Source organism: Pyrgilauda ruficollis, unplaced genomic scaffold, assembly GCF_017590135.1.
Source record: "Pyrgilauda ruficollis isolate IOZ18807 unplaced genomic scaffold, ASM1759013v1 scaffold126, whole genome shotgun sequence".
Taxonomy (NCBI): Eukaryota; Metazoa; Chordata; class Aves; order Passeriformes; family Passeridae; genus Pyrgilauda; species Pyrgilauda ruficollis.
The window spans coordinates 1195319-1264273 of record NW_024510988.1 but is presented as its reverse complement, the minus strand read 5'-3'; the positions used below and the strand labels follow the sequence as shown (position 1 = coordinate 1264273).

The 68955-nt window shown below is 51.9% G+C and overlaps 3 protein-coding genes across 9 annotated transcripts in view; 2 read left to right on the top strand and 1 right to left on the bottom strand.

The window, feature by feature from the left end:
• The window catches only part of TTC12 (tetratricopeptide repeat domain 12), a 14096-nt gene extending 7501 nt beyond the window's left edge, over window positions 1-6595 (top strand). Inside the window, 7 exon segments of the mRNA XM_041458095.1 lie at window positions 1-3; window positions 1456-1554; window positions 2625-2693; window positions 3413-3514; window positions 4132-4231; window positions 5623-5848; window positions 6467-6595. The exon segment at window positions 1-3 is cut by the window's left edge and continues 61 nt beyond it. Of these exon segments, the coding sequence (XP_041314029.1) occupies window positions 1-3; window positions 1456-1554; window positions 2625-2693; window positions 3413-3514; window positions 4132-4231; window positions 5623-5848; window positions 6467-6542 (675 nt within the window). The 3' untranslated portion in view covers window positions 6543-6595.
• Window positions 6596-20242: 13647 nt separating this feature from the next.
• Window positions 20243-27123, top strand: ANKK1 (ankyrin repeat and kinase domain containing 1; the record flags this gene model as incomplete). Its single annotated transcript, XM_041458178.1, has 8 exons — window positions 20243-20436; window positions 22254-22548; window positions 22886-23037; window positions 23898-23947; window positions 24032-24187; window positions 24402-24520; window positions 25394-25439; window positions 25784-27123. Coding segments are annotated over 8 exons (2352 nt in total), but the record flags the coding sequence as incomplete, so codon positions are not given.
• A 12661-nt stretch (window positions 27124-39784) lies between these two features.
• DRD2 (dopamine receptor D2) lies at window positions 39785-47509 on the bottom strand. 7 transcript variants are annotated; one of them, XM_041458129.1, is made up of 7 exons: window positions 47215-47509; window positions 44576-44685; window positions 43679-43815; window positions 42695-42885; window positions 41499-41585; window positions 40528-40867; window positions 39785-40028 (listed from the first exon to the last, which is right to left on the bottom strand). In XM_041458129.1, exons 1-7 carry the CDS (start codon window positions 47485-47487, stop codon window positions 39835-39837), a joined length of 1332 nt encoding a protein of 443 aa, XP_041314063.1. In that variant the 5' UTR covers window positions 47488-47509; the 3' UTR covers window positions 39785-39834. The 7 variants fall into 7 exon arrangements, with proteins under 7 accessions (XP_041314063.1, XP_041314069.1, XP_041314067.1 ...); XM_041458135.1 differs by having other exon boundaries at window positions 40528-40693; window positions 41517-41585; XM_041458133.1 differs by having other exon boundaries at window positions 40528-40717; window positions 47215-47487.
• Between the last annotated feature and the right edge of the window lie 21446 nt (window positions 47510-68955).

Below are 68955 nucleotides of genomic sequence, written 5' to 3'. Positions count from 1 at the left end.
CTGGTAGGGAAGATCTGATTTTGTATTTCCACTTCGTTTTTCTGTAGCATGTCCTGTGTCTGCTCTATGGGTGTAAGAGATTGAGTTTTGTCAGGAAAATGTTCTTTTTCTTCAATATTTTGTCCTACACATTCCTAGTTTAATATCCAGTATAAACTCTGGCCTTGGTTGCAGATTCCCACTGGTAATTCACCTTCAGCTTTGAGTTTTGCTCTTCTTGCTGTGACTTTAATCCCCTGTCAGCACCCAATCCCTGTTCTGTCTTGGATGGTGATTTTTGCTTTCTAATCTGAGGGATCAGGGTGAGGAGATGACATTGGGTGCTGAGATAAAAAAATCCCTTTTCTGGGCATCCTTTATCCAGCAGCAAATTTCAAATGGGTTGGTGCAGAAACCTGTCCTGAGGAAGGGGGAAGATGGGTTCTGCTGGGCACTAAAATACTCCCATTTCTCCAAATGAGCAGCAAGACAATAATTCCAGAACTCTCACATTGTTTGTGGCTCTTCCTGCTGGAATTCCAGCTGCAGCAGCTGCTCTGTGCCCCCAGGCAGTGACTGCAGGAAATGTTCACACTTGGGGATTAAGGGACACAAAATCCCCTTTCCCCAGAGCTCATAAAGCAGGAGATAAAGTGAAAATAAAGGAAACCTGCAAACCTTGGTGTTGTATTTGTGGGGTGCCCTGTGGCAGGAAGGAATGATGGATCTGACTCCATGTTCTCAGAAGGCTGATTTATTATTTTATGATCTATATTATATTAAAGAATACTAAACTAAGCTATACTAAAGAATACAGAAAGGATACAGACAGAAGGCTAAAAAGATAATAATGAAAACTTGTGACTCTTTCCAGAGTCTGACATTGCTTGACCCTGCTTGGCCAATAAGTCAAAACAATTCACATGAAACCAATGAAACAACCACCTGTGGGTAAACAATCTCCAACCACATTCCAAAGCAGCAAAACACAGGAGAAGCAAATCAGATAATTATTGTTTTCCTTTTCTCTGAGGCTTCTCAGCTTCCCAGAAGCAGAAATCCTGGGTGAAGGGATTTTTCCAGAAAACATGACAGAAAGTTTGAAATTCTAGTTTAAAATTCCTCAACACAGAAAATTTAAAATTCCAGTTTCAAATTCTTCAGCACAGAAAGTTTAAAATTCTTCAGCACAGAAAGTTGAAAATTCTAGGATTCTAACACCTCCCAGGTGAGGCTGTGCTGTGAGCACAGTCCCCAAAACCTGAAGGCTCGTGGGCTGGGAAGGGATTTTTGTGACATCCCAAACATGCCAAGTTTGGGGGGTGCAGCTTTGGGGCCCAAACACGTGGGTTTGTGTCACAGAGTGTCCTCAGCTCTGCTTCTCCCAGAACTTTTCCTCCCCTGGAGCTGCCCCAGGAGGCTGAGGCAGGGCTGTCCTGGCCCTGGAGCTGATTTTCCTGCCCTGCTGTGTCTCAGGATGGGTGTCCTGATGCCAGCCCTGCCTACCAGCAGTGTGTGTTTGCAGTGCTGGGACTGATGATGAACCTGCTGCTTGAATCCAATGGCACCATCCAGGTAAGCAACAGCTGGGAATTAAAAAAAAATTAAAAATTGTAGTGTTGCAGGTTGTTTTTAAAGGTAGTTGATAATTTTTTTTGGCTGAAAAACGAAAAAAGCTACAGAATTTTCTCCTCTGCCACCACCTGCAGTATATAAACAGCTATGAGGAAAAACCAGTGTAAAGTGCATAAATCATCTTTTCATGGTGGTATAAATGTTTTGTTTGGACCCACTCTCCAATTGTTCTGAGGTCCTGGTTACCTTCCCAAATTATCCAAAGCTCAGGGTCCCACAGGGAAGGCAGAATTCCCCAGGGTGCTGCAGAGCTGTCCCCTGATCTCCAGGGCATTCCTTTGGCCTTGGGTCCATTTCTGCTCCAGCCCTCCCAGCCCCAGCTGCAGCTCAGCTGAAACCCTGAGCTTCCCCTGACTTTTCCCTGAGTTTTCCCAGAGTTTTCCCTGTCTTTTCCCTGAGTATTCCCTGTGTTGTTTTCCCTGTGTTGTTTTCCCTGAGTTTTCCCTGAGTTTTCCCTGAGTTTTTCCTGATTTTCCTTGAGTATTCCCTGTGTTGTTTTCCCTGTGTTTTTCCTGATTTTCCCTGAGTATTCCCTGTGTTGTTTCCCCTGAGTATTCTCTATGTTGTTTCTCCTCAGTTTCCCCATTTTCCCCGTTTCCCTGAGTTTTCCCCATTTTCCCCCTGAGCTTCCCCTGTGTTTTCCCCATTTTCCCCCTGGGTTTCCCCATTTTTCCCCTGTGTTTTCCCCATTTTCCCCCTGGGTTTCCCCCTGTGTTTTCCCCATTTTTCCCCTGAGTTTCCCCTGTGTTTTCCCAATTTCCCCCCTGTGTTTTCCCCATTTTTCCCCTGAGTTTCCCCTGTGTTTTCCCAATTTTCCCCCTGTGTTTTCCCCATTTTCCCCCTGAGTTTCCCCTGTGTTTTCCCCATTTTTCCCCTGAGTTTCCCCCTGTGTTTTCCCCATTTTCCCCCCTCTGTTTTCCCCATTTTCCCCCTGTGTTTTCCCCATTTTCCCCCTGGGTTTCCCCTGTGTTTTCCCCATTTTCCCCCTGAGTTTCCCCTGTGTTTTCCAGGAATTTGCTGTGCCCATCAGTGGCAGGTGCCTGGCTCTGCTCAGCCATCAGGACGGAAGGATTGTCACAGTAAGTCACCAACAAAAGCTGGATTTGGCTCTTCTGAGCTCTTCAGAGCCAACTTCTGCCCTGTGCAGGAGGCTTTGAAGCCTGAAACATTCCCAAAAGCAATAAAGCAAGAACAGACCACTTTAATATTCATTTTTATATGGTTTGATGCAAGAGGTTTTCAAGGTTCCCTAGCAATCTGCTTAACAGAAGCTCTTACAAACCATTTCAGCGTGGAACCCTTTAAAAATCAGTGGGGAAGCAAAGCAGCCAGGGCAGTTTGGGTGTTCAGCTGTTTTCCTCTGCAGTTCTCGTGTGGGAATTCCAGTTGGACTCCTGGGAATGGGGTGGGACTCCAGGGAGAGCAGGCAGGGGCAGATGGGGGCTCTGAGCTCCCAGGACCTGTTCTGAGCTGTTTTATCCCTCCCAGTGCTGGGCTGCTCTCTACCAGGAGTTTGTAATTTTATTTTTTAATGAATGAACACCCAGGATCCCCATTTGGGCTCCCTCTCCCCTGTGCTGAAGCTCTGCTGTGCTCAGTTTCCACGAAATGACCAAAAAGCCACATCCTAAAGATGTTCTCTGTTAGCTTCTGTCATTCTGGGATTTCCTTAATTCCTGGCAATTTCTCCTTTCAGCACTTTAATTACCTCAGGCTTACCGTGCAAGAAACAAACCAATTCAGCTGCCTGGACCAATAAAAGTTGGGTTTTGCTTCTCTCTCCTTTCCCCCTGTTTAGAGAGCCACGGGAGTGCTGAGCCGTGTCCTGCCAGCGTCCCCCTCAGCCGTGGAGGAGGTGGTGAAAGGAGGAGTGGTGAAGAAAATGCTCAAATTCTTGAAAGTAAATCCAACTTCCTTCATTTCTGCCTGCCCTGAGCAAATCTTAACTCCCCTTGGGTTTATCCTCCTCTCCCTGGAGGATGTGTCTGCATCTTCTCCTTTGTAACACTGCTCCCAGGTTTCATTTTAAATTATTTTTAAATCCTTCATTCTAATTCTTAATGGTTTTCTTTAATTTTTTTTCTTTTTTCTTTAATTGTTCTTCAATTTTTTAGTTCTTAATTTAATTCTTTAATTTTTTCCATTTAATTTCTTCCTTTAATTCTTTCTTACATTTTAAAAAAAATTCTTAATTCTAATTCTTCTTTAATTTCATTTCTTCAATTTTTGCTGTATATCTGCACCCAGCAGGTGTTTATGCAGATCAGGTTAGTCTAGAAAAAAATCTGTGGCATTGGGCTCTTGCCAAAGGGAGTTGATTTGAAAAGGATTGGCCTGCAGAGACGCAGGGAATGTTGTGTGTTCATCACTGGCAGGAATTAAACGAGATTTATGTAATTCTCAGCCTGTGAGATGAATGCCCTGTGAAGGTTTTCATTTACCTGAGCGTGCCCTGGTGCCCAGGCTGCTCTGGGCAGCGTGGCTGAGCTGTGTTTGCTCCCTGTGTTCAACCCTCAGGCTGGGGGACAGCTCACATCCAGCTATGCCATAAAGACCCTCGCCACCTGCACCAAGAGCAGCAGCAGAGCTCAGGAAGAGCTGCTCAAGGGGGACAAAAGTAAGTGAAACTGGTCATTTCCTATGAATATCACCCCTGGTTTCCTATGAATATCACCCCTGGTTTCCTGTGAATATAACGCCTGACTTCCCTATTAAAATAACAATTATCCTGTTAAAATAAACCCTGATTTCCTATGAATATAACCCCTGATTTCCTATTAAAATAACCCCTGATTTCCTATTAATAACCCCTGATTTCCTATGAATATAACCCCTGATTTCCTATTAATAACCCCTTATTTCCTATGAATATAACCCCTGATTTCCTATTAATAACCCCTGATTTCCTATTAATATAACCCCTGACTTCCCTCTTACAACAACTCCTGATTTCCCTATTAAAATAACAATTATCCTATTAATATAACCCCTGATTTCCAGGATTTGGCTGTTGGTGGTGTCCTCCCTGGGGATGGTGGCCTGGCATTAAATCCAGCAGGAGCTGGGGGCAGAGGGATGTGCCAGAGCAGTTTTAGGGTGTCCCTGCTCTGTGGCCCAGCCCTGCTTTCACTGCTTTGTGCCCAGCCCCATCAGTGCTGATGGAAGCACAGCAGAGAACCCTGAGATTTCCAGAGGCTGTCAGAGCCTGCACCCCAAGGATTTCCCATCAGAGCATCCCCTCCCCTCTGTGCAGCCCAGACTCTCTCCCTGCCAGCTGCAGGCAGAGCTCCCACTGCCTGGATCCAGCAGCAGCACTTCACCCTGAGCTCCCCACCAAAGCTCTGGGCTTTAACCTGGGGGAAGTCACTAATTCTTGTTTTGTCAGCTCTGTTTGCCAGAGGGAACCTCCCTCTGGATTTATCTAGCCCCTGTTCAGTGATCTCTGAGTGTTCAGGACTCTGTGGCCTGAGATGTTGCTGCTGCTTTCAGGTGTCAGAGCCCAAACTCTGCTGTCCTTAGGAGAGCTTTGGTAGCTCTGGATGCACAGAAAGCTTTTTTGATGTTCCTTTTTCCAGCTGTTCTTTCCACAACAGCATCTCTGCTTTAAGGCAGTTAACGTGGCACCTTCAGCTCTCTGTGAGAGAGACTCTGGGCAGGAGGAGCTGAGGCAGCTCCAGGCTGCTGAAATTGCCACGAAATCCCCTTGCTCCTCCAGCTTTTCCAGGGAAACAGCTCCAGAATCACTCCCTGCAGCCGGCAGGGAACAGCTGGAGAGCCCTGGCTGTGTCTAACAGAGATTCCCCCTCGTGCCAGGGTTCCAGGTGAGCTCTCTGTGAGAGAGACTCTGGGCAAGAGGAGCTGAGGCAGCTCCAGGCTGCTGAAATTACCATGAAATCCCTTTGCTCCCCAGATTTTCCAGGGAAACAGCTCCAGAATCACTCCCTGCAGCCGGCAGGGAACAGCTGGAGAGCCCTGGCTGTGTCTAACAGAGATTCCCCCTCGTGCCAGGGTTCCAGGTGCTGCTGAGGCTGCTGCAGGCAGGGGATGAGCTGACGGTGGGCAATGCAGCTTTCTGCCTCAGCCAGTGCCTGCTGCTGCCCGGGGCTGCCTCGTCCCTGCTGGGCTCCAGCGTGGTGCAGCTGCTGCTCAGGCAGGCTGGGGGTGATGCTCTCAGGAGCTCGGTGCAGCAGAACTCAGCCATAGCCCTGGGCAGGCTCTGTGTGGCTGAGCCAAGGTAGGCACCAAAATTCCCTTTTTTGAATTCCCCTTTTCTGTTATTAGGTGATAATCCCTGAGAAACCAAGCAGGGTAAGCCAAATCTTGAGTTGTTAGGTTAATTTAACTCCATTAATTGTATTTCCTTCCTCCAGCCAGGATTCCCCGTTGTGGTCTGTCCCCAAATCCTGCTTTAGGGCTCCTGGGGTGCCAGTTCTGTCCCCACATCTCTCAAGGACTTCACTGACCTGTGCTGGAAGGACAGAAGGGATGTTAAAGTCTGTAGATCCCAAATGAGCAGTGGAGAAAATATCAGCCCTGAGATTTGTCTGAAACAGCAGAGATAGAAGGGAAACTCTTTCTTTTCTTAGTTTTGTTAATCTGAAATTAACCTATTTGTAGAATGTTGTTTATGTGCCTTTCTGAGGGCAATAATTATCTAGAAACTCTATTAAGAGTATCTGCATTAACTCTGTATTATATTATTATTATTATTATTATTATTATTATTATTATTATCTAGAAACTCTGTTTTATATTGAATACAGCATTAAACACCCCTGAAAGCTTGGGCAGAGCAGTTAGAGCTTAAAACTTTAATTTTTAGTCACCACCTGTCCCCCTGTTGTCTCTCCAGGCACATCCATCAGCTGAGGAAGCTCAATGGCCTGGCCATCCTGAACTCCTCCATGAAATACGTGCACAGCAGCTGAACTCCTCAGAGCCCCTCCACAAGTGCCCTTCCTCTCACTGCTCTTGAGTTTTCTCCGCTTTAATAAAATTCATTCAACTTTTCAGTGGCTTTTTGGAGTGGTTTTGGTCCCCCACAGAAGCCAGTGAAACAGAATCAGGAGGAAGGAGTTGATTTATTATCTCAGCTACCAACCAAAATACCCCCTTGCATTAGGCTGCCTTTGCTTTAATAACGGACATAAATTTAATTGATGGCCATAAACACAGCGTAGCTTTTTTGTTGTTGTTGGTTTTGACCACAGGAAACAGAAGAATTTATTACATTCCTGTGAAGAATAAGCACAGTTCAGCCCAGTTTGAGTTTAAAATGGCTCTCCAGCTCCCCTCCTTGGCACCTGGGGGTGTCAGCTCTGTGGGGAGCCTTTGTCCCCTCAGAGCAGGGGATGACAAATTATCCAGCAGCTTTTTCCAGAGAGAGAGCAGCTGAATCCCCCTGCAGAGGAGGGGGAAAACGTGCAGTGGATCGCCTCAGTTTAATTATCCGGGGGGCTTGGGGTTGCAGCCTGCCCACACAGGTAACAAACCCACCTGGAGGCTTCAGGTGCTCTGCAGGTGGCAGGAATTTTTCCTTCCAGGGAGGGGAAAAAGCTGCAGGGCCCTGCCCTTGGTCCTGCCAGGGAGGTGAGAGCAGGGCTGGGCTGGCACTGGGCTCAGTGAGCTCCTGCTGGATCCCTCCTCAGCCTGGAGAATGGGGAGAATAGTGCTGAATAATGGGGAATATTGTTGAATAATGGAGAATATTGTTGAATAATGGAGAATATTGTTGTTCCCAGCTGTCATTAGGGCCCTTATCTGCCTCTGCTCAGGTGTTCAGTGCCCTCACACAGGCAGGGCTGTGTCAGCATCCTCTCTCAGCCTGGCTGCAGGTTTGTGTGCCTGGCACTGAGAGATCCCTGCTTGCTGCCTGCAGGGAATGTTTACATTTATTTGGGGGCTTTATGGCTAAAAAAAAAAAGGGTGTTGCTGTGGTTGTGCCCAAGAAGTCTCTGGGCTGTCAGAAAGGTTTGAGTTCTGTGCTGGTTTCACTGTGGTTTCTGTTCCTCCCTGGGATCCAGGCTGATCCCTGGGGGTGTTTTTATTGCCACAAACTGGCAAAAAAGTCAGAATTATAGAACAGTTCAGTTAAAAAGGACCTACACCATCACCCAGTGCAGCTGCCTGAGCACTCCAGGGCTGAGCAGAAGTCAAAGTGTGTTCAGGGCATTGAACAAAATCCCCTCTCCAGGGAGCCCTTGCAGTGTTTCACCCCCTCCTTGGCTAAAAAATGCCTCCTAATAATCAGTTTGTACTCATCACCTCCCTTCCCCGTCCTCCTGGGGAGCTGCAGAGAGCCAGGAGGTCTCCCCTGAGCTGCTTTTCCCCAAAGGGGGCAACCCCAGAGCCCTGAGCCTGGCAGGAGGCGCTCCCAGCTCGGTCCCCCTCCTCTGAGTGCATCCAAGCCCCTCCACATCCTCCCCCAGCCCTCCAGGGAGGGTTTCAGCTCTTCCCCAGGGCTGCTCAAGCACCCTCTGGTGCTCACAGTCACATTTTCCACCTTTTGGATGCACAACCCACCTGCCCACCTCTGTTCTTTTGTTAAAAAACGATTGATTCCAATTGGTGCAGGGTTTTTGGTTTTTTTTTCCCTGGACCAGGTTATTGGTTGGTGTCTGGCCTAAGCTCTTATAAAGTGACCCAACCCTCTGGTGCCCTGCAGAGCAGCCCATGCCCAGTGCTGGGAGGCAGCCGTGGCTCCCCAGGGAGCTGCTGCCAGCTGGGATATTCTTTACTGGGATGGCTCAGGAGATGCAGGAAAAATTCCCCCTCTTTGTCCTGCTGGCAGCTGCACTGCTGGATCTGTCTGGTGAGTGCTGGGCTTTGTTCTGCTCTCCAGAATTGCTGCTTTTCTGCCTCTGTGGCTCTGCTCTCGCTGCTTTTCTGCCTCTGGGGCTCTGCTCTTGCTCTAACACCACCAGGCTCAGGTGTGGGGCAGCTCTGGGATGCAGGAGCAGCCTCACCCTGTTGGTGCAGCCCAGGGTTTGGGTGGAATGCTTTCACCCGGGGGGTGTGAGTGGCCCCTCATCAGGACATGCTGTCCTTCTCAGCCCCCCAAAGGAAACACTGTCTCTTTAGGGAAAAACAAATTAAAAATCCCCTTTCCTGAGGGATTCCAAGCAGCACTGAGGATCAGGCTGGTGCTGCTGAAGGCTTGCTCAGAGTCCCTTTTCCAGGCAGCACAGACATGTTGTGTTTTGGGAACAGCTGTCCTGCCAGATATTTCTGACAGCATGCAGTCGGTGCTGGGTGGGTGCTGTGCTGCCCAGCAGAGCTCCCGGGGCTGCTGTCACTCCCAGCAGGGCTCCAGCCTGGCTTTTCCACCTTGCTGCTGCCTGGGAGCATCCCTGCCAGGGCACAGGCGTTCACTGGGCTGCTGGAAGCACTGCTGTGTCCTCAGGCAGCCTGTTCTCTTCAGGAAAGATAAACCTGGGAAATGGCAAAGAATTTTCTGCCTAATCAATAATTTTCTTCTTTTTGTGAAGCTGCTAAACCTCTGCTTCGCCTTTGTCAAAAACCATAATTTAAATGCACGACACTTAAGCCTTTAGATTTGTGTTTTTTCTGGCAGGTGCCTAAGGAAACATGCTTCAAGATTTTGGGGAGGAAAATCCATTTCAGTCTGTGGTTTGCAAAGGGTAATTTGGAAATCAACCTTCTGATGTGAAGACAGAAAAAGTAAAAAGTGTGGAGAAAATGATAACCTTTTAAACCAAGGGTCTGCCTTTTTCAGTGACAAAGTGGCAGCTTTGGGGTTGAGAAGTTGAGTGTTCTCTCTGCTCTGGGCCAAAACAAAGCTGCCTGGACACCCTGCAGGGACCAGGAAACTCCTGATGGCACTGGGATGCTGCTGGAGGGAGCTCCTTTAGGTTTATCTCAATCTTGCTTTGCTGTGCAAGAGCTCCCAGCCTGTCCTGGGCCAGCCTGAGGCTTCCCCTCTGGAAATCAAGGGCTCCTCTCTGGCTGCTTCATGCCTTGGGTGCTTCAGGTGGTGCTGGATGGCAGCAGCAGAGCAGGAGGGTGGTGGGAATGGGACTGGGAATGGGACTGGGACAGGGAATGGGATTGGAAATTGAAATGGGAATGGGAATAGCAATGGGACTGGGGCTGGCACTGGGGCTGGCAGTGCCAGAGCTCCTGTGCAGCTCTGGAGCAGGCGGTGCCTGCTCAGTCCAGGTGTGCTGAGGTGCTGCTGGAGCAGTTTGGTCCTGATTCCAGCTGAGCCCAAGGCCTGTCCTCTGTCCCCAGGTGCCTCCAGGAGTGGCCGTGCTGGCAGTGGGGCGCGGGCCCTGAGCTCTGCTGGAGCAGCCCAGAACAGCCCCGAGCCCATCACCGAGGGGGACTGGGCTGAGGGGACCTTCCAGAGCCCAGGAGCTGCTCCCACCTCTGGAACAAGCCCTGAGCCCGTGTCCCACACTGGGAGAGCTGCAAACAGGACAGTTCCCACAGCCCAGGATGGACACTCACCTCCTGGAAGGTTCTGGAACAGCTCCACACAGGGATCACAGGCTCCTGAAGCCCAGGATGGACACTCACCTCCTGGAAGGTTCTGGAACGGCTCCACACAGGGACCACAGGCCCAGGATAGATACTCACCTCCTGGAAGGTTCTGGAACGGCTCCACACAGGGACCACAGGCCCAGGATGGACACTCACCTCCTGGAAGGTTCTGGAACAGCTCCACACAGGGACCACAGGCCCCCACAGCCCTGCAGAGAGAAGCAGGAGGTGCTCCTGGGGCTGGGCTCAGCCCTCCCAGCTCCATCTCGGGGCTGCCCCAGCCCTTTCCCAGCGCAGGGACACACCAGGACTCTCCCCAGCTCACGGCTCTCTCTTCCCCTCCTGCCATCAAGCACGGCGAGGTGCCAAGCCCTAAAACTTCTCTGACCCCAGCGCTGGGTTTTCATCTGCCAAGGAGAGAAATGGCAGCGTCTGCAATTCCCCCGGGAGCTGGGATCTCCCTGGGAAGGGCAGGGGAGGGCTGGCTGCCCACGGCAGTGCTGCCCACGGAGAAAGGGCCCACGGGAGCACTGCCCATGGGAATGATGCCCACGGGAATGATGCCCACGGAGAAAGGGCCCACGGGAGCACTGCCTACGAGAGCACTGCCCATGGGAATTATGCCCACGGAGAAAGGGCCCACGAGAGCACTGCCCATGGGGATGATGCCCATGGGGATGATGCCCACGGAGAAAGGGCCCATGGGGGTGATGCCCACAGGGAAAGGGCCCACAGGAATGATGCCCACGGAGAAAGGGCCCACGGGAGCACTGCCCATGGGAATGATGCCCACAGGAATGATGCCCACGGAGAAAGGGCCCATGGGGATGATGCCCACAGGGAAAGGGCCCACAGGAATGCTGCCCATGGGGATGATGCCCACAGGGAAAAGGCCCACGGGGGTGCTGCCCACGGAGAAAGGGCCCACAGGATGGATGCCCACAGGGAAAGGGCCCATGGGAATACTGCCTACGGGAGTGCTGCCCACAGGGATGCTGCCCACAGCAGTGCTGCCCACAGGGAAAGAGCCCACGGGAATTCTGCCCACGGGAGTGCTGCCCACAGGGATGCTGCCCACAGGGAAAGGGCCCATGGGAGTGCTGCCCACAGGAATGATGCCCACAGTAGTGCTGCCCACAGGGAAAGGGCCCACAGCCACCAACCCCACAGCAGGGGGGACACCTGCCCACCTGAGGAGGAGCTCGGATGCTGGAACTTCTGCCACCCCAGCCCAGCCAGCTCCAGGGTTCCTGGGCTCAGTCCATGCCAGAACAACCCAGGCCAGCCCCGCTGAGCTCTCCCCTCTGCAGCAGGAAAGCACGGGCAGGAATTCAAGCTCAGCTGTCACAAAGGGCTCAGGACACCCGGCCCAGCTGCCTGCTCCTCACACCCTCCCTGCAGGCACCGTGAATTCTTCATTGTGGATGGAAGCCCCAGCTCCTGAGGAATCCCTTCCATCTCCATTCCAAGCTGGCACCAGGGATGGACAGCAGCCCCTCTCTTTGCACAGGGCTCTCAACTGCACCAAGCACCTTCCCCCAGAGAGCAACAGGAGCTCCCAGGAAATGGCACTTCAAGGAGATGCTGCTCCTTGGGCAGTGACAGGGAGACCTGGACATCCCTCCCCTGAGAGCCCACAGCCTCCTCTGAGCTCATCCTCATTCATCCAGCTGTGGATTGCCACATCCAAACCTTCCCCAACTACTAAAGAGCTCAAAGAAGCAACAGCTGCCCCCTCTCCAGGAATGCCCACCTTTGGGAACGGTGACCTCCAGCCCTGGGATTCTGTCCCAGCAGGGCTCCAGCCTCCTGCTGCCTCTGCTGCTGCTCGTGCTGGGATGCAGCCCACGGGCCTCCACACCCCGAGCACCTCATCCTCACCTCCTGGCTCTGGCTCCCAGCTCCCAGGAGCTTCTGCCCCTCCTGTGCCCCAGGGAGCCTTGGCTGGGATGCTGCAGGTGAGCACAGGGAGAAGGAGCAAACCTGGTTCTCCAGCCCAGACCCCAGCAGCCAGCCCTGTCCCCAAAATTGATCCTCAACTGATCCCAGCAGCCAGCCCTGTCCCCAAAATTGATCCTCCTCAACTGACCCCAGCAGCCAGCTCTGTCCCCAAAATTGATTCTCCAACCCTGTCCCCAGCAGCCAGCCCTGTCCCCAGAGCTGGTTCTCCTCCACTGACCCCAGTAGTCAGCCCTGTCCCCAAAATTGATTCTCCAGCACTGTCCACATCAGCCAGCTCTGTCCCCAAAAGTGATCCTCCTCAACTGACCCCAGCAGCCAGCCCTGTCCCCAAAATTGATTTTCCTCCACTGACCCCATCAGCCAGCCCCATCTCTAAAATTGATTTTCCACCACTATCCCCAGCAGCCAGCCCTGTCCCCAGAGCTGGTTCTCCAGCCTTGTCCCCAGCAGCCAGCCCTGTCCCCAGCCCCTCTGGAGCACTCAGCCACAGGGACCAGGCAGTTCCCAGCCTTGTCCCCCCCAGCCCCACCGAGCTGGCAGCTCCTGCTCCTGTCCTGCTCTCCTCCCATGCCCAGGGAGGACATCCCAGCTCCCCCACAGCCCAGCCTGGCCCAGGGGGGCCCAGGGAGGTGCCAGCAGCCCTGGCACAGGCTCTGGTGCACCAGTTCAGGACGTTCCCTGATGCAGCTGCCGAGACCCCCAGCACAGCCAGAGGGGCCCCCCTGGCCCTGCTGCCCTCGTCCCCACACTTGTCCTTCGTGCTGAAGAGCACTGATGGCATGATCTGCCTGCAGCCCATGCAGGATTCCCCTCTGCCCCCAGAATTCCCCAATTCCAGCCTTGGGGGGCTGCTTTCCATCCAGCAGATCCTGGCAGCACCCAACTCTTCAGCGCTGGGCCTGGCAAACTCCCACCTGAGCCCCTCCAGCCTGGTCCTGGTCAGGCCTGTGTTTGTCCTGCTGCCCAGTGACAGGGCACAGGTGCTGCCCTCTCCTCAGGGTGACCACAGAATGGCCCACCTGGCCACCAGTGTGGGGACAACTGGGAGCAGCCAGGGTACCCCAGTGCAAACCAGTGCCTCCTCTCCCAGTGTGGGACCTGCAACTGCTCTGCCCACTGTGCCCACGCAGCAAGCAGAGGGAGCAGAAGTCAATTCTGAGCCAGTGCCAGCCAGTCCTGTTCGTACAGCCCTCAGGGGCCTGTCCCCAGCTGTCCCCTCAGCCCCAGGCCATGCGCTGGAGCCAAGGATGAGCCCCACAGTGCAGACCATGCCCAGGCTGCCCGAGGAGATGCAGATTCCTGCTCCCCATCCCCAGCAGGCCACGGGCACTGCTTTGCCTTCCCTGGCAGCACAGCCTGGCACCTCCCCTGTGCCACCAGAGCTGGTGTCCACTCAGAGCCTCCAGTCTTCCCCCAGAGTGAATTTCACCACTGAAAGGCCACAATCTTCACCTGGAGCTCCTTTCCTGGCAGCAAAGGGACCCCGGGGCTCCCCAGAGCCTGCCCAGCCTGGGAGCAGCTCAGGGGCTGCAGGGCAGCTGGGCTCAGTGCCCACCCCCAGCCCAGCCCATGCCCCCTGCACGGGGTGTTTGCCTTCCACACCCCCTCCCAGGGCATCGCCCAGCACCAAAGCCCTGCAGCCCTCCCCTCAAAGGCTGCCAGGCACCGAGCTGCTGCCATCTCCAGCAGCTCCCAGCACATCCTCAGCCTTCTTCGTGCTTCCAGTGGGCAGCACAGCCCGGCCTGCAGTCCCTGTGCCTGCCACAGCAGCTCCAGTGCCCACCACTGCTGGGACACCTGGTCCCACTCCACGTTTGGAGCTGGAATTGAGCCCCGCTGTGCCTCAGCCCTTCACCACCACGCAGAGACCAACAGCAGCAGAGCAGGCTGTGCTCCCCACAGGGGCCCGAAGGCAAACAGCCATTTCTGGGGAGGCTCTGGCTGTGGGGAGCCCTGCAGGGATGGCTGCCAGCTCTCCTGCCCCTGGCCCAGCCCCTGCTGAGCTCTCCTCCCAGCCCAGCCCGGGGCCAGCTGCAGCCAGCAGCAGGGCAGGAGCAGCAGGAGCTGCTGGCTCTGCTGGCTCCCTGGGCAGCAGCGTGTCCCCCTCGGCCGTGTCCGGCCCCAGGACAGCTCAGCCACCGCCAGCAGCCCTGGGACACGAGCTGGGTTTAACTGCAGCCCAGCCAGGCTCTGTCCCTGCCCTGGGGGGACATCCCAGCCCCAGCCAGGGCACTGCTGTCCCTGCGGCCAAGGGTGCCGGTGGCACTGCCCCGCTCGCGGGCACAGAGCTGCTCCTCCTGCCAAGCCCAGCTGGGCAGCCCGAGCCCAGGGTGGTGCTGCAGCCCCCAGGGCAGCTCCCTGTGCTGCTGGGGAGCGCTGAGGGGGCAGCAGGAGGAGAGGCAGCCCCCACCAGGCAGCTGCCCACCCAGGCACCCGTGCCAGCTGCACAGCCAGCGTCACCCAGACTCCTGCTGGAGGTGTCCCACCCTCTGGAGATGTCCCACCCACTGGAGAAGGTATCCCACCCTCTGGAGAAGGTGTCCCACCCTCTGGACAAGATGTCCCACCCTCTGGAGAATGTATCCCATGCTCTGGAGAAGGTGTCTCACGCTCTGGAGATGTCCCACCCTCTGGAGAACGCATCCCACCCTCTGGAGGAGATGTCCCACCCTATGGAGAACATATCCCACCTCCTGGAGAAGGTGTCCCACCCTCAGGAGGAGATGTCCCACCCTCTGGAGGAGGTGTCCCACCTTCTGGAGAACATGTCCCACCCTCTGAAGGAGATGTTCCACCCTCAGGAGAACCTATCCCATCCTCTGGAGAACATATCCCACCCTCAGGAGAATGTATCCTACACTCTGGAGGTGTCCCACCCTCTGGAGAAGGTATCCCACCTTCTGGAGGAGATGTTCCACGCTCTGGAGGTGTCTCACCCTCTGGAGAATGTATCCCATCCTCAGGAAAATGTATCCCACCCTCTGGACAAGGTGTCCCCCCCTCTGCAGAAGGTGTCCCCCCCTCTGGAGGAGGGTGCCACGGAACCAGACCCTGGTCACTCCAGCCCTGGCACTGCTGCCCGCCCCCCCAGACCCACAGCAGCTGCTGTGGCCGCTGCCAGGCTCGCTGATGAGGGCACAGCTGAGCCCGCTGGCCATGGCAGGGACCCGGAGCCCCTTCCCCGGGTGTCCCCGGGCCCGCAGAGCCCCCGCAGCCCCGCCGGGAGCCGGGCTCGGACAGCGCCGGGGCAGCCCGGGCTGGGGGCTGAGGGCTCGACCCCGGGGCTGCTGCCGGGCACGGAGCAGGAGGGCAGGACCGGGGAGGTGACAGACGGAGCAGCTGAAGGCTTGGGGACAGCGGTGACCCTGGAGCCCGGAGCGCTGCGGAGCGACTGGCACCAGAGCAGGGCGCTGCGCTCGGATGTCACCGCGCTGGACGGGCAAGTACCGCCGGCTCCCTTTGGCTGCTCCGCCGCAGCCCCGCTGCTATTCTATTCTATTCTATTCTATTCTATTCTATTCTATTCTATTCTATTCTATTCTATTCTATTCTATTCTATTCTATTCCATTCCATTCCATTCCATTCTCTCCTATTCCTATGGTTGAACTGACAGGGGCTCCCAGGATGAGCGAAGAGACCTGAATCTTGACTCCATGTTTCAGCAGGTTGCTTTATTATATTATGATATATATTATATTAAAATGCTATACTAAAACTATACTAAAAAGAGTAGATAGAAAAGGTTCATCAGAAGGCTAGAAGGACAGGAGAGGAATGATAACAAAAGCTCATGACTCTCAGAGAGTCGGAGCCATCTGACTGTGATTGGCCATTAATTAGAAACAATCCACATGCACAAATCACAGATGCACTTGTTACATTCCACAGCAGCATATAGTTATTGTTTACATTTCTTTCCTGAGGCTCTTCAGCTTCTCAGGAGCAAAAATCCTAGCAAAAGGATTTTTCGGAAAATATCATATTCTATCCTATTCTTTTCTATTCTATTCCCTTTGTCCCCTCTGTCCCCAGCCTCGCCATCGTCAGCGACTCCTGCGGCGCCGGGAACCACTCGGTGCGGCTGAGCCTGAGCCCCGCAGGGGACACAGCCCGCGGGGAGCCGGGCTCGGAGCGGCCCCACGACACCTTCGTGGCCCTGGTGGCCCTGCAGAGCGACAGCAGCCAGGCCCTGCTGCAGCTGCACTCGTGCTGCGTGTCCCCCTCGGCCACCCCCGGCGCTGCGGGGGCCCAGTGCTGCCTCTTCCGCAGGTGGGAATGGGGAACAGCTCCCTTGGGGTAGGATTTATGGATGGAAATCACCCGTCCTGCTGCCCCCGGGGGCTGTCACAGCGGTGCAGCGTCCCCTTCCTGCTGGGGAGGCACATCCAGGGCAGGGCAGGGGTGCCAGCTGCTACACCCACAGCCCTTTTCATCCCCCCAGGGGCATGGAGGAGTCATTGCCCGGGGTTTGTAAACCCACAGAGGGGTGAAATGTGGGTTCCAGCAGCTCAGGGGGTGATGGGCACACTACAGCAAAACCAACCTCCCAAAAGAGTTCTGCTGCTCTGGGCTCTGAGCAGGGCAGCTCCAGCAGGGAGTGCTGCTGCTGCTGCTGGATTTTCCTGCCCCTCGGACGGGGCTGGGCTGTGCAGTTTGTGCAGAGCTGGGATCTGCAGCTGTTTGCTGGTTGCTCCTGCCAGGCTGCCCTTGGAGTGCAGACACATCCAGCTGCTGGAGGGTGGCAGCTCCAGAGCCACTAGCTTCTCCATCCAGCTGTTCCAGATGCTGAACCACTCCGTGGCCTACCTGCACTGTGAGCTGAGGGTCTGTCTGCCAGGCCAGCCAGGATGTGAACAGGTACTGGGGGGGATCTGCTCCCTTGGTGCTTCCACCAGAGCCAACCTCTGGTTAAAGTCTGGGAGAGGAATTAAAGGTGTGGAAGGGTGGCAATAGTTGGTAATCCCTAAAAAAGGGAATTAAGATTTACACATGTCCTGGTGCAAGGATTGGAAACTCACCTTTAGGAACGACAGCAGAGGTGGAAAAGACTGAGGAAGCTCTGGGGCAGGGGGTTCTGTTCAGGACACTTCCAGGTGTTTTCCATCTCTTTCCCAGGGCTGCTTGGAAAGTATGGAGCCCCTCGCCCAGCCCAGTGACAGGACCAGCCATGGAAACCTGCACAATCTGGTGTCCCTCGGGCCCATCTGGAGGATGAACAACAGGTTTCTGTTGAAGCCAGTGGAAGGTGGGGCTCTCGTGGTTTCATTTCTCTTGCAGAGGTTTTTGCTCAGCTTTTCCTGCAGAAAAAACAGCACATTTTTAATAACTTTCTTGATTAGGTTATATCCCAACAACTCCTCACCTTTTCTTTGGCCTCCCTGAATCCCAGACGTGGGGGTTAATCAGGGTCACATCCAACAGAGTTCCAAAGGCACCCTGTGAGGGAACTGAAGATTTAGGAGGAGGGAAGGGGAGAAAAATGAGGCAGAATGTTCTGTCTGTAAAGAATTGCAGCATTTTGGAGCAGAATGAGGCTGGCCATAGGTCAGGAGTGTTCACAGGTGAAACACAGAAGCTGGCTGATGTTAATTAATGTTTATAGCTGTTAGAAAAGAGTGACACTGAGCTGGTAAAACATAAGAGACTTCTCAAAACATCCCTAACTCCTTGTGGCTGTGCTTGTTTGTGCAAAGAACATTTCTCACTGCTCCATTCCCTCTCTGTGTGTCCAGGTGCTGCTCCTGCCACGCTGCTGCCCATCCTGCTGGGGGCCCTGGCTGGCTGTGCAGTCCTGGGCAGTGCTTTCATGGGGCTGTGGCTGCACCAGCGGCACAGAGCCAAGCCCAGCCGTTATCCCCCGTTTGGAGAATTCCACGGGCTCTGATCCCAGCAGCTGAACTGCTCCTGCAGCTCCACCAGCCACCAGAGAAGCAGCTGAATTTGCTTTGCTTCTGTAGAGCCCCTGCTGACCAGGGAGCAGGAGATGCCACCTCTGCCCCGAGCCTGCCTCTCATCCCTTCTTTTCCTTCTGCATCAGAGCCCACAGATTGCAGGGTAGAGGAGGAATCGCTGTGTGCCCCAGGGCCAGCAGAGCCAGCCCAGGCTGGGCACAGCAGAGGGGAGAGCCAGGTGAAATGCAGCACTGGGCACTGGAGCCTGCCCCCAGGGGGAGGTGGAGGGGAAAAGGATGGAGTTGGGTGTGTGGACACGACCCAGAGCCCCAGAGATGTGTCCCCTTGGTTTTACAGCTTCTCTCACCTCCAAGGAGCCAAGTGCCTTCCTCCTTCCCTTTAGTCCTGCTGCTGTTCTCACCAAGTCCCCACTGATGGTCAGAGAACTCCAGAATCTGCTGGAATGCACTGGGGAAAGGCATCCATGGGATGGGGGACACAAACAGGGCTCTCCTGGGGGCTTCAAGGGCTGGCTATGGGGAGAGCAGCCAAGGGGGGCTGTGAGAGCCCCCTCCAGGCTCCAGTCCCACATCCCCCTGTCCCAGAGGAGCTGGGGCTGCTCCATCCTGTGCAGGACCTCCTGCAGCAGCTGCAGCACCGGGAGAGTGAGCAAGGAAAGCACCTCTGGGGAGGGAATGACCAGCAGCACCTCACCTCCTGCTCCTCCTGCCCTCAGAGCTGGAACTCCTGAGCTCTGGGGCATTCCTGAGCTCTGGGGCGTTTCTGTTGGCACAGAAATGCCCCTGGAAGGTGTGGGGAAGGAGAGAAGCAGCAGCTGCTGCCCCTCTGCAGCCGTGGGCTGAGTGTTCCCCTGCTCCTGAGCTCTGCAATAAACCTGAGCCTCGCAGTGTTTGTCTGGTCTGTGTCTGCAGGGGAGGGAATGGGGCCCTCTGTCCTTGTCCTCAGCTCCAAAATTGTGTTGGCAGCAGGGAGTGGAGGGCAGCAGGGCATCACTCCAGGTGGGCAGCTCCTGGGGAGTGCCAGGGAATTGGCAGCAATCTCCTTCTAATTGGGGTTTTTCCTCCCTAAATGCTGCAGAGCCTTTTTTCCTTTCCTTTTCCCTCTCCTGAAAAGAAGGGAGTCCACTGCCAGAGCCCCTGGTGTCAGTGTAACACAAGTAACTCACATTTCCACTTGGGCCAGGCTTCCTCCAAGGATTTCCTCAAGATTCTGCCACAGAACTAAAAATCCCAGGCCAAGGCTTGCTGGCAGTGAGACAATTACCCTGCAGCAGTGCTAATTATTATTTGTAGCACTGAGCAAATCAGCACCACCTTGTATTTGACACTGAGCTACCTCCAGAGAGAGCTGAGGCATTAAAGACACAAATGCACAAGACCCAGATGAGAGTTTTTAACCCCTTTTCAGCTGAAGGTGTGTGTGCTGCTCCTGGTGCTCACATGGTGAGGGTTAAACTGCTCTGACCAGTCTGTGTTCCTCCAAACACCCACTGCCAGGGAGATTTTGTTTTATCCCTGAGGGAACTGCTCTGGTTTGCCACATTTCTGGTATTTCTGCTGAGGTTTTTTCTCAGCCTCATGCACTCAGGTGCCACTTCTGGTTGTTTGGGGTTTTTCCTGTTCTTTATCTTTCTAGAGTGTTTTTTTTCTAGAACCTCTCCATCCAACTACTTCTGGGGAGTTTTTTAACTCAGAGTGTTTTCCACCTCTCCATCCAGCTTCTTCTGGGGAGTTTTTTAACTCCGTTTTTCATCTTTCTGGAGTGTTTTCCACCTCTCCATCCAGCTACTTCTGGGTTATTTTCCCCTATTCTCTCTGGAGTGTTTTCCATGTCCCTCATGTACAATTCTGCCTGGTGGGTTTCTCTGTTCCCTCCAAGCCTCACCCTGCCCCAGGTCCCACCTCCCTTCCCACAAATGCTTCAGGTGAGGAATCCCACTCTCAGCACACAGCAACCACTGAAGACTCATCCTCTGCACCCTTTCCCACCTGAAATTCTTTGAGGATTTACCCATCCAGTGCTGGATGTGAGAGAGCAGAGCCACGCTGCCAGGCTGGAGCTGAACCTGAGTGAAAAATAAAATACATGAGCATTTGAGCAGAACACTGAGCGGCCACACTGAGGATCCACCTCTTGGCAGGAGCTGCCAGGGCTGCCCTGGGGTGAATCCCCACCTCCCCGGGCAGGGCAGGGCAGGGCAGGGCAGGGCAGGAGGAGCTCCTGTGCCTCCCCAGCAGGCAGCAGAGCCAGCTGTGCCATGGGCACGGAGCGGGGCGGGCAGCTGGGCAGCCTGACCGTGTTCAGCAAGGAGGATTTTGAGGATGAGTGGCTGAAGGTGGCCAGCGGGGGCTTTGGCCACGTGTACCAGGTGAAGCACAGGAGGTGGAGGACGGTCTATGCGGTGAAGTGCTCCCCGTACCTGCTGCAGGACTCCAGCCTGGACAGGTAAGCGCTGCTCTGCTCTGGCCACGCCAGCTGGATGGATTGGGGGATAAAACTCTGCAGGAAGGAGTTTCTGCTCCGTGGGAAGGGCAGGGTACTCAGAGGGAGTGGGGAATAGGAGTTCTGCCTTTCCCTGTCTCGTGTGGGTGCACAAGGAACACGGGGGATGGAGCAGGGCTGAGGCCAGCACCTTACCCACGGATAAAAGCAGCCTGGTGGGTTATTTACAGCTCCCACTGCACATTGGGCTGAGGTGTATCCATCAGACTGAATGAATCACCAAAAGCACCAGGTTTAAAGATGAGGGGCAGAGGATTTCCAGCTGGTTTTGCTGCCCTGCTCCCGTAGCCTCCAGACATCTCTTTCCTCTCCGCGGTGCACCTGCAGCTCCTCTCTGCTGCCTGCTCTGTCTCTCACCAGAGACTCTTCTGGTGCCCACCTTGTGTCTGGAGATGGAGCAGGGCCAGGTAATCACAACCACTGCTGATAACACATCCAATGCAGGCAGAGCTGATGGGAAAACAGCAGAGTTGATGGACTTATTTAATTTAAAATTTTATTCCCTTCAATTTGGAACGATCCTGCCAGGATAAAAATCTCACTCTTGTGATTTCTTCTTACGGACAACAACTGAATTCTGACTGAGCACTGATTGTCCTCAGTTTGCTCTGCAGATTCTACTTTTGCATTTTGTTCTTCTTTGTTGGGGGGGGGGGGGGGGGGGGGGGGGCGCAGAGTCAAATAATCCATTTGAATTCTGTAATTTATCAATTGTAGTAAAATACCTGAGATTCCTCAACCCACGGGTAGGTCTCACTGTGAGGATCCTGCCAGAGGAATTCTGGCAGAAGATTTTGCTTGGCTGAACCATTTTAGATCAATTAATGGCCTGGCCTAATTGCTGGCAGCTCAGCTCCGTTCCCAGGGTGTGCTTTTTAAAAGCACTCCTGGCACTTTGCTGCTTGGCTGCTCCCCCAAACTCGTTCAGCAGGTCGGGAGGGGTGAGCCTTTGGAGAATTTGGAGAAACAGGTCTGCCAGAGCTGGCAGGCAGCAGCAGGCACGGCAGGCTGCCCCTGGGAGCAGAGTCACCGTGGGACAGACACCCAGGGACAGAGCTGCAGGCACAGGAGGAGCTGCAGGGGTGGCCAAGGCGTGGCACGGAGCTGTGCCCGCTCCTGGCATCCTGCTGCCAGGGAACGCTGGCAATTCCATGGGTCCACAGAGTGCTTTGGGCTGGGAGGAGCCTTAAAGCTCATTTCAATCCTCCCTGCCGTGGCCAGGGGCACCTTCCAGTGTCCCAGGCTGCTCCAACCTGGCCTTGGACACTTGCCGGGATGGGGCAGCCTCTGGGAATTGCATGCCAGCCCCTCCTCGCTGTCACAGGGAAGGATTCCTCCCCATCTAACCCTGCCCTGGGGCAGTTTAAAGCCGTGTCACCAGTGTCACAAGCACAGGTTCTCTGTCCTCACTGCTAAGGACTGAAACAAGTGCCAGTTTTTCATCTCTTTCCCTGTGGTGGCTGAATAAACCACCAAATAAACCTCAGCTCGTTTTGAGAAGGCACAACACCATCCATGTCAGATTTTAGTCTGCAAAAGATCACTGTGTGGCAGCATTATCATCAGCTCAAGGGGGAATTTGGGATGAATCTTTTTGGGGTAGGCAGTGCTCAGAAAGGCTGGGTGTCACTAAGTTACTACAGAGTTACTGAGCCTGTGAATCAACTGATAAAATTTCTTGCTCCCAGTCTATTTTTTTTTTATTTTTTATTTTTTATTTTCTATTTTTTATTTTTTACTTTTTATTTTCCACTTTCCAGGACCAGCATGAACTGTCTAATGGAAGAGGCAAGCAAGATGGAGAAAATCAAATTCCAGCACATTGTCACCATCTACGGGGTGTGCAACAGCCCTCTGGGGATAGTGATGGAATACATGGCCAGGGGGTCCTTGGAGAGGATCCTTCCCACCCACAGAATGTCCTGGCAGCTGAAATTCCGGGTGATCCATGAGATGGGCTTGGCCATGAATTTCCTGCACAGCATGAGCCCTCCCCTGCTGCACTTGGATCTGAAGCCAGGGAACGTCCTCCTGGATGGGAACATGCACGTCAAGGTACAGCCATCCCTCACATCAGAGCCAGGCTATTTCTGCCAGACAGGGGCAGAATCCCAGCAAATCTGGTTCTTCAGGAACACCCCGTGACAGAGTGACCTGTGGGGTGTTTAACAAGCAGCTGCTGAGCAAATTACACGGTGTTCTCAGGGTCACACAGGGACTCTGGGCCAGCACAGGCTCCAGCTGGACTCAGTGGCTGCAGGCTGTCAGGTTTTGTCACGCTCCAGCTGCTCACACCTCCTCCTTCCCTGATCCAAAGATGGGAGATGTCTGGGTGACAGCAGGAGGGCTGAGTGTGAGCATTTTGGGGCAGCTTCCCTGTTCCTGCTTGCAGATCTCCGACTTTGGGCTGTCCAAGTGGATGGAGCAATCCAGCAGGATGCAGTACATCGAGAGCTCAGCTCTGAGGGGCACCCTGAGCTACATCCCCCCCGAAATGTTCCTGCAGAACAGCAAACCCCCGGGGATCAAGTACGATGTGTACAGGTGAGGGCTGGCCCAGGGCACCCAGGAGCTGTGACACCCAGCAAAGGGAGCTGAACACTGCCTCAGTTTGTTAAAATTCTGGTTTTCTGCCTCCTAGGATGTGGGGAACACACTGGGGAGCTCACATTGGTGGTGAGACTGAGAGGGAGGAGGGTTCTCTGTGGGTAATCATCATCCCAATGCACCTCCCTGGGAGCTGCAGGCTGCACTGCCCCAGGTGCCATCACACCCTGTTCCCATGAACAGGAGTGAGAGCAGAGCCCAAACAGCCAGTGCTGCTCTTCCATCACAGTCCCTGCTGAGACTGATTTTAAAACAATTCCAATATTGGCTTATCTGCCTCCGTGTTCAGCTTCATTTTGGTCAGGAACAGGCAGAGGAGAGATTTCAGCTTGGCTTTTGCCCTTTTGGGCGAGGAGCTTTGCAGCACATTCACACGAGCTCCACGTCCATGTCTGGAAATTGCTCAGCTCCTTGGCCTTTGCAGCACAGAGGGTAGAGGCAAGAGGGAAAGGAGGATTTGCACAGCCACAGGGACTTGCAGGAGCTAAAGGCTCGAAACCTCAATGTGAATAAAGTGGAAAAAGGCACTGAGAGCCTGACTTTGCCAGGAAAGGCCCCAAGTCACTGATTCACTGCTCAGACCCTTTGGAGGGTGATGACCCCACTCTGAAGGGAGATGCATGAGGCAGAACCACAAGGCCTGAGCCTTTTGGCCTGGGGAATGAAATCCTTCTGCTCTGGGAGATGAAATTCTTCCCTCCTGAAGAACGTCCTTCCTGATCTTCCCATTTCTGCAGAAGGCAGAAGCAATGAGTGCATTTCATGTCCAAGTGCTCACGGTCTCTCCTCCCTCGCAGCTTCGGCATCGTCATCTGGGAGGTGCTGATGCAGAAAAAGCCTTACACAGGTAAACACAAACCCCGCACCCCTGGAATGTTTACTGCAGCCCTTTTCCCAGGGAGAACACCCAGGATGTGCTGGGTTTTTCCAGGGGCCAACATGATGGCCATCATCGTGAAGGTGGCCGCGGGGAAGAGGCCGGGGCTGGAGCTCGTCAGGGACGACTGGCCCGGGGAGTGCCACCAGATGGTCGACCTGATGAAGAGGTGCTGGGATCAGGACCCCAAGCAAAGGCCCAGCTTTGCAGGTGGGACCGGGGTGTGGATCAGCCAAGGGTCAGCCCCGTGGGGTGATAAGCAGGGTTTGTGTCCAGTTTTCCCAGTTCCCCTCCGTGGTTTAACAGCTGGGTGCCCTTTTGCTGTCACACATCCCCTCATCCCTTTTCCCTCCCTTCCCACGTGGGTCCTGCCTGGCTCTGGAGCTGGGGCAGCCTGCAGAGCTGAACTGCTGTGCCCTGGCAGATATCCCTGTGGAGACCGACGTGCTGCTGGCTCTGATCCAGAGCCTGGTGCAGGACCCGGAGAACGAGCGCCTGGTCAGGAAGATGTCCCACAAACCGGCCATCTCCAGGAGCCAGCAGGTGAGGAGAACCCCCCTGCGCCTCTCAGCCAAGTCCTCTGAGTCTGCTCCATGTTCTTACCAGATCTTGAAGCTCTCTCCCCTCCCAAAGGTGCACCTCAGCACCTTCACAGGGTGTCTGCACAAGCTGTGCCTCTGTAATTCATTGATGGGGAGAAGACGCTTGCAAATTAATTAACAAATGCACTAAATGATAAAAGAGTCTGAGAGGAAAACCCTTTTCTGGACCTGCTCAGGTAAAGTGGGTTTATTATTCAGTCACTAAAAGAAACACAAGCAAACACAGAATCACAGGGTGCTGTTCACAGCACAAAAAACTGAGGATGTTCCACTTGGAACAATTCTTACAGAATTTTTTTTTTAAATAGTTTGAAATCCCCATGTTTCTCTGGCTAAGAAAAAAAAATCAGGCTTCTGGATAGTAACGATGTAATCCCAGCTACTGGAGTAATTGTGCCTAGAAAACAGAGAGAGATAGGAGCTGGGAATTATTGGTATTTAGAGGGTTTTGCCAAGCTGTGCAAGAAACCAGAGGCCTGAAGAAGGAGGGGCTTGGGGGTCCCTAAACAACAAAGGAAATAATTTTGGGATGCTGCCATGCAGTCAGGAAGTAGAATACGGGTGTGTTTGGGAGCATATGAGCACAAGGAGGAAAAGCTCATGGATACCCAGAGATCATCTTCATGTTCCCCCATTCCTGCTGTGTCGTGATTGGCTTAGCTGAGTTTTGGGTGCAAAAACAAGGATTGGATAAAAAACTCTCAAATGATGACAAAAAACTGCAGAGCAGCAGCAAAGGACTTGGTGCAAACATTACAGAATGGAAATAAACACTCTGTTTTATCCTTTTCCTTTCCTGCTTTCTGAAAACAAGGGTGACAAAGAGGAGTTCACCTTCCCCCGAGACACCAGGAGTGGGGGTAAGTAGGGGAATGGCTTTAGAATTGAAAATTATAAAAGGGGAAGCTGTAAAAGTTGTCTGTTTTGTTGTAGAAAGATGTGGCTCATAAGGTTTTCCTTGTGGGGGACATTTCAAATCAAGGAAAATTTTAAGTTAAGGAAAAATTTAAGTTAAGGAAAATGAACTATTCAGGAAACAGGTACTGTGAGAGAGAGGCCAAATGTCCCAGTGCTTGTCTGGCTTTATTTTACATTCCTCATCTCTCAAACGACTTCATGTCATTCTACCAAGAGTCACAGGCCCTCCTCCCTTCCTGGGAGTTTTTCACTCTTTTTTCCTCCCGTTTTTCTTCCCTGCCTTTAGGAAAGGACCCTCAGGAGGTTCCTCTCCCAGCTCCACACGGGGAGGCCGGCAGCCCCGAGGAGCTGGGGCCCGAGGAGCTGGGCAGGGTGCAGGAGAACGGCCTGACCCTTCTGCACCTGCTGGTGCTGCAGGGCAACGTGGGCAGGGTGCGCTTCCTGCTGGGCCGCGGGGCCGGCGTCAACGGCGCGGCGGGCGGCGGCTGCACCCCGCTGCTGCTGGCCGTGCAGCGCCGGCTCCCCGAGATCTGCTCCGTCCTCATCGAGCACGGCGCCGACGTCAACGCGGCCGACGAGGACGGCTGGAGCCCGCTGCACTTCGCGGCCCAGCACGGCGACGACCGCACCGTGCGGCTGCTGCTGGACCACCAGGCCCGCGTGGACGCCCAGGAGCACGACGGGTGGACCCCGCTGCACCTGGCGGCGCAGAACAACTTCGAGAACGTGGCGCGGGTGCTGCTGTCGCGCCAGGCCGACTCCAACACGCAGGAGGTGGACGGCAAGACCGCCCTGCACGTGGCCGCGTGCTTCGGGCACGTCGGCCTGGTCAAGCTGCTGGCCAGCCAGGGGGCCGACCTGGAGAGGAAGCAGAAGAACCTCAGGACCCCGCTGCACGTGGCCGTGGAGAGGGGCAAGTTCAGGGTGGTGCAGTATCTGCTGAAGAACGGCATCTCCGTCAACAGCCTGGACCAGAACCACTACAGCGCCCTGCACCTGGCCGTGGTCAGGGGCAAGTACCTGATCTGCGAGAAACTCATCAAATACGGGGCCAACGTGGAGCTGAGGACGGACAAAGGCTGGACCCCCCTGCACCTGGCCTCCTTCAAGGGGCACATCGAGATCATCCGGCTGCTGAAGGGCAGCCGCGCCCGGCTGGACGCCAAGGGCAGCATGGACTGGACGCCGCTGCACCTGGCCACGCGCTACGGCGACGAGCCGGTGGTCAGCGAGCTGCTGCGCTGCGGGGCCGACCCCAACACGGCCGAGAGGTCCCACTGGGCCCCCCTGCACTTCGCCGTGCTCAGGGGCTCCTTCCTCAGCGTCATCAACCTCCTGGAGTGCCGGGCCGACGTCAACGCCAGGAACAAGGTGGGCTGGACCCCGCTGCACCTGGCGGTGCTCAAGGGCAACATGGCCATCGTCAAGACCCTGCTGAAGGCAGGGGCGCTGCTGGACGTGGAGGACATCGCCGGGTGCACGGCCCTGCAGCTGGCCGTGAGGCACCAGCGGGAGAACATCATCACCCTGCTCCAGGAGGCCTCGGGGGGCAAACCCGGGAACAGGACTGTGAACGAGGCGAAGATCCCCAGACCCAGGCTTATCCCAGGAAGGACAGATCTGTAAATTCACCAGCTCTGGGATCTGCAGCTTGAGCTTTCCCACATCAGCTGTGATTCTTAAAGAACCTTGTCCTGTCCCCTGCTGATTACAGGAAAATATTTGCCCTTTTTAATGGAAGATTTTAAGCGTGAACACTCAGAGAGTAAAAGAAAATGAAGTTATTTGATGACAAGTTCTTTTCCAAGCTTGTAGAACGGTGATACTTTAGGCAGTGCTTTCCCTTCCTAAGCAGGGATTTATGCACCCCCTGTTCATGCAGGCAGTGCTGAAGCTGTGCACAGCACACACACGTCTTCCACAGCTTTTATTGCTTTCATTCCATGTTTTCCTACAGAGAAAATTGGTGTAAAATGGCCCTGGCACAGGTGGGAATTGAATCGTGAGATTCTCACCTGCTGCTGGCACAGCAATGTGTCAGATTTCCTGACATCTCCTTTCTGTGACAAGAATCAAATAAAACAAGGCAGGGAGGAAAAATCACTGCTAGAGAGCATTGAAATGGATGCAGCACAGGGAACAGAAATTCCAGAATAATCACACACGAGATCTGGCTGCTTGCAGGTCAAGGTTTGAGTCGTGTCTCTGGGGAGAAATAATTCCTGCTTTCCTTCAGGAAGATGTTCCAGAGCTCGATCAGTCCTGTGAAAAACATCTTCTTGGTGGGTTTGATTCCCTGGTGTGCAGCTCTGACAGCCCTGCTGTGCCTCCTGAGTCCCCAAACGTGCCTGCTGGGAGGGTGACTTGTCATGGCCTTGAGCTGGGAAGAGGCTGAAATAGAAACAAACAACCCCAGCTCTGCAGGAGAGCTGTTATTGCCTGATAACACGAGATTAAACAGGTTAAAAAGAGGGGTTAAAATGCCCAACCTCTGCTAATGTGGTTTTCATTTTATATTAACTTAAGGTATTGATGTGAATTGTATTCAAACTCAGTTTTTCGTGATGCTTTGGCACCAGAGCCTTTAGATCTCATTTAAAATAAATTGTAATGAAATGATTCATTTTTAACATTTGCCATTGGTGAAGTGGGGAGCTGGGCAGGTTATGAAATGAAATGCTGGTGACATTTTGGGTTGCAGGGAGTGTAAAAAATGGACTTTTTTTATTGCAACCACCAAAAAAAAAACCCCCAAAAATCTTGGCATTTCCCTGATTTACTTGCTCTTGATATTCCCTAATTTTGTCCAAGGAGGAGAGGCCTGGCTGAAGGAATTTTTGGGATGCTCAGACCTTCCTGTGCAGCTCCTTTCCTGAGCTTCAGCTCTATTGATTCAGCAAATGTCTCCTCTGCTCGGTGTCATTTGAAATATTTACCCAGAAGAAAAGAAATCCAATTGCCACACAATTCAGCAGCTCCTTTCTGTCCCCGCTCCGGCAGAAAAACAAAACTCAGCTCATATGTCATGGAATGTTCTCTACAAGAGCTTAATTAAATTTATAATGAAAATAACAGGGGATTAAGAAGACACGAGGGAAATACATTGCTCTTGCAGAGCATTCCAGAGGTGATAGAAGCAATTTGCAGAGAAAATTACCTGTTTGCTGCTCAGTTTCTATAGAAATTAAATGAGTCTTTACAAACTCTGGAAAAGTGCATTCCAGCCTCCGCTTTGTGACTGTGCAACTTGCAGCTTATTTCTAAAATTATTCGTAGATCTCCATCCCCCCACTTTTTTTTTTTTCTTTCTTTCCCCTTTTTCAACTCCGTTTCAGTCTTTTGTCCCTGCTGATGAATCTGCTGCTGATTATCTCACGTTCTTACCCAAAGTTCACGTCCCAGGCAGCTCCTGGCAGGGCACGGCAGCAGCAGCAGGGCAGAAACCTCCTAAATAATTCGTTTAGATTCTAAAAAATCAAAATTGTTGGCCGTTATGCCTCAAAACCCGTGGTTTTGGGGTACCCAGAGCTGCCTGGGTGGGCTGGGTGGTGTGTCTGGTGTTGGCAGGAGTTGTGGAATGACTCTGGAGCTCTGCCCTGAGCATCCCTGTGCTGCAGCAGCTCCAGACATCCTGAGCCACGGCGATATTTCCAAACCAATCTTCAAATCCCTCAGAAAATCCCCGCGTGGTTTGGGGTGGTAAAGACAGAAAACCAGAGGAGGGAAATTTCAGGTCCCTTAAAGCTGATCTTGTTCCAGCCCTGCTCCCTGCTGGGGCCACCCCGAGCTCTGTAAATCCTGGACGTGCTTTGGGCTGCCTGCTCTCCCTCTGCACCATCTCCAGCCAGGACATCCGTGGGGAAATGGATGGGATTTTCAGGACCCCGCGTTCCCTACGAGCAGCACACCAAGGAACTCAGATAAATCAATCAGCAGAGCAGGGGATGGTTTCACGAGGGGCTGGCACTGATTTCCTAAGTGCTCTCTCAGAGCTGGATCTGACTGTAATATAAATTCTCTGATGCAAAATTCGTTTGAAGGGGAGATGCTTGTTGTGATGAAAACGTGGACATTTCTGTGGGAAGTGTGGCTCTTCTGTGAGGGAATGTTCACAGGAAAATGTTTGGAATTGAATTTGGTTAAATCCACGTTTTGCATTGCTCCTGCTTCCCAGCGACTCTGATTTGTTTGTTTGGCAGTGCTGCAATTATGCAGATATGGGATTAAATTAAAATTAAAATAATGCTGCATTTTAGAGGAAAAGAGATCTGAATAAATACAGCTTGTGGGGGGGGAAAAAAACCCCTTATTTTTAGCAGAAATGCTTGTTTTTTTCCATAGCCCCTTAGGTGTGGAAAATCAAGATGTTTCTGACAGCAATGATGTGGATGTAGGAGGCAGTGATTTTAATGTAAGAAGGAATAGTGAATTCTCTGTGTTTCTTTTTCTTGCAAGGAGGTGGTTGTAGGCTCTGTGCTGTGGCAGACGTCAGTGTGAGACGTGCCTGGCTCTGCTCAGCCTCTCCCCGGCCTGGCAGGATTCCTCCTGCTCCCTCCCCAGCCCATCCAGCACTGCCCCGTGCTCTCCCCAGCCCCAGGGAGGGGGTTTGTCCCTCCTTTGCAATAAAACCACGTTATGCCCTCCAAAAGCAGCTCCCAGCCAGCTCCATCAGTGCAGGTGTGAGCTCCACTTGCATTAGAATAATGGGAAAGGGCCTGGCTGGGAATCAAGGAGCTCTTGCTGTTTGCTCCTAGCAGGCAGCTCATCCCCAGCAAGTTCAACATCTTTTGATCAGCTGCTGCTTCCCTCTCCTCTGGCTCAGAGCACTGCAGGGAACCCTTCTCCTGTGCAATTTGCTGCTGGCCTCCTTCTCTGGGAAAAAAAAAATAAATAAAAATAAAAAAAGCCCCACAAGCCACAAGCCCGAGCCCAAAAGTGATTATTTTTAAAGCCCGAGGTTCTTGGCAGTGAGAGGTGGAGTTCAGCTCAGTTTGGGGAGGAGATATCACAGTTCAGGCTCTCACTTTGGCAGTTCAGTGCTCCTCACACCCTCTGTGGCCTTGGGAAAAAATCTTTTGTACCCACACAAAGCCCAGGAAAAGATTTATATCTCTCTGAGGGCACCTCAGAGGTGCAGAGCCCCAAATCTGCTGCCCAGCCTGGGTTTGGGGGGTCATGGAAACCAGGGAATCTGTGAGTCCAAACAGCTTTTTGTGTGGCAAGGATTGGTGCTACCCACAGCAGGGAGAAAACCACCCCTGGAACATCCCTGCTCTGAATTCCCCTTAAAAATGTATCAGGTACAGAGACCACCTCCAAATGAGCCAGGAGGGAATTTCTTCTGAATAAAAAGAGATAAATAATCCCCCCCAGATTTGCTGGATAGAAAATGTCCCATTAAAGACTCCGAGTCCTTCTGGAGCCATCACAGAGAGGAGCATTAGGCCGGGCTCAGCAATCAGGAGGAGCAGTAATTAGCTGCAATAAGGGCTAAAATGAACCTTTGTTTGCTGCTGGGCTGCAAGGCCATGACTTCAGAAAGAAAAGGGAAACGTTACAGACACTGAGAACTGCCAGAATGGAGGTTTGGGGCATTTCTGGCCTGGTTCCGTGGCACTTGCAGCAGCCTGCTCCTCAGCAAGGCACAGCAGCCTTCTTATCACCAGCAAGGTTTTATTGCTGTTCTTTGGGCAAACCCTTCATATCTGCTCCAAGCAGGAAAAAAAAAAAAAAATCCTTACAAGGCGTTCAGGGAATTAATTTTCTGTCACCTTGGAAAAGACTGCAGGTTTTGCTGAGGCTGCTCTGCCTTTATTTTGTTGAAGTCTTTGTTTTGTAAGGATTTCCCCCAGGATTTCTCCCAGGAGAGCTGAGCAGGGCTCTTTGCTGCCCAGTGTGCTGCTCCTTTTGGCCGAGCAGGGTCGTGTTCTGCTCCAGGGAATGCTGGAAAACGCCACAGGACATGAGCCCACCCAGACATTGAAAAGTGGCAGGGAGGAATCATGAGAGAGAGAAAACCAGAGAAAAGGTGGAATTCATCTGAAATCCGGTGAGCTTGGAAAATGCTGGGTTTGAGGTCATTTTGGGGGTCTGGGAGCAGCTCCTGGGGCTTCCTTGGCCCCACAGAATCACTGATGCTGGGAAAGCTCTCCAAGATCACATTTTCCAAACTTTTGTACATCCCAGCAGGGAAGGGCTGGTGCCCAGCCCTGGAATCCACCTGGGAAGTCTGGCCTCGCTGTGTTTGTAGGCTCAGGGGGAAATTTCAAACTGTGCCTGAAACACAAGCACGGATTTGGGCATTTTGGAGACTTGCACAGCTGGAGGATGAGTCTGGCTGCAGAAAGAGCTTTTTGCCAGTGAGTTAAAGCTGTCAGGGCAGCCCCATGCAGCTCCTCCTGCCTGAACTCTCCTGCCTTCCCCTGCAGCACAGGGATGTGCTGGGCTGAGCCCCTGCATGGCACCCACAGGGGGAGAGCTTCCCCCTGGCCTTGGGGCTCAAATGCCTGTTCCCAGCTCTGCCAGCCTGGCTGGGTGAAGGAGAGTGGCTCAGTCAGTCTGCTCATTGAACACTTCCTTTTGCTCCTTTTTTTGTTTTTTTTTTTTTTTTTTAATTAAAAGGAGGCAGAATTTACTGTGATTTTCCCTGGTATCTCTGAATCACGTTCCAGGCCCTACTATTTCACTGTCTGTAATCTTCCCCAGTGATCCTGGCCTCAGCTTTGAAGTGATTTAGGGCTTGTTTATCACAAAGGCAATCAGACTTGTTCCTTCCCAGACACCCTGGAACTGCCAGGGAGCCGAATATTCCCTTTGCTGGGGGGGCTCAGACACAAAGGCAGAGCTAAACAGGTTAGCAGGCAGTACCTGAGCCCAGCAGAGCCCTGCCTGCACAGCCTGCCCTCCCAGCCAGCTCCAGGTGGGCATTTCAACATAACACCGTGAAGGAATGTGACCTGGAGCATCCCTCCAGCTGGGAACATGCACAGCCTCAATTACTGCAGCAGGAGATTGCCAGCCCGGTAATTCAGTCACAAATCTGCGTCCCCAAGGTTAATTTGGTGTGACTTTGGCTCTGGCTGCAGCCTCCAGGAGCTGAGCCCCTGCTCCTGGCCTGGGCAGGGCCAGGGGGTGTGCAGGGACAGAGGCACCAACATTTCCCCCGAGTGCTGGGAAGGATGAAAGTTGGACAAGAAAGAATCACAGATATGGGTGCTTGGCAGAAAGATTTTTGAATGTAGAAGCTGAAGAAGGAATAGAGATGGAAGCAAGTTTTGATATAGAAGCAAAGAATTGCTGAGCCATTCTTGCTGGATAAGGCAAAGGGTGTGTTAGTTAGAAGGGGGTTTTATGAATTACAGGATAAACCCACCCCAAACAGAAGATGTTTTTACCAAGCAGAAAGATAGCACAGCAAACAAGTCAGCAGATGTTGCAAGTAGAAAAAAGGTCTCTGAATTTTCCACTGCAAGAAAACTGAAAAACAACTTCTAGCTTCAACTGCAATGTACCAACTTTTAGTGATTGGAGAACAGCAACATGAATATGGTAATTACAGTAGTTATGATGGGCTATAGGTAGAAGTCAAGGTATAGATTGGTTCTTATGAATGAAGATGCTCAGCAAAGAAAAGTATAGAATGCACTGTAACCAAAATTAAAGGGTCCCCAGGCTGCCTGCAGCTGGAGCTGACAGCTGTGGGCACAGGCTCTGTCACCCACACCCTGGCCTGCTGTGACATCTTGGGTACAATAAACTGCATTTGGAAGAGCTGCCTGGAGTCCCACATCCCTCATTTCAGCTCTGACACTCCTGTCCCTTCTCCCAGCCCCCCCTCAGGGGTTCATCCCCAGCTCGGTTCTGGGTCAAACCCTCCCATTTCCATCATTCTCTCGCAGGGAACACAGCCCACGGCCCAGAGGGAGGCAGAGGCAGGAGCTCAGCTCTTTAATGTCATGGAGTCGTCACTGTTTGGTGTCATGGCATCGTCCCATGCCGTGGATTTGATCCAGGGTGGGCTCAGCCCTCCCCAGAGCTGGTCACACACAGGCTGTCACCCCAGAGCTGGCCCTGCTGTGAGCACAGGTCCCTCTGCAGGACCCACAGCAGCTGCTCTGCCATCTTTGCTGGTTTTTTGGTTTTTGGTTTTTTTTGTTTGTTTGTTTGTTTGTTTGTTTTTTGTTTGTTTGTTTGTTTTTTCCCCAGCAAACTGAAAGAATGGTGCCAGCTCAAAGTCACTTTTGTGTTTGACAGGAGCTGTCCCAGGGGGAGGGAGGTGCTCAGAGGAGATGTACATATTTGTTTGGACTGGCACTGACTGCCCATTTCTTCACACAGAGGAGCTCCCAGCTCATAACCTGTCTCGTTCAATCAGATTTGCAGCTCCTGGGTTTCCCTCTGAAGCTTTGTACATTTTCCAGCTGGTGATTTGACAGAGCTCTCTGAACTCGCGCTCAGGAGCTGCTCAGAGATTCTCTGTGTTGCTGTTAGCACTTGGAGACGAGATTCCATTTCTGGCTGATGTCAGTTTGGGCTTTTCTTGCTTTTTTTCACACGGCCTGAATAAAAAAAAATCAGCTTAGTGGTTGCCCTGTTCAATAAATATTAACGACGGCTGTCAGGAACCATTTGATGCAGTGGCAAGGGCTGAGGTTATGACCTGGTTTTCTGCCAGGTGAGGTTTGCAGCCCTTTCCATCTGCCCTGCACACAGCTCACAAGGATTTATGGAACAGCTGGATCCAGATAAGAAGCAGAAACAGCCATGAGGACCCTTGAATTCTGCTGGTTTATTTTCCCCCTGTGTGCAGAGTTAAAACCCCACAGCACCAGCCACGGGAGGAGGATCTGGGTGGTGCCTGGCTGCTCTGTCCTGCTCTCCTGAGGTCAGGGGCCGAGGCTGATGGGGCAGGCTGTGGTCAGGAGCTGGCCACATCCTCAAAAACTCCCCATCCCAAGGCTCCCAGGCTCCAGGTGAGGAGCCCCAGAGGGGCTCAGGGGCAGCAGGGAATTCTCTGCAATGGGCTGTGGGGTGATGGAGGGGAGGGGATGAAGGCTCCCGGGGGGAAAGCTGCAGAGGAGTGTGTCCCCCCCAGCCAGGAGCTCGGGGGGCTGATTGCCCCCCTCTGTTCTGGGCTGAGCAGCCTCCCCAGTGCAGGGCCAGAACCCCAGCAGAGCCCATTTTCCAGCTCCCCTTGTGCCAGTTCTGCTGCTGTGCCACACCTCGTGCCCCTGGCACGTGCCACCAACTCCCCTGGCAGGCGGGGGCTTGGGCAACACCAGGAAAAACTGCTTTTCACCGGGGGCAAGGACAAACCTGTGCTGCTGCCTCCCTCGCTGAGCCTGGCAGCAGTGCCCTGGCAGCTCATCAGGGCTGCAGCTGATTGCGTGCCAGGCTGGCAGGATGGCAGCAGGGAGGCAGAGCTGCCCCGGCTAAATGCGCTCGCTCGCTCTCATCAGCCCTCTCCTTCTTCCCGGGCCCAGCATGGGGAGGCACGATGCTTTCCTCTCCTTTGGAAGGGTTTTGCTTGGCTTCTTAAGTCTCTTTAAAGGCATTTCTAGGTCTGTTAATTATTCATGACGCCTTAATTATGTTTAGGCCACTGTGATCACTCTTTCTTTGGTGAAGAAAGTTGTTATTTGTGAGTCAAAAGCTCTTTATGAAGGAGACAGGCTGGAATCGTCAGAAAGACTTGGGGGAGCAGTTGGAGTTATTAAAAGAAGCTTTGATTAAAGGCAGGGAGTTAATTTAACAAGAGTAACTGGTTTTCTCTTTCTTTTTTTCCCTGGGTGTGCAGAACAAAGCACAGCCAGGGATGTGTCAGGGCTCACCTGGAGCAGCAGGACTCACTCAGATGCCCCAGGAGATGGGCAGATCCTTCCTTTTATCTCTTTTGGCTGCTGTGAATGGCTCCTGTCCACAGGCTTAGAAATGAAATTTGGCTGTAAGGGTGAACCTCAGAGCAGCTGCCTTTGATGCTGCCAGGCTCAGGGCAGACTGGCTGAAAACAGCCTGGTGTGTCCTGTTTGATGTGAAAATATCGTTTATTCTGCTGTGTTTGGGAGGGGAGGGGGCACTGCAGCTCCTCATTTTCCCTCTGTCACGGTGGCACTGAGGTGAATCATCCACCAGGGAGAATTCAGCCTCGTTTGAACTCAGCAGTTCTGGAGATTCTGGTTTCTGCACAAGCTGAGGATTATTCTGTGTTGGATCAAAACTGAGTAAACCTTTGGATCTGAAATGCCATTAAACTGAAAATTTAGCGTGTTAGTTCTTGGACATGGACAGACAGCTTTCTTCCCCAGCAGTGGGAAGGATTTTCTTTGTACAATTTTTTCTTCTTCTTTTATATAAAGAAAATAATCTTTATTTTTAAAGTGCTGATTAAGCCTGGCTGAGGGTCCACCTGCACAAACACCAAACCTGAGTGTGTAGCCTGAGAAACCAGTGCAACATAAATTAAAATATTCCAAAATAAATGAATTAAGTCGTCCAGCATGAATCCAGCTGGGCACCTCTGCCTTCCACCCCTTCCTCCTCCCTTCCTCCCCAGCCCACCGCTGCCTGGGAGAGGAGAGACATTTCAGACCATTTCCTTTCTGTCTGTGCCTTTCTGCATCTTTCCTTCCTCGCGTCTGATTCTCGTGGCTGCAGGCAAGGCAAACACCAGGATTCTCAAGGATAGACAGGGGTAAGGGAGGAAAATGGAAAATAGTCTGAAAAGCAAGTCAGAAAAAGGCAAATCTCGTGTGAGGGCAGCTTTTCCTCTGTGTGTTTGAGCTCTGCAGCAGAACCACAGCCCCCTGGAGCCTGACCCTCAGAGCTGAGAGTAAACCAGAACAAAACAAGCAGAGGGACATCGGGGTGGCTTGTGCAAGTCTCTATTTAATGACAGTGCTGCATGAAGACATTGGTTGGTGTCACATGTACCTGTGATGGGCATTTATACATTCCTGACTCCTGGGGAGCCGTGGTTGCACTGGAGATTTTCACCACAAGAGGTAGTGGCTTTATTTTTCCTGTTTTCCTTTTTTTTTTTAATATTATTTTTTTATTTCAGCAGGATTGGATAAGCTGGTTAGACCTACTGGAGTTCGTGTACTCTTCAGCCAGGAAGATTAACAGCTCTGTGGAGTGGGAGCAAGCAGGCAAGCAGCAAATACAGTGCAGGCAGAATTCACTGGCTTTTAATTCAAACCTGTTTGGGGGTGCAGAGGTCCCCACCCAGGGCTTCAGCAAGCTGGGAATCACAGGGAGGGAAAGCAGGAACAGGAAGACTCAAAAAGCAGAACGAAAGCTTCAATTATAAATAATGAATCCCAAAAGAGGGGCTAGAGCAAGGCTCTGGAGTTCTGGAGGAACAAAGAAATGAAATCTTCTGCTTAAGGTGTTTTTAAAAACCAGCTCAGTGCCCTTCCCATCACCAGCAGAGGTCCTTGGGGAAGCAGAGGTTTGTTTTTTCCAGGGTGGAAGGAACAGTGAGGTTTGCCAGGTCAGAGCTGTGGCAGAGGCTCCCAAGTCCCTCGGGGTGGGCTCTGAGGAGCTCCCACAAACAGCTCCCACGTTCTCCTTGTGTCAGCACACTCTGCCCTTGCTCCTGGCACTGCCTCCCTCCTTGGCAAGCCAGAGGTGAGGATGACTTTGGTGCTGTCTCCAGAAGGGGAAGGCTCAGTCCTGGGTTTCAAAGTGCTTCGTTTGTCGTCTGGAAGTGCAGGAGTTTTGTGGGGAAGGAAAACCTGCTGCAGAGACGGCCAGACCTGGCACTGCCACCTTCCCAAGGGCACCGGGGACATTCACATTCCCACAACTTAGCCTGGAGTGTGAGGAAGGAGCAGCTTAAAGCGTCCTGGGGGTGAAGGGTGGGCTGCAGGTAATTCCTCACAGCCAATACTGCAGCTCTGGGAAATCCATCCTATTCACACCTGGGGGTTTTGCTCCACATGAAGGACAGAGGCTTTTCCTGCAGCTTTTTTTCCCTCCGTGGCATTTTGGAAGAGTTTTTCAGGCAGTGGTTCAGGTGGCTTGAGCTATAAGGTTCTGCTTCTAGATTCAGAAAAAAAAATTGGGAGCGAGGTACACAACACTGGAAGGAGGATTTTCTTGGGTTAAAACTGGACACAAAGTAAAATCATGGCACAAAGTGAAGATATTATCCACGTTATCCTGAGGGAAATTATTATTCCACTTATCCTGAGGGCTCACACCAGGCTTTAGTACAGGGCAGACTTCACCTATGACAACTTCCAAATATTTTAAAGCTTTTTTTGTCTATATATGTAATATTTGCTATTTTTGTTCAGCTCCCCGCCTGTTAATTCCCCAAGTCAAATGGATCTTTCTGCTTATAAATACATTAAAAGATGGACCAGTAGCTTGTTGCTATTTTTCTGCCCCAAAACCTTGCATCATTCTGTGACTATTGGGTACAAGTCTGAGTTGATTCCCATCACTGAGGGAATTTGGTGAAAACTGAGGGGAAGAAAGAACAGCTCATGTGTGCCTGAGATCTCTCGAGTTGGCGTTCCCAATTTTGCAGTTTTTAGCTGTGAAGAGCCAGGTTCAAATGTTACACAAGGCTGTGGGCTGAAAATCAAAACCCCTGGATCCCAGCCCATTCCAGGAATGCCAGCTTTGGAACAGCAACCTGTGGATTAAGGTGGGACTGCTGCTTCCATTTTAGAAAACAGCTGAGATTATGTGCTAGAGCTGCTTGGTGTAATCTCCTCCTGACTCAGAGCTGGAACACATCCTGCCAGCACAGGAGAGTGCTCTGTTAGCAGCACAGGAAATCCAGGGAATTAAAGGAAACCCTGGCAGATCTCCACCTCATCTGAAGCAGAAACGGAGTGAATATTCCACAAACTGCATAGAGAAAAAAGGGATTCTATTGCTCTCCCAATTGTGTTTTTACTCCTTTAGAAAACAGCAGGAAACTGCACCCTGGGAGCCTGCCCCTGTTTATGGCTATTGCAACCCTCTGCTGCTCCACATCCTGCAGGAATTTCTAGCCAGACCTATTTCCACCTTGCTTTATTCACCTTGCTGTGTTTTATTTACAGAGATATTGCAAAATATCATGTGAACTGAGTACAAACAGCACGTACAGCGTGGGTTTGGCAGTGCCAGATTCAGCGTGGTGAAATGATGCTCTTGTGGGGCTTCCATTCCTAAAATCCATGGAAAAATAGATAGCAGAGAGTAAGGGATGCTGGAAACATCCAGACCTTTCCAGAGTCCAGCTTGGACACAGGAGCTGGTCCAGGTAGGGGCTTTCTTGGCTTTTTATTCTGGCTTTTTCCAAAATGCACAGTTTTATCTCCTTGACTGTTGATTTAAATTAGGCACAATGTTATTCTGCACTCTCTGGGGAGAGACAGAGGCAAATCAGACCCGAGGTGCTCCTTGGGGCCCCTGATTTAGGTGAGAAGAACCAGCCCTGGCCTGGCTGGCGTGCTCAGGGTGCCCCCCTGGCACAGTGTCCTCGTGTCTGTACATTCACCACGCTGCCACCCCTCCCCTGCTGTCACCCTGGGCAGAGCCTGGAGATGAGATGCTGGTGGGCAGAAATCACTGATGGGAGGTGAGGGGGTCCTTGGATGTACACCATGCAAGACAAGGTTCCCACTCCTTGAGTTTCTCTCTCCATCTCTTTTATGTTTTTTGGCTTGGGGCTCCAAAATCCCTCCTATTCATTGCTATTTACACCGATGGTTTGACGTGAGACTGATGCCCCCTCCTCCCTTCCACCCATGGCTTGTAGGCTCACACTGCTGCAGGGTCTGTGGGTGGCAGAACCGTCTCCACCCGCCTGGGGACCTCTGAAAGTTTTTTGTGTTGTTTTTTATGTAATTTCCGAAGGCTTCAGCAGTTCAACACCGGGTGAGTCAGCTCGAGGTGAAGGCAAAGCTATTGCACGGAGCTGGCAGAGGCCCTGGCTGGCTCCTGCTCCAAGCGGGAAGGATGGCCTTGTCTTTGGTGAGAGTTGTGCCGCTGACCCAGCGCTACGTCCTGCTGGCCCCGTGGCCACTCTGTGTCCAGGGCACTCCAGGCCGGGTGGCCACGGGCGAGAACCGAGCGAGAGCGCCTCGATCCTTGCGCTTCCACTTCCACCACAGCGCGAGGGTGGCTCTGAAAAGCGCCCTTGGGGCCGGTCCAGAGGTCACCCAGCGGGGCGAGAGACCCTCCCACCTCGTTCCATCCCCAGCAGGCGCTCGGGCACCGAGCGGTGCCCAGCTCAAGAGCTCCAGCCCCCTCCCCGGCTGCCCCGCCGTGCATGGATGGCATCGCTTCCTCTTCCCCCTGCGTTCCTAAAAAAAATGCGGGTGCTGTTTGTGACTTTTAGCAGTGGAGGATCTTCATGAAAGCCTTGCGAAACTCGATGTTGAAGGTGGTGTAGATAATCGGGTTGACAGCGCTGTTGACATAGCCGAGCCACGTGAAGGCGCTGTACATGGCCGGCGGGATGTTGCAGTCGCAGTGCATGTTCAGGATGTGAGTGATGAAGAAGGGGAGCCAGCAGATGATGAAAACACCTGGGGGGGAAAAAAGGAGAGAGGAGGGTTTTGATTGCTGAAAGCTGGGCAGCTTCTCAGCAAGGTTCTCTTTGGTGGAAGGGGAATTTATTTCCCAGAGGAATGAGATTTGTGTTTGCGTGCTCAGTGTCCTGGTCTGCGTTCTGCCCTGGTACTAAAGAACTCCTCTGCTCGTGGAACGAGCCCAGACCCAGCAGAAACTCTACCCTTCAAGGGTGCCAGCTCTGCTGAGCTCTGCTGCCTTTTGCTCCAGCAAGCCCAGGAGCTCTCCCCTGTTTTGGGAGCTCAGATGCCCCCGAGAGGGGCAGCTTTGGGCACCCTTAGTGCAGCACTGTGCGTGGCCGGGGAGGAGGGACCCTCCCCTGGGCAGCCCTTTGCCTGCTATCCTCTGATGTGTGAAGGGAAATGGGTTCTGAGGGAGGTTGGGAAATCAGCCTGCACGGGACACGGGCGCTGGCATTTCTGCAGGGAGCCCAGGGCAGCCAGGGCACGCTCTCACCGAGCACGATGGCCAGCATCTGGGTGGCTTTCTTCTCCTTCTGCTGGGACAGTTTCCTCCTGATCACGGCCTTGAGCAAGTTCCTCGTCTTGCCGTTGGGCAGGGAGTGGATCTCGAAGACCTTGGCTGTGTGGTGGGATTCTTTGGCGTGGCCGTTCTTCTCCACCTTCCCAGGGCTGCTCAGGGGTGCCTGCAGGGTAGAGTTGTTGCCCCGATTAGAAGCAACTGGCACAATCAACTGGTGGTTACTTGGTGCTGTGGGTTTGAGGGCCGTTTTCTCAGGGGGACTGGTACTGGACACCATCTCCATTTCCATCTCTTCTATGTGACTCTCTGCCTCCTGGACAAGAATCAAATGTCCACAACATAATGACAGGTAAATACACAGAGAGGAGCAACGAGCATTCCTTACAGAGTGAAGCTGGATGATGCTGGAGAACAGTCAGTCCCTCTTCTCCCTCCCTGCCTGGCACCTGGAGGAAGGGCTGTGCTGTGTTTGGCTATTCTGGGCAGGTGGGATGGACAGAGCTGCACTGGAGGATTCTCCTTTTTGGCACAAAGAGGCTCAGAAATGGGGGAGACGCTGTCTCCACTCTCTACAGATTTTATTCAGGTTTTCAGAATGCAAATGAATAAAAATGGAATCGACAACCAAAACCCAACAAAGCCAGTGCAGTCCAAGATTTAAATAACAGAGAGGAGAAGGAAATCAAAGGCACAAAAATGTTCAAATGCCGTGGCTTTTAGAGCTGATCTTTCGGTGAGCTTAATCTGGCTTTGTGAGCTCTGTGAGCTTAAACCCCCTGCTTCACTCCAAGGAATGGGAAGACTATTTAAATTTTGAGATTGAACGGTAACCTTTGCTCTTAGGTTTATTTTTCTCCCACCCTACATAAATTAACCTCATGTCCTGAGGGAGAAGGGGAAGGCTGAAGGCTCTGGAAAGCTCCCACTTCTCTTTTAACACTCACCACTTTGCGCTTATTAACTTGGAAGCTCCCATTGGACTTCACAATAACTGTGCAGAGCTTGACGTCTTCTGGATGAGTGCATTTGTCCTAAGGGGCAAGCACCAGCTCAGAGGTTACACAGGCAGAGAGGGGTTGGGAAGGGAAGCTGGTAAGGGAGGCACGTGGGAATGCAAAGGGATGAATCAGGAGCTCATCAGCGCGGCTGAGGAGCCGAGCAGGATGGAGAACTGATGGAGAACTGCCGTGGAGGAGCAGGGATGGAGGCTGCTACCCCCTGTGCTCTCCACCAGAGGAAGGAGGCCACGAAGCTCTGCTGTGTTTGTGTGTCCCTGTGTCACTGCCTCCTCTGCAGGCAGCAGGGTTTGGAGATGGAGCATGCCCCTGGCTGTGCTGCCAGAGCCCTGCTTTGACAAGAGGAGTCACGGCCAGCTGGGCTCCCTCACACGCAGCTCCTGCAGGGAGAGGCTGGTCCTGCACAGCTGTCCTTCCCAGGGCCCAGGCACTGCCACTGAGCTCTGGGGACACCTGACAGGAGCTGTGGGGACACCTGACAGGAGCTGTGCACCCCCGGCACTGCCACTGAGCTTTGGGGACACCTGACAGGAGCTGTGCACCCCCGGCACTGCCACCGAGCTTTGGGGACACCTGAGAGCCTAAAGGGGGAGGTTCCAGGAGATCTGGAGAGGGGCTTGGAGTGGTAAGGCACGAGGGAATGGCCTTAAATGAAGGAGGATGGGTTTAGATTGGATATTAGGGAGGAATTCCTCCCTGGGAGCGTGGGAGGCCTGGCACAGGGTGTCCAGAGAAGCTGTGGCTGCCCCATCCCTGGGATTGTCCAAGGCCAGGTCGGATGGGGCTTGGAGCCACGTGGGATGTGGAAGGTGTCCCTGCCCATGGGCTTTCATGTCCCTCCTGACCCAAACCATTCTGTGATCCTGCAGGACTGACTCACACACGGTGCAGCCTCCTGGCTACCCCAGCCCAGCCCAAGGCAACGCTCGGGGTTACTGCAGCAGCTCCTGGTGCAGATCTGCTGCTGGAACAGCCCTGAGATCCAGCGAGGAGCCCCAGCCAGCCAGCTGGGAACCCACGGCGTGCAGCCGGGACCCCAAACCCGCCACAGCACCCACCTTTGGGAGATTTGGGTGGTGTGGGGCAGGGGGAGCAGGGCAGGGGGAGGGTGCAGAGGCTGGTACCTTCAGGGGGGCCTGCGTGTCCGAGTCCAGCACGTGGCTGCTGCGCTTGGTGCTGACGCGCTTCCTGCGCCGCCGCAGCACGATGTAGATCTGCACGTACACCAGCAGCGTGACGATGAAGGGCACGTAGAAGGACACGATGGAGGAGTACACCACGAAGGCAGGGTTGCCAATGATGCACTCCTTCTCGTCTGGAAGAGAAAAGCTTGCAGGGCTGGCGTCCCCGCTGAGGGGGTCGCCGCGCTGGCTGCCCTGGGGCTGGAGGGAGTCACATCATCCCCAAAAACTCCTGCTGCTCCTTGCCTTGCAGCTCAGCACGGCTGATCCCGTGCTGCATCCAACCAGCATTGCCAGGAAACTGCTGCCTGAACTGCCAGTCCTTTCCTCTCCTGCCTCGGGGAAGGTTTTGTCCCACGGCTTTCCTTTTTGTGTGTTTTAATAGAGGGAGGATTTTGAATTTGTAGTGGACAAATGTTAAGGTAACACAGATTGGTGTTGTGTGAACTTTTACATCACCTCAGTCCTGGTGAGTGTGAAACCCTGCTCTGGAACAGCTGGAGATGAAACACACCCAGAATCAGCGTGCAAACAGTGAGAGGTGGCAGTGGGAGAGAACAGTTCCAAAATACACCTCGGACCTGATCCCACCTTTATTCCTGCCTGTCTGGGAGGACAGCAGGAGGCAGCTGCAGGTGGCAGAGGGACAGAACACTTCAAATACACCTCAGACCTGATCCCACCTTTATTCCTGCCTGTCTGGGGAGCCAGGAGGACAGCAGGAGGCAGCTGCAGGCAGCAGAGGGACAGAACACTTCCAACACACCTCAGACCTGATCCCACCTTTATTCCTGGCAGTCTGGGAGGACACCACTGCAGGCAGCAGAGGGACAGAACACTTCCAACACACCTCAAACCCGATCCCACCTTTATTCCTGGCAGTCTGGGAGGACAGCAGGAGGCAGCTGCAGGCGGCAGAGCCCTCACCTGTGTTGTTGAGGCCGAAGAGGAGCGGGCAGGAGATGGCAAAGGAGAGCACCCAGACCACGGCGATCATGACGGTGACCCTGCGCTTGGAGCTGTAGCGGGTGTTGTAGAGCATGGGCATGGCCACGGCCGTGTACCTGCAGGGGACACACCCCAGGCTGCTGTCACCCTGCCACTGCCCAGCTCCTGCCCAGCTCGTGTGTCCAGGGCGGCTGCAGACACACCAGGAGGGTTGAGGCTGGGTCAGCTCAGCATGAAGTTCTCCTCCACCCTTCCCACCAACGCCCCTGCACCACCCCAGAGCACAAAGAGAAGTGCCAGGCCCGTGGGACACAGAGCAATTCCATCTGCAGCCCCAGGAGCAGCGTTTCTGTGCCTCCTGACAGAACTCCCTGCTCACAGCTCGTCGAGATCCTCTAAGCTGCTCTCCAAAAAACTCCCACTGGTTTTGAGCCCCTGAGTCCCAGGTAAACTGTGACCACACAGAGGTGGCTGGGACTTGCCACCCTGGGGTTGGCACAGCCTGGTGGCACAGAGCCCTCACCTGTCAATGCTGATGGCACAGAGGTTGAGGATGCTGGCAGTGCACATCATGACATCCAGGGTGACAAAGATGTCGCAGTGGATGCGACTGAAGCGCCACTCCCCCACCACCTGCAGAGAGAGAAGGGGCTGGTGAGCAGTTCCTGGGGCTACTGGGCAATCCCTGCGGCTGGAGAGAAATTCCTGGGGCTGGAGAGCAATGCCTGGGGCTGGAGAGCAATCCTTTGGGGCAGATGAGCAATCCCTGGGGCTCATGAGTAATCCCTGGGGTTGGTCAGCAATCCCTGGGGCTGGTCAGCAATCCTTTGGGGCAGGTGAGCAATGCTTGGGGCTGGAGAGCAGTTCCTGGGGCACCTGTCAATGCTGATGGCACAGAGGTTGAGGATGCTGGCAGTGCACATCATGACATCCAGGGTGACAAAGATGTCGCAGTGGATGCGACTGAAGCGCCACTCCCCCACCACCTGCAGAGAGAGAAGGGGCTGGTGAGCAGTTCCTGGGGCTACTGGGCAATCCCTGCGGCTGGAGAGAAATTCCTGGGGCTGGAGAGCAATGCCTGGGGCTGGAGAGCAATGCCTGGGGCTGGAGAGCAATCCTTTGGGGCAGATGAGCAATCCCTGGGGCTCATGAGTAATCCCTGGGGTTGGTCAGCAATCCCTGGGGCTGGTCAGCAATCCTTTGGGGCAGGTGAGCAATGCTTGGGGCTGGAGAGCAGTTCCTGGGGCTGGAGAGCAATCCTTGGGGCTGGTCAGCAATCCCTGGGGCTGGTCAGCAATCCCTGGGGCTGGTCAGCAATCCCTGGGGCTGGTCAGCAATCCCTGGGGCTGGTCAGCAATCCCTGGGGCTGGTCAGCAATCCCTGGGGCTGGTCAGCAATCCTTTGGGGCAGGAGAGCAGTTCCTGGGGCTGGAGAGCAATCCTTGGGGCTAGTGAGCAATCCTTTGGGGCAAGTGAGCAGTTCCTGGGGCTGGTCAGCAATCCCTGGGGCTGTGCTGGGCCCAAGGCAGAGCTCTGCCCCTTCCAAGGGGCTGCTGAGGTTCCCTCCCCTGCTCTCTGTGGGTTTGGGCAGCCCCAGCACAAAGCTGGGCTCACGTTCCAGTGCCACCGGGGAGCACAAGGCTCCTCCAACTCACAAGGGAAGATAAAGGAGCTTAAACAGCTCCCTGAAGCATTTCAAGGCAGAATGAGGAGGGGAATACATTCATTTTGATTCCCAAGCACCTCTAATTTTACTTACAGCTTTTTCCCAGACAGTTTTTTCCAATTACACCCAACAAAGGTCAGCAGCAGACAAGCAAGAGCTTCCCTTCATTTCTTAGTTTAAAAAATCGGGGTAGGCATTCCTCACCTTTTTTATTTTTGGTGAACAAAATGAGTTTAATTCAGAGTGAAAGCCTTTAACACTCCACACGATGTGCTAAAGACAAAGAACTAATGATAACACTTCCAGGCACCAGTAGCCTTTTTTCTCTTCACTTCTCTTGCTGTTGAAGCTGAACTTTGCCAATTAAGTTTAATAGCAATTATTCGGACTGCTGTGTTTGACATGTGATGAAAAAAAAGTATATTTCCCTCTAACAAAAATAGAGCCCTACTGCATTTGAAAATAGAATGAATAAGATATCTATTCTTCAGTTATTTCTGCTCTGATATACATAACCATAGGCAGCATAAAGAAGGGAGAATGACTGCATTGAAGCCTGAGTGACAGATGAATACTCAGTGATTAAAAAAGCACTTAAGAGACAGTTACATCAGGAACTTTGAGGAGAATTTGCCCAAAGGCAAAGGTTTCCAGCCAGATCCAAACCTCTGGGAAACCAATTTCCCGAGGGCATGGTTTGGGGGAAGCTGGGAGCTGCAGCAGTTCTTTCTCTTGGTGTTTTCACTTGTGTTGGAGAAGCCTCCAGAATTTGGGGGTAAAATATCTGTTTGTACCAAATCTGGGCCGTTTTCAAGTGTTTCATTTTGATTTTGAGTTTTAGGCCAAGCCTGTGACACAAAACCTGGAGAGAATTGTCCCAGCTGGCAGGTGAGGCAGCTGTGGTTCCTGACCAGCCCTGCACGTGAGCCCAGAAAAGAGAGAGAATTTTGCATCATTTGTGGTTTGTTCTTCTGCCTGAAAATTAAAAAGGGTCTGAGAGGTTCTGGCTGGACCTGAGGGAGCAGGAATTTCTCCCAGCACCAGCCTCTGCTTCAAACTGGTGGAAAAGGAAGGGCAGAAGGAGATGGAAGCCTCAGAGGCAGTGCCTGCCTCCCACCAGCCCATTGGCCACGTTAATGAGCTTCCAGCGCCATGAAAACAATCATTAACTCGGTGATAATTAGCAATGTGCTCTCTCACAGCCCGGGCCACCTCAGTGGCTTTGTTTTGCTTTGCATCAGGACTCCCCTGCTCTCCTCCGTGTGTTATCATCCCTCCCATGAGTGAGTGAGTGGACACTCAGCATGGTTTGTGCTGAAGGCTGAGCTGTGAAAAGTGATTTTTTTTTCCCCTTATATTGTGATATAAAGCTGCGGATTCCCATCCTGCTTCCATAATTGCTTCAGAAACAGGGCCTTGATTGCTTTTTTTTTTTTCTGATTGCTGGATTCAATGATCCTTGTGGGTCCCTTCCACCTCCACAAATTTCATGTGGTTTCAGTGTGATGCCCATGGTGGAGTTTTGAACACAGAACTGGGGTCCTTTCCCTCTTGACCCTGAGTTTCTGGTGCAACTGGGCCATCATTTAGCCCTCTGAGCAGCAACGGGGTTTCAAACTACCTGCTCTCCCATCCTTCTCCTGGAAAAAAATGACAATTTCAGGGATAAAAAAGCTACAATTTCAGGAACAGAAAAAAACCACAATTTCGGGAACGAAAAAACCTACACTTCAGGGAACAAAAAAACCTGTATTCAGGGCACGAAAACCACTTGGGGAGGATTCAGGAGGCTGACTTCCAGGCTGCTGAACCCTCCCCATCCTTCCTGGAGCCACATCCCGAGCCCTTACCTCCATGTAGACCACCCAGGGCATGCAGAGCGTGGCCACCAGCAGGTCAGCCACGGCCAGGCTGACGATCAGGTAGTTGGTGGTGGTCTGCAGGGCTCTCTCCCTGGACACTGCCATGCACACCAGGACGTTGCCGAAGACGATGATGAAGATGAGGAGGGCGAGCAGCACGGCGTAGTAGTTGTAGTGCGGCTTCTGCGCCGCCTCCGAGGCGTTCAGGGCCCTGCTCCAGTTCCTGTCCCCGTCGTACCACGAGAGGTTGAGGGGATCCATGGGGGCCCAGGTGCCGGCTGCCAGCTCCACCCTGCCACTGGGTGGGGGAGAGGATGGTGGGTCAGCGGTGGAAAAAATGGAAAAGTGAGAAAAAGAAATGAAAAAAGTGAAAAAAAAAAATAAATAAAATCAGGTTTCTGCTGCCTCGCTCGTGACGTGCCCAGGGAGGTGGTGGAGTTACCATCCCTGGGGGTGTTTAACAAAACCTGGATGGGCACTGGGGGCCAGGGTTTAGTGAGGTGCTGGGGCTGGGTTGGACTCGATGATGTTTAAGGTCTCTTCCAACCCAGCAATTCTGTGAATTCTGTGAATTTTGGGAATTCCCAGGGACCAGGGATGTGGTGGAGTCACCATCCCTGGGTATGTTCAAAATAAGCCTGGATGGGCACTGGGTGCCAGGGTTTAGTGAGGTGTTGGGGCTGGGTTGGGTTCAATGGTCTTGGAGGTCTCTTCCAACCCAGCAATTCTGTGAATTCTGTGAATTTTGGGAATTCCCAGGGACCAGGGAGGTGGTGGAGTCACCATCCCTGGGTATGTTCAAAACAAGCCTGGATGGGCACTGGGGGCCAGGGTTTAGTGAGGGGTTGGGGCTAGATTGGGTTCAATGGTCTTGGAGGTCTCTTCCAACCCGGTGATTCTGTGAATTCTCTGAATTCTGTGAATTTTGGGAATTCCTAGGGAATGGGGAGGTGGTGCAGTCAGCATCCCTGGGTGTGTTTAACAAAGCGTGGATGGGCACTGGGTGTTGAGGCTGGGTTGGACTCAAGGATCTTTAAAGTCTCTTCCAACCTGGTGATTCTGTGATTTCCCTGAAGCCTGTTCTCCCTGCCCTGGTGAATGTTTGGCTGGAAGTGGGATGGATGCAGAGCTACTTATCCAGGCAGGGATTGCAGAACTTGGTTTTTACTGCCAGTTCACCCCCAGGTTTCTGTGCCAGTGACTCAGTGTTACAGCTGCCTCAGGCACAGTGCCTGGGATGTTTTGTGCCCTGCCATTCCCTGCTCCCTCTTAGGTGTGCACAGTTCAGGGCAGAAGTTCCATGACCCACTTTGTTTATTTTCCATGTGCTTCGTGGGGCTTTGGGCTGTATTCCTTTCATTTTTTTTTTCTTTTCTCTTTTCCTTATATGTTTTTTTTTTCCCTCCAGCAGTGAAATAAATAAATTTTAAACCCCTAGACCTGAACAGTGACAATGATGGGACCTGACAGCAGCAGCTTTTGCAGTCAGGGCTGGGCTGTGCTGCCTCTGCCATTGCCCCAGTGAGGTGACAGTGAAGGGGCACATGGTGGGGACAGCTCTGCTGCCACCCCACAGCCCTCAGCACCTCCTGGCACTGGCAACATGGCTTTCCTGGTTTTCCTTGGAAAATCTTATCACAGCAACACCCCCAGCATTCCCTGGCCCGTGGCCATGAGCTGTGCCCTCCTCCAGAGGTAAAACATAAAAAACCTTGGGATTCCTGTGCAGTTCCTAAATCTGTGGGAGCCCTGCTGCTTGTTTTACCCACTGAGAGTGCCTTCTGGACTTTTCTGTCCCTCTGTGCTGTCACAACACCCTAAAGAAATTCTGCTGCTGGGACAGAGGTTTGCGTGCCATTAACTTGAAATTCAGAGAACAAAATCTCCTCTGTGCTGAGGGAGGTGAACAAACCAAGCTCGAGGAGGATGTGGGGAGTGGAGAGCAGCTCTGGGTGCTGCTGGTTTGGGTCTCTCTCTGGTGCCAGGGTATGAAAATGTAAATTCCATATTTGCAGGGAGACCTGCAGGATGTTTGGCCCCTGGGAGAGGTTTCTCCTGTCCCCTGAGAGAGGTTTCTCCTGTCTCCTGGGAGAGGTTTCTCCTGTCTCCTGGGTGAGGTTTTCCCTGGCCCAGGGCGAGGTTTTTTCTGTCCCCTGGGAGAGGTTTTTCTTGATCCCTGGGTGAGGTTTTTCCTGTCTCCTGGGAGAAGTTTTTCCTGGCCCTTGGGAGAGGTTTTTCCTGGACCCTGGGAAAGGTTTTTCCTGGACCCTGGGAGACATTTTTCCTGGCCTCTGGGAGAGGTTTTTCCTGTCTCCTGGGAGAGGTTCTTCCTGGACCCTGGGAAAGGTTTCTCCTGGCCCCTGGGAGAGGATTTTCCTAATCCCTGGGAGAGGTTTCTCCTGTCCCCTGGGAGAGGTTTTCCCAGGTCCCTGGGAGACATTTTTCCTGTCCCCTGGGAGAGGTTTTTCCCAGTCCCTGGGAGAGGTTTTTCCTGTCCCTTGGGAGAGGTTTCCCTGGCCCCTGGGAGAGGTTTTTCCTGATCCCTGGGAGATGTTTTCCCTGGTCCCTGGAACAGGTTTTTCCTGGCCCCTGGGAGAGGTTTTTCCTGATCCCTGGGAGATGTTTTCCCTGGTCCCTGGAACAGGTTTTTCCTGGCCCCGGGAGAGGTTTTCCCTCTGTGTGGGAGGATTCCTGATCTCCTGCCCAGGTGGGTTCCCTGCAGAGCTGCCAGGGCAGGGCTCTAACGAGGGACTTCCCCACACCACACCTGAGTCCCGCCTGGAGAAGGGATTTCCACCCAGCAGAAGCAATCTGGGCTGGAACCTGAGAACCCCCTCAGTTCATAAATCACTCCTGACCTCTCCAGAACCCAGCCAGCAGGAAAGGCCAACACCTGCCTGGGAGCCCCTGAGCCTTTCACAGAGGCCTCACCTTGTGCCAGGGAGGTTTATTTGGATATTGTGGGGAAAACATCCATGGAAAGGGTTGTCAGGCACTGGGACAGGGAGTGCTGCAATCAGCATCCCTGGAAAGGCCCAAAACCCTCGGATGTGGCTCCCGGGGCTGTGCTGCTGCTGGCTTGGCCAGGCTTTTCCCACCTAAATAATTCCGTGTTTCTGGGGCCTCATGCCCTGCTCAGCCCTTCCTAGGATCAAATATTCCATGTCTGAGGGAGGGATCAAATATTCCATGTTTGGTGGGAAGGATCAAATATTCCATGTTTGAGGGAGGGATTAAATATTCCATGTTGGATGGAAAGATCAAATATTCCATGTTTGATGGGAAGGATAAAATGGAATATGTTTGAGGGAAGGATCAAATATTGATCAAATATTCCATATTTTGTGGAAGGATAAAATATTCCATATTTGAGGGAACGATCAAATATTGATCAAATATTCCATGTTTGGTGCAAGAATCAAATATTCCATGTTTGGGGGAAGGATCAAATATTGATCAAATATTCCATGTTTGGTGCAAGAATCAAATATTCCATGTTTGGGGGAAGGATCAAATATTGATCAAATATTCCATGTTTGGTGCAAGAATCAAATATTCCATGTTTCCCAAGCTGCATCTCCACAAAGACCACACTGGGAGATCTGGCCCTGCTCTCAGACACCCCAAACCAAGGCCACTTAATTTCCTTCATAAAAGACAAAAGCGACTTCGATTTATTAAACCACGTAAGTGATCAAAATAGCAAAACATTTGCAAATATCAAATTCACCTGGGAACAATGGTTTCTTTATGTTTCACTGAGCTTTTGTGTGCTTTTCTCATTCAGAGAACAATTTGGATAATAATCCTTGGAAATTTGTTGCATATGGGTCCTTAATAGCTGATAATTCAAAAAGTGTCTGTCTGACAGTGCTATCAGCAGCACTTGATAGCTCTACAAATGTCTTCTTAGGAGCTGTCAAAGTGTCAGAAATTAATTAAATGTTAGCTTCTGTGACTCAGAGTGAAGGGGAAAAAATCAATGCTAAATACAGCAACAGTTTTTTCTCCTCTCCTGTTGCCCTTTCATAATGCAAAACTATCTCGAGGAGGCAGAACCATGCAGAAAATGTAGGGTGGGACAAAAAAAAAAAATTAAAAGAAAAAAGCAGGGGCATGGAGAAGTGTCTTTGAGGTGTAAAAGGGTTTGAGATGGGCAGGACCAGCCCCTTGGGCCTGTGCTGGATTTTCTGAGCTCTGGGTGCAGGAATAAAATTGGCTTTAAAAGGGAAAGGCCACAGAGAGGGAGATGGGCTCAGCAATTCCAGCCTTTTCCAGGCTGTTCCAGCTCCCTGCTGGAGTTGGAGGAGTCATTTATAGCTCATCTCTTGTGTCCATTCATCAGCAATTTACTCAATGGTGCTTAGGGAGTGTGTAAAAATCCCTGGATAAAGTAATCAACATTTCCCTTCATTTCCTTCCTGTCTTCCTCAGGATTTTTTTTTTTTTCTTTAAATAGAACTATTTTCACAGTAATAATTTTTGTCCTTATATGCGTCGTGGGGAAAGTTAATGTTTGAGTATTGTACAAAGGAAAAGATTTGGTGTTTCTATTTAAAAAAAAATAAAAAGTTTTCATTTGGGAATATGAAACAGAAGAAAAGTTCCAAATATTTTGCATGTAAGAGGGAAATTTAAACACCAAAATCTAGGAATTAAAACGGTGTGATCACACAATTAAAGGCTGTATCCAGTACACATCCTCGTGGTACAAACTACAGCTACATGGACAACTCTGTAAATTCCCAGCTTTGCAAAACTGGAGTTTTCAGCCCTAAAAAGAAGCTTCTCTTCCCCAGCCCTGGCAGCGTTTGGAAGCATTCTTGGTGGCCATTAAGGAGGTTTGTGAGTCTCTCAGTCCTGCTTTGAGCAGCAATTTGGATTTCAGTGCTGACAGCTCCTCAGAAAGAGGAAAGAAAGGAGCACTTAAAGAGCTGGCTGGGGAAGGGAGAGCTTTCCCCTGCCCAGCCCAAAAACTGCATTTTCCTGGGGAAAAGGGAGAGGGAAGGGATTAAAAACCACAGGGAAAAAAAAAGGCACAAACAGCACCTGGCTCTGGCCTGGCTGAAGCTCCTGAACAGAGATAAAACCGAGCCTTGGTTTGAGGGAGAAAGAGCCCAAAAAGGAACAAATTCCCTTGAGAATTAAGGGCAGCAAAGCCGCTGTAATTCCCACCGCGGCGATTTCCAGGGTGGCTGAGCTGATCCAGCCATGGATTAGCTGCAGGGTCAAGGGCAGGACAGGGCTGCAAGGTTGCAGTGTTTGGTGGCAGCAGTGCAGCAGCACCCTGCTGCTCATCCCTGCTCCAGAAAACCTCCCTGCAAACATTTTTCCAGCAGCTGGGGGTGTGACATCTCACCAATACCTTACTTAAAAAATATAGTTTAAGCCCTGCTACTCTGGCTGAGCTAGCAGCTCGCTTGTAAGTTCCTGTGTAAACTAATCACGAAAATAAAAATCACTTAACACAAAAATCTATTCTAGTGAGAAAACTGTTCACACCTCTAAAAGCAAAAAGTCTTTCCCATAAGAATCTGCAAAAAAAATATGTAAACACATAAGTAGAGAAAAAATCTTAACAGATACACACACAGACATTTCCTAACAAATAAAAAAAATATAGTTTAAAATGTATATAAAATATATATAGTTTAAATATTTATATAAAATATATAAATATTACTATAAATATAGTATATATATAATATATTTATACTATATATATTATCTATATATTATATATAATATATTTATACTATATTACTATATTACTATATACTATATTACTATAGTATCTTACTATAAATAATTACTATAATATTACTATAAATATAGTATAATAGAGTAAATATAGTATATAATATAGTAAGGACATAATATAAATATAAATATAGCATATAATATAAATATAGTATATAAATGTCGTATATAATATAAATATAAATATAGTATATAGTATAAATATGTAATATAAATATAAATATAGTATATAATATAAATATACCATACAGTGTATAATATAAATATATAATATAGTATATAATATAAACATATAATATAGTATATAATATAAATATATCATTATATTTATATAATTAATATAGCAAAAAAACCCAATTTGATTTAACACAGTGCCTTCTGATAGCCCTATAAAAATATGAGTTCTACAATAAAGATTCAGCTTTTCTGCTTAAGAAATAAGGAGTCCCGTGTGTTTGAATTACAGCAGGAGGGAATCTGCTGGAACCCACAGGGACAAGGCAGGCAGGACAGGGCCTGGAGTGCAGAGCCAGGGGTTTGCCCTCCTCTGCTGGCAGCTCCCCGTGCTTTTCCAGAGAGCAAACTGGAAAATGTTCATTAGCTGTGGCAGTATTTCCCCGTGATGGATCCTCTAATCACGGTGGTGCCAAAGAGCAGGAGGGGGATGTTCACAGCCCAGCAGAACCCTGCGTGTCTCTGGCAGCAGCTGGAACATTTTTCCTCTCAGGAACAGCAAAGATGGAACTCTCTTTTTGGTTTTCACTCCACCTGCAAACCCTTCCAGGTATAAAACCCTGGCAGGGCTGATCCTGGTAAAGGTTTGGGGCCTTGCACCAAAAACTTCAGCCAGCCTTTGCTCCTGCATGGATCCCCCCAAGGTTTTGCCTCAGACATTTAGGATAAAACCTGGAGTTCGGGGTGAGCTTTCAGTGTCCAAGCTTTCCTCTGGACTCCAGGCACGATTTTGGGACCTAACTCAGCGTGCACCCAAGAGGGAAAGAGCAGCCAAAGCCACCAGAGCCAGCATGGACCCCGAGGGCCATGTCCCACTCACAGCAGCCTCCACCTGCTGTCCCCAAGGAATTTGGCCTGCAGGTGTTGCTAAATTGATATTTCCTGCTAATTGCTGCTGCCCAGGGGTGCCCATCACTCCCAGACAGATCCTCTCCAAAGGCTTGGCACAGAAATCGATGTCTAAGTGGAATTTGCACAGAACACTGCCTCCCTGGATAGTGTCACTTTGCTCTGGAATTCTGGAATCAGCGGGCCGTAGGAAACTGTCAAACTGACATCCCTTCTGTCCCCAAGCTGTTCGCTGGGCTCCGCTGAGAATGCAACCAAGATATTCCACTCAAAGGAAATATAATTTCTTTGGAGCAGAGAGAAGGTGGAAGAAAAGGGAAGGGGGAAATGTGTTTGAGGAGCTGCTTTGTTTCCCTGCTCAGGGGTTTTGTGGAGGGGGGAAAAAAGCATCTCCAGGATTAGTTTCACTATGTTTTATTTTGCATGCAAGCCCAGAACTGCTGTGGATTCCTGGCTGTGGTTCCCTGAAGAGAAAGGAAGGTGTGGAACAGCTGCCACTGAGTGAGAACCTTTAGCTGTTCATTTCTGCTCAGGGGACAGGTCTGCAGGCCCTGGGGAGGAGGAGGAAGAGAGGCCAGGAATGAGGAAAATATTGTAAATCCTTGGCCTGGGAGCGCTGCTGGTGCTGCTGAAAATGCCCATGCCCTGCCCTGGGCTCCTCAGCTGGCACAGAAGTCACCCAGCAGAGCCCTGGTGGCTTTAAATAAACGAGCCTCCCCCGGGCACTGATGAAATGCAGCGGGGAGGTGACAGGGGAGGTGACAGCCGTGACTGAGGGCCTGGCAGTAATTACACCTGAGCGCTTCTGAGCACGGCTTGGAGGAGGCTCAGCTCTGCTTTCCACGCTCCCCGTGCCCTCTCTGGTGCCCAGGAACCAGCACCTTTCATGGGCAGGAGGTTTGGCCACCCCTGCACCCACAGGGGCAGAGCTAGAGACAAAAATCTGATACAGGGATCTCCTCGAGCCAGGGTCTGCAAGCTCTTGGAGATCTATTCTGACAAAAATCCTGCCCAGGCTGGGGCTTTCAGCAGGCTGAATTCTAATTTCAACACTGCAGCCTTCATATCGATCAAGCCAACAGTTCTGCCGTCAGCTCCTTCCAAAAACCTTTTGATTTCTGGAAAATCTTCTCCTCTGCCTCTCTCCCGGCTCCCCGTTCCCCAGATCCTTCGCTATCCAAGATATCAAGGGTTTTTTAATTGCAGCTATTGCTCACTTCTGATTCAGAAGAATTCTGCATAACACCTAATTGGGTGCTCTTGCTCGAAGGTGTTCACAGTGCCCCTGAGCAGCTGATGCCAGCTCTGCCAGGCGCTCAGCAGAGCTCTGAGGGTGACAGCACCCCGCTGCCACCGCGGCCTCTGAGTCACCCAGCCGAGCTGCTCTTGCTGACGCCGCGGGATTTTCTGTTCCCAGCGCTTCCCTGCCTGACTATGGCAGAGCTCAGAGCTCCCTGCACCAATTCCAGGCTGGGATTCACCCCCTCCCAGGGGGCAGAGACCCTCAGGAGCCTCCTCGGGAGTGCAGCGAGGGTTTCCAGCCTCTGGGAGAGGGTGGCAGGACAACCCCGGCGCCTGGGGACTCCAGAATGTCAGGGCTGAGCGCTGGTTTTGAGGCAGATTTCTCAGTTCTCCATTTGTGGTGCTGCTCCTTCGATCATGCCTCTTTCCCTACGGAATTTTTGCAGAGTTTGAATTTGTGGGAAAGGGAAGAAGTTTTTTCCCATTTTGTCCTTCATCCCTGTGATGGAGCAGAACCTTCCCCAGGAGCAGAACCTTCCGCTCTGCCCTCCCAGCTGAGCTCCAGGGCACACATCAGGCTGGACCCCCTGCAGAAGGATGTCCTAAGGCTGAATTTCTCTGGGGATTCACTGCCTGCTGCTTTCAGGCCCTCTGCAAATCTCATCCTTCCAGGTTTCTTAGCAAGTCCTCATGGAAGGGAAGAATTCAGGGATATCTTCCCTAGAGGAGGAGGAATGCTCCTGTAACTTCCTTTAACCTGCCCTTCTGCTAATAAAAAAGGAGGTTCCACTTTCAAAGGAATCTTTAAAATTAAAGATTAAGGCCTTGTCTTCATCCAAGACTTGCAACCAAATATGGTTTTATCAGACATCCTCCAATTTTAACATTTTCTCACTCCAGCATGTTAAACTTCAGCAAGGAGAGGTCGGATTGGATTGGTTTGTGTTGTTTGCTTTGGGGTTTTTGTCATGAATAATCCTTTTAGGACCAGTTTGGGGTATAAATAGTTCCCTCCAGCAACAACCTCCTCCCAGAAAAGCCCAGCACTGTCCCTGCCCACCTGGAATTCAGGAGAGGTTTGGGTCCTGCTGGGCAGGCTGCTGGAGCAGAGCCTCGGGTTCCTCCTGTTCTTTAAGAATCTGTGGGTGCAGGGCAAGCTTTGATCTCTGCAACATTTGGCAGACGAATTTTTTCAAGCTGGAGCTGCTCCAGACACAGCCCACTTGAGCCCTTCTCAGCTGGGTGGAGAGGATGGGCAGAAAAGGCTTTTTAAAAATCATGTCTGACTCTGTGCTCTCAGCTTTGGACACACAACCAGAAATGCTGGGCACATCTCGGTTTTCAGTGGTTAAAGGGAAGGATTTTTGCCTTCCCTGTGCTCTCACACAGGGATGGTCTCAGTCAGAGGCAGCTCTTCAGCCTGGAAGATATTGGTTCTTATTAAACATTGCATTGCTATAGACCCAACATCCTGTTCTCTACAAAAGCTCTTTTTTTCTCCTCATAATTCCTTTATCTGTATCCTAATGCCAAATCTCTCTGACGAGATCTGAGCCTCTGACTAATCTAATAAATTCCCAGCTTCATGAATGCTGGTGATCTGTATTTCTTTAGAATCTGTGTTGTGTTTGAGATCATCCACCAATGTCTGCAAATAACTCTTAATCAGTCACACAGCCAATTGTATTAATTCTGAGGAATTGGAAAGGTTGAATCTCTTCACTTCCCACCCCCTTTAGTTATGTACAGAAGTGGCTGAAATTTGAACAAAATACTTTTAAGTGCTGGATAAAATGTGGCAAATAAGGGGTTTTTTTTTCATGATTTGTTTTTGTCTGTCTAATGTTCACATTTTGGTACTTGGCATTTGAAGTGTAAAACAATTTAATTGCAGAAATAGGTTGTGTTAATTCCTTGGCTGAATAAACCCTTTTTGCTTCCCCTCCAGCCAGGCTTCCCCTGTTTATGCAGCACCTGGCACAGGGATACTGTAGCTCTTGAATCCTCCAGCCACACTTTATTAAAAGTAAATAATAATAATTCAGATTGAAGCCATCAAATATTTGCCCTCCACTTATGTCAGCGAGCACTCGTTGAACATCTGCTCTTTCCATTGCCACTCCTCCCCCTGAGCTTGTTTGCAAAAATGTTTGCCAAAAGCAGCGAGTTCCAGAGCAGAGCTCTCTTTATCCCCTTTCCCTCCGCCCTGTTCTCCTCAGATTTGTGGGAGTTTGCCCCAAACCATCCATGACTGAGCTTTGCCCCCGTCCCTTGCACAGCTTTGATGAGGATGTGTCAGTCAGCACATGACTCCCCTTGCTCCAGGGGCCACTTCCCTGCACTGCAAACCCCAAGAAAACACAAAGAATTATTGTCCTGTCCCTCCTGGCCAAGGAGCACAGCCAGCTCCCATCTCCGAGTATTCCTCCATCCAGTTCTCCTCAAATTTCAAATCCTAATGATGCTTAATCATTTAATCCCTGGGCTACAGCAGCTCAGCTATTCAAATCCTGACCTCCAGCACCCACCTCTGTCATCTTCGCAGGCAAAAGGAGAGGAGGAGAAGCCACCTCTCCTTCTGGATTCGTCCTTTCCCAGCTGCTGTGGGCACTGAGCCCTGCAGGAATTGTGCTGGATCAGCAGCTCTGGAAATCAGCATCTGTTTCTCCTGGGGAGTCCTGCAGCTCCTGCTCTGCCCTGGGGCCTCTCCACCACAAGAGTTTGCCTGTCCTCCTTGCTCTGACCTTCCCCAGGGGCTCCCAGATGCACAGAACGGTTCATTGCCTTTGATAGCTGCGATATTTCATCCCTCCCTGCTCTGCCTTCCCACCCTGGCGCTGCTGCATCATCCTGTCCCCTCTCTGCTCAGCTTGCCCCACCCACAGAGACACAAATTCTCCTCTTTGCTGCTCCTTGTTTTGCCACAAAACTCACATTCTTGGGAAAATCATCGCTCCCAAGCAGGGTCTTCAGTTTCCCTAAGGAAGATGTTCAGCTGGGTACCCTGTGGGTTTTTCTGTGCATTTTGGGCAATATTTTTTCCCTGCCTGGCCTTTTGAAATGTTTGCCTGGTCAATCAAACTTCCCAAGGGCAGAGGGGTCCCACACAACATTTTAAATTTTCCCATGTTTAGTGAAGTCTGGTCGTGGAAGGATTTTTCTTCCATCAGGTGTGGTACCACCTGTTTTCCAGGTGAAATTGTGGCTATTTTCAGATGAAATCATGGCTATTTTCAGGTGAAATTGTGGCTATTTTCAGATGAAATCATGGCTATTTTCAGGTGAAATTGTGGCTATTTTCAGATGAAATCATGGCTATTTTCAGGTGAAATTGTGGCTATTTTCAGGTGAAATCATGACTATTTTCAGATGAAATCATGGCTATTTTCAGGTGAAATTGTGGCTATTTTCAGGTGAAATCATGACTATTTTCAGGTGAAATTATGACTATTTTCAGGTGAAATCATGGCTGTTTTCCAGGAGAAATCGTGGCTATTTTGCCTTTTGCCTGTTACAGAAGTGTCCTAAGGTTTTCTCTTGTTTTCACCAGCAGGAGCCACCAAACTGAACTTCTCCCATCAAGTCCTCATTAAAACTCAGGCGAGCTCCTTGAGGTGCTGCAGTGGAGCCCCAGCTCAGGTGTGGAGCACAGCCCAGGAACAGATTGGACTTTCCAGGAGTCTCCAACCTCTTGAGAGAAGATCCCTTGCTCACTTCATGGGTTTGGGCTGATCCTGCCCGAAAGAACACCTTGGAAAGACAAATATTTTCTTCCCATATTCCACAGAACTTTTTGGGAGCATCGCTGACAAATCTCCAGCCAGGGGAAAAATGTGAACCTTCAGTGCTGCATTTTTTGGCTGATTGGAGGAATTTCTCTCTCTCTGCCCCTGGGATCACTGCAGGTGCTCAGCTGCTGCTCTCCTGAATTTTATTTGACTTTTACACAGTCAGCAAAATTTCCAGCCTGCTGGGAAGTGCACACTCCATCCATGATGAGCCCAATTCCTAAATCCAGTGACCAGGACAGTGAATTGCACATGATTTCCATTTCCCTTTAATCCACAAAGTCATTAGCAGGGCTCCACAGAGCCATGAATATTTTCCCCTGCTTGGCAGGGAGCAGATTTTCTTTCAGATGAAGCATTACAAGCAGCTCTAATGTTTTTAATTACAGTGCTGGGTGCGAGTTGTTGTGGAAGTTCAGGCAGGACTGAACCCAGGACTGTTTAATTCATCAGCAATAAAAATCACAGGGGGCAGGGACTAAAATCATGATCTGAAGGTGCCCAACTTGCTGAAGGTGAAACGGGCACAGAAAGCCAAGAAAAGCCTCCTGCAGGCTCTGCTCTTGGTCATCCTGCAATAAATATTCTCTAAATATTCTCTTTTACGTGCTCAGGCAGCACTGGGGTTCTCTCCAGGGAAAATGCCCAAGGAACCCCTGCTGTGGTTTGCTCTGCCATCAGGGCTTGCTGCTCTGGGACTTTGTTTTTTTCTCTGGCACCAGGAATCAGACCCACAGGTCACTGTGTTTTCCCACCTGACCCGTTAAATATAATATTTTTATGGGAATGCTGAAAGCTGATGGACATGTGCAAGTTATTGATCTCCCTCTTTTGTAATTGCTCTGCCTGTTCTTTTTTTTTCCCATTCTTTTTTCTAACCTGTGTTTATTCTCTCTACAAACAATGCCTCTTAAGCTGAATTTTGATGGTTGCAATTCTGAGGCCTCCTGAATCAGAAATTCAATGGTAAAAATTAAATTGCCAAGTGTAGACCCAAAGAAACTTGACTATTATTATTATTACTATTATTATTATTATTATCCCTCCTTGTCATTTTCTGTTAGGGTTGTGATTTCCTAATTGATTCTTCCTTCACACTGAGAGAGAGAAAAAAAAAAAATAAATCTTGAGATAAATAAAAATAACACTTGGAAAGGATGACAAAGGCAAGTGCAGAGCACCAGACATCACATGTAGACAAACATCCTCCCACAGGATGGGTTCCTGCACATGGATTTCTCCTTTCCTTAGTGAAACATCTTGCAGGAAATGCAGGTTGGGCTGCAGGGAGGATGGCTGGGCACCAGGGGATGGCAAAGGGGCAGTGCCAGGATGTCCCTTGGCTGGGACATCCACCCAGCTCTGCACCCTGGCCCTGAAATCGCCAAACCTGCCCCCAGAACTGTGAGGGCAGGAAAGCAGAGGACTGAGCAAAGCAGACTTTGTGCCAATGCTGATTTAGTTTCATTCCCAAGGGGAAGGGTTTAGGCCAGGCCCAGAGTCAGCTGGCTCTTTCAGCTCCCCAGAACCAACACTAACCATCAAAATAAGGGATTTTTAAAAGTGCAGCCTCATCCCACCACATTTGCTCTATGTGCACACTTCCTTTGGCTACAGGGACAGGAAAATCTGCCCAATTTCCTCAGACCCTGCTCCAGAAGTGGTGGTGCCACCTGAGCCCTCGCTGTGCTGCAGCCACTGGGACTCCCAGAGTCCTTTTTCCTCCAAATGCTCCAGTAAAACCCCAGTGCTGGGCCAGGACAGGCCTGGGAAAGGCTTGGTGTGCCTGGAGCACAGCCTGAGCACCTCCCTGCTGTGCCTTCCTGCCTCTGTAAGACACAAAAAAACATTACACGGGCACGCTGCTGCTCTCAAGGTAAAGAGGGCAGTTTATTTCCTGGCTCCAGCATTTACAGATTTCCAAAAGTGACAGTGGATTGGAGGGTGACAGTGCCACCTCTCCAATGACACTGGACAAACCAAGAGTCCATCAAATTCTCTTCTTCCATAAAAGAACGCAAAGCAATAAGTTATTTACAGAAAGTGTGGGAGAAACTTTGTTGTATGAATGTAAACATCAGAAGGCTTGGAAAATCTTAAAAAGTCAGGGTGGCAGTTTCCAGTGGGCAGAGCTCTGTGCTGCTGCTCCCTGCCAATCCCAATAACACTGACCCACTCCCACCATCCAGGGAGCAGCAGCAGGCAGGGAGGGAGCCCTGGAATTATTCCTGGGTGGAAATCCGTGTGGGTGGGAGCTGCACCTGCCCAAAGGGGCTGGAATTCACTCTCAGTCCTTGGTTTCAGTGTGGAAATAAACCCAGAGCCCCCTGACCTGGTCCCTCAGTGCTATCCTTGGAAATGCTAAATCCCGCTCTGCATCCCGTGGCTGAATTTGAATTTTGCTCCTCTTTCAGTCTGGTTTTCTAGAGAGGAAAGATAAGCAGCAGCCTGATTCTCACTGGTACCTTATGTGCAGTTTCAAAATAATAATAACAATAGTAATAACAATAATAATGATAATGTCAGTGCTTTATAATAATAACTGTCATGCTTTAATGAGCTCCTGTTTTACAGCACAGGCCCCAGGCATGGATCACAACCTGCCTCACAAATAAAAATAAACCAATGTGTGGGACTCCACTCACATGGAAATTCTGATGTTGACTTTTTGACTCCCTTGTTAGTGAAATAAAGAAAACCCTCTAATCCTTACAGTTTTGCCATCAAAGTGCAAATGAGGAGCTTCACACATGCCTGGACATGGTGGGCTGAGGTATTCCTGTAACATTGATTATAATCCCCATTTTAGTACTCACAAACACATTTTTAGAGCATCCATAACCTCATGGGGATGATGAATGATTCATGTGCTGGGACATGAGTGATTCTTCCTGTTCAACAATATGTATGTGAATGTGGGGGGGTGTTTCTATTTTTGAGGGCTTTCAAATTAGCAAGTTCTTTATAATTGTGGCTTTTCAAACCCGGGTGACTAAAATTCACCTCCCAGATCTGTGTGGGGACGTCTCAGGGAGAGCAGGAGGCTGGAGGTGCCCTGGCCCCTCTCTGGGCTGGGTCCCAAGGATGGAGATAAGGCTGGGACTGAAAGGAGCTCAGAGCAAACAGATCAAGTGCTGCACACCTAATTCCAGACTCAGGAATCCCAGAGATAATCACATTTTTCTCAGCTGCCGCGCAAATATGCAAAAGCTTGGAATAAGCAGATACAAAGGGGCTGGGGGTCAGAGAGTGCTTGTTGCAGGGAATCTTAATTTGCTGGAGCTCCAGATTGCCCCAGATACCAAAACAGGCTGGAGCTCAGACAAGTCATTTGCGAGGTGCCATGTTTTAGGTAAGAGCTCGAAGTTCTCTGCTGGAGTGTGTCAGCTGCTGCATTCAGGGGAGCTGATTGAAAAACCTGAGCTGCTGGTGAAGGGTTCATTTCTCTCCCTGAAGCTGCAGATTGCACAGAGCACTCTCAATGGCGCTGATTTTGCTGATCCATCCCCAGCGCTGGCAGTTGGCAGCCTGGGGCAGCGGGCAGGATCCAGTATTTGTATTTTTGTGTGCATTTATCAGTGAGCAGGATCCAGTATTTGTATTTTTGTGTGCATTTATCAGTGAGCAGGATCCAGTATTTGTATTTTTGTGTATATTTATCAACGAGCAGGATCCAGTATTTATATTTTTGTGTGTATTTATCAACGAGCAGGATCCAGTATTTATATTTTTGTGTGTATTTATCAACGAGCAGCATCCAGTATCTGTATTTCTGTGTGCATTTATCAGCCCCTGAGTGCTGGCAGACCCTGGCACACCTCACACCGGAACAGCCGAGGCTACAGAGAAATTCGGGATGAAGGAAACTGCAGGAGGATGCCCAGCAGAGGCTGCAGAGGGTTTCTCTCGTTCAGGTGACTCGGTGATTACCTTTCCCCAGGCGGCTCAGGGGTTTATTTATCCCTCTCTCGAGTGTGAAGTGTGGCCGTGCCTGAGCTGGGCAGCCCTGCAGGGCTCTGCTGCGCTCTGTTATCTCAGCTTTTATTGCTCCTTGCAGTCTCTCCCTCTCCCCAGCGCTCCAGAACACATAAAGCTGCATTTACATTTTCTGAATGGACTAATCATGGCTCTCTGCTTTGATAAAGAAAGTGCAGCCTCCCACATAACCACATGGAAACCAACAGGGAAGAGTAAACCAGAAATAAACCCATTCTGGGGGGTTGAGAGAAAAATACCCACCAGGATAATTGGGAGGGATGTACAGAGAGGCAGCAACTGAACACACAGTCACATCTCCAAAAAAAAAAGAGAGAAAAAAAAAAATCACAATGCTAAAAATACCCAGGTGAAGGACAGCGAGAGAAAACATGATTGAAGCAGAACAATTGGGAGAGGAGTTAATAGTTATTAGCAATCACTTCAGATTGAATCTGGGCTGGTTTTGTAACAGCACAGGGGATGATGCATCTGACAGGACTTAAACAATTGCCTCCCCCTTCCCCAAAGGATCTCGCTGGCAGCACCCTGGCACCCACTGCTCAGTGTCCCTGCTCCTCAGGAGCTGCTGGAAGTTTTTATTGGTAAAAGTCAGCAAAGTTTGATCCCAGACAAAGCTTTCCAAATCTATATTCCGAGCCTTAATGCATTTTAATCTTCAGCCCACTGTGTTTTCTCTTGTAGCCTTAGAAAAATAACCCTGGGAGGCCGAAGTTCCACCAGTCTGGGATCTCTTTATCCAATTCTGCCTTTGCCTGGGCAGGAGTGTGAGAATGGAGAAATGTTTATGATGTTTCTGCAAACACTCCCCCATCACCCAACTGTTTGCTGTGCCAGCCTGGTGTCTGTGCATTCATTAACAATCTGTGGACTTCTCTCCCCTGGAATTGCAATTCCCCAGGGTCCGCAGCACTTGGGAACGTTCTGCATCCACCGTCCTGTGGCAGGGCTTTCCAGCTCAGTGTGGATGTGTTCACTGTCCTGCACCTCCTGCCATGGAATATCAGCTCTGGGCACGTGGCAAATCCAAAACTGAGCTCCAGATTTTCCTTCCTCACAAGGAATTTGTGCACAGAGGGTGAAATTGAAAACGAGTTATCCTGGAAGGATTGTGAGGGGCGTGAGCCAAATCCATCCTGTTCATAACTGGAGAGCTACAAAACCATGAAGATGAATGTTTTTCAAAGGGTTTGGTGTGGTTTTTTTTGGCTGCTGTTTTAGGGAATTTGTGTCTGGTGATTGTTACAGAATGATCCTTGAGGGTCCCTCCAGCTCAGGATATTCCTGGTTCCATCAGCTTCACTTGCAACTCCAAAGTTGAAGTACCCAGAGGATGGGAGGGTGGAGATTTGCTGAATTAGAGCAAAGGAGAAGAACCCCCAGGGAATGGCCCTTTTTGTGCCAGGCCTGTGCCACAGAGGGAGAACAGCTCTGTCACGGTCCTGCCTGCTCCGAGCTGCTCCAAGCTGCTCCGAGCTGCAGAGTGAGCTTTTTCTGCTGCTCCAGCTGCATTTCCCAGCAGGTTTGTCCCTGCTGTGAACCCTGCCCAGAGCCTGGAGCAGCTTGGAGCAGCCTGGAGCATCCAGGAGGAGCCAGGAGCAGCCTGGAGCGTCCAGGAGCAGCCCGGAGCATCCAGGAGCAGCCAGGAGGAGCCTGGAGCAGCCTGGAGCAGCCTGGAGCATCCAGGAGGAGCCTGGAGCATCCAGGAGCATCCAGGAGGAGCCAGGAGCAGCCTGGAGCATCCAGGAGCAGCCCGGAGCATCCAGGAGCAGCCAGGAGGAGCCTGGAGCAGCCTGGAGCAGCAGCCAGGAGCAGCCAGGGCAGGGCAGGAGGACAGTCCCAGGCCCATCCATGCAGTGCCATGGGGGCAGAGCTGTGTCCCTGCCAGGTGTGTGGCTCCCGAGCAGGGCTGGGCACACGAAGGGCACCCCGTGTCCTGCTGCCTGGCACGGGGGCACAGAGGGGTCACCCTGTGCCTCTGCTGACCCCTCTGTGGGGACAAATCACTCAATCCCCATGGCCAGGCAGGCTCAGGGGGGGATCCCCCTCAGCTCAGGGTGATTTGGGGTGTGGAGCAGCATCAGGATGGGCACAGGGGACACTGTGTGGCCACTCACCCATCCAAACCCCAGCCAAACCTTTCCTGCAGTGTGACAGTGACACAGGAGCAGGATGTCACAGGGAAGGAGCTCTTAAATACACCCCACTGACTGCTCCCCTGCTTTGTGGGGTCACAGCCTTCTCTCTAAGCCTAAATCTTGCACATTTTCTCCTCCAGTGTGCCAGTGAAGCTCTTTTCCACACACAGGGTGTGTGTGCCCATGGAAGTCAGGTGGAAATGTGGAAAGCACAGCAGATTCTACACAGGGGTTCATCAATCAGTAGAAAACTCTTTTACAAACTCTATTCAAAAGTAAGGAAGGAAGCCTTGAACGTAACAGAATTTCTGCAGCATGGAAAAGAAGTTAAGGGTGGGGGGAATAACAAAAACTACAGCAGTCTTTACTTAATGGAGTCAGAAATATTGCCAAGAGTTTTTTCTAGATTACTACAAGCAATTACTTCAAAAGAGATAAAACCCAGGGGTTTGAGTTGTTAATACCACGGTGTGTGAACAATCATGCCATGAAACCCTGAGCACGCAGGAAACCCAGCCCACGCTGTTTTGCATGTGTAACCTATCTGACCAGCTCTATTATAACCCTGGTTATTTATAAAACAACCCAAGCTGTTTTTCTTTTCAACTTGGAGCTCCACTCGAGGAGCACTGATTCATGCTCCACACACATGCTGGGAGCTCTGCAGTTCCACGCCTGGCATGTGGGAAAGTCGGGATGAGAGAGAGAGACTTGAGAATTACCGAGTGGGGATGTGTGATCTGGGGTAGAAACAACCTACAGACAACAACAAAAATACTCCAGTGCTGAGCAGGACCCAGCAGCATCCTGGAGTTTGGTTCCCTGCCCTAAAGCCACACTTTGCACTGGTTTCAAAAAGCTGGATGGAACTTAGGGCTGGGGGGAATGGAAAAAAGAAATTAAGGTCGAGACAAAGGTGATTGTAAACACAAAATCTGCTTGCAGCATTCAGAGAAGAATTTCTGAGAGGTTTCCTTCCTGGGGTTCTTCAGGAAAGGGTGACAGATCCCCTGTTCTCCACTGGGGAAGATTGTTCTACATCAGGACTGCTGCTGAGCACGAAGTCTGAAAGGGTGCCAGTTTTGCCTTGATGTAAAAGACTGAGTGTGGTAAGAGGTAAAAAGAGTGTTTTCCCTCAAATAATTTGACTGAACAATCTTGTTCCTTGGGGAGCTGGAATGTACCCACATTACATCCTCTCCACACATCCTCCTCCACTTCTCCCTGTCACTCTCTCTCCATTGTGTCTGTATGAGAGCAACGTTAAACATCAAACTTCTAAAAACCAGCCGAGCTTCTTAGCAGCTCCAAATGCCTCTTTAGCATACAGTAACAATTGTTTGTTGCTTTGCAGTGAGTGGTTTAGATGGAGAAATGAGACAGCCTGAATTCCAGTTTGAAAACCCGCTCTCGCCTCTTGTCTTGCGGAAGGGAGCAGTTTAATGGATCCTTTTGGTGTAATGACAAATATTTTCCTTATTCTCCTGTCTTTATTTCCATCTCTAGGCAGTGGTGATCACAGCAGCCAGTGCTGTCTGTGTTGCCTCACCAGGATATTCACAACATTTCTATTTCTGGGAGAAAAAGCACAACACGAATCTCTTACCTTCACGCCATATGAATCCCTCGAGCAGAGGTGTGAGCACTTTGTGCCAAATAAATCCAAAACGCCACAACTCTCCACCGTGGCTTTTCCCAAGCTCTCCCAGGCTTCCAGGCACACTTCTTGGTATTCAGCAGAGGAGCAAAAGGAAAGGCAATCACCTGCCTGACCCCCGCCAGCCGGGAGCGGGGCAGGTGGAACTCGCCGTGGGTAAGCCCGGGCTGAGCGCTGCTGGAACTTCAGGAGCTCGGGAAGGGCTCAGCTCCCCGGGAAGGGCTCAGCTCGCCGGGAAGGGCTCAGCTCGCCGGGGCCAGGCTCCCCCGCAGCAATTCGCTGTCCATCCCCTTCAGCACCCGGCCGGCTGGCGAGGCAGCAGCTCCGGCTCCATTTCCCAGAGCCCAGGCTTGGCTAGCGGCTGAGCAGAGCCGCCCCTTCCTCCCACGGACAGATCCCAACAACCTGTTTCCACTCCAGCTCCCTTCTCCGGCCGCGGGATGCGAATTCCCGCAGCGCTTCCCCCTCTGCCTCGCCCGCCGCTGCCGCTGCCGCCGCTGCGGGGAGGGGAGGGAAGGGGAGGGGAGGGGGCGAAGTTTCCTCCCCCGAATCCCACGGACTCACCCCGGCGGGGATGGGCGGCTCCAGCCCCGGGGATGCGGCACCGGCACCGGCCCCGGCACCGGGACAGCGCCGGGCGGAGCGCGGGGCCGGGGCCGGGGGGGCTGGCGGGGCTCAGCCGCCCCCAGCGCAGCCCCGGAGAGAGGAGCGAGATGGGTTCCCACCCCCAGGAACCCCTCGGGGGGGAGCGGCCCTTCCCTGCGGGCTGCTCTGCCCCGCCAGAGCTCCCGGGTGAGCGCCGGGGATGCTCGGTCAGGGATGCTCGGTCAGGGATGCTCTGCCAGGGACGTTGGCTTAGGGATGTTAGGTCAGGGATTCTCGGCCGGGGATGCTCACTCAGGGATGCTCGGCCAGAGATATTCGGTCAGGAATGAACTGATTCAGGGATGTTCGCTCAGGGATGCTCGGCCGGGGATGTTCGGTCAGGAATGTTGGCTCAGCGATGTTCGGTCAGGGGTTCTCTGCCAGGGGTACTCTGAGAGGGATTCTCGGCCGGGGATGCTGGGTCACGGATGCTCTGCCAGGGATGCTCGGCCGGGGATGCTCCTGGAATGCTCCTGGAATGCTGGCACCCTCCGAGCCCCAAGGTCAGCACTGTCCCCTCGTGTGCCCAGCTGTTGGCACAGCAGGGAAAGGTTTCCACTCCAGCTCCCTTCTCCGGCCGCGGGATGCGAATTCCCGCAGCGCTTCCCCCTCTGCCTCGCCCGCCGCTGCCGCTGCCGCCGCTGCGGGGAGGGGAGGGAAGGGGAGGGGAGGGGGCGAAGTTTCCTCCCCCGAATCCCACGGACTCACCCCGGCGGGGATGGGCGGCTCCAGCCCCGGGGATGCGGCACCGGCACCGGCCCCGGCACCGGGACAGCGCCGGGCGGAGCGCGGGGCCGGGGCCGGGGGGGCTGGCGGGGCTCAGCCGCCCCCAGCGCAGCCCCGGAGAGAGGAGCGAGATGGGTTCCCACCCCCAGGAACCCCTCGGGGGGGAGCGGCCCTTCCCTGCGGGCTGCTCTGCCCCGCCAGAGCTCCCGGGTGAGCGCCGGGGATGCTCGGTCAGGGATGCTCGGTCAGGGATGCTCTGCCAGGGACGTTGGCTTAGGGATGTTAGGTCAGGGATTCTCGGCCGGGGATGCTCACTCAGGGATGCTCGGCCAGAGATATTCGGTCAGGAATGAACTGATTCAGGGATGTTCGCTCAGGGATGCTCGGCCGGGGATGTTCGGTCAGGAATGTTGGCTCAGCGATGTTCGGTCAGGGGTTCTCTGCCAGGGGTACTCTGAGAGGGATTCTCGGCCGGGGATGCTGGGTCACGGATGCTCTGCCAGGGATGCTCGGCCGGGGATGCTCCTGGAATGCTCCTGGAATGCTGGCACCCTCCGAGCCCCAAGGTCAGCACTGTCCCCTCGTGTGCCCAGCTGTTGGCACAGCAGGGAAAGCTCAGTGTCCCCCCAGCACACAGGGAAAGCTCAGTGTCCCCCCAGCACAGCAGGGAAAGCTCGGAGTGTCCCCCCAGCAC

Coding starts and splice junctions, on each gene's coding strand:
- DRD2 (XM_041458129.1), bottom strand. CDS start 47,487: ATGGATCCCCTCAACCTCTCGTGGTACGACGGGGACAGGAACTGGAGC. Junction 42,886..43,678: donor CTTCGGCCTCAACAACACAG/GTGAGGGCTCTG, acceptor TTTCTCTTCCAG/ACGAGAAGGAGTGCATCATT. Junction 40,029..40,527: donor GATGCTGGCCATCGTGCTCG/GTGAGAGCGTGC, acceptor TTTCCCCCCCAG/GTGTTTTCATCATCTGCTGG.